This window comes from Dasypus novemcinctus, chromosome 14 (genome assembly GCF_030445035.2).
Source record: "Dasypus novemcinctus isolate mDasNov1 chromosome 14, mDasNov1.1.hap2, whole genome shotgun sequence".
Taxonomy (NCBI): Eukaryota; Metazoa; Chordata; class Mammalia; order Cingulata; family Dasypodidae; genus Dasypus; species Dasypus novemcinctus.
The window spans coordinates 41,831,975-41,904,063 of NC_080686.1; the positions used below are offsets into that span (position 1 = coordinate 41,831,975).

Genomic DNA, 72,089 nt, shown 5'->3' on the forward strand with positions numbered 1-72,089 from the left:
AGAGCCTTGCCCAGTGCTTTGCAGCCAATGGATACCTAATACATCTTTCTTGATAATGACTATAATTGTCTACAGCATCTGCGGCTCACAGAATGGCAATGCTTCCCAAAGGGAGAACAACAGAGCATATTGTTCAATTTTCTGTTACCCAGTATTTCTGAAACTTAGTTGGCAGCAATTTTTTTCATCTGGCAGAAGACATTAAATTCCGGCAGAATACACATAAGGAAATACTGCGTAATCACTCAAAAGGAAAACAAGAAAACAAACCACAGCTTACCAATTGCCAAGTCTTCTTGTTTGTATAGATGATGAGGTAACACAGCCTCCTGAAGCTCACTTGCTCTGGGATTTCAGCAGGACTGTTTAAAGTTTATTTTTACAGTAAAGAGATTTTAAAGTGATTCTGGAGGCCATTCCAGATGTTACACTTATGCATGTCTCAGGAGAATCTCACTGACTACCATAGTAAACAGTGCCTCAACTAGGGGAGCTCCTGGGGCCTCAGTCACTTCTGGACACTATAGGCAGGGCAAACAACCCCAGTAAATCATCACCTTGTCGGTGGGTCTTACCTTGGAATATATGATAACCTATCTCCCCAACCTATCAGAGTTTGACTCATTTATAATTTTCTTACACATGGTTCTTCTGCCCTTTTATTTGAATCTATAATTAGCACTGTACCCATTAAATATGTCCCAGAGACTTAAATCTTTGGTCTGTTCATATGTTGGTTGAGCCTTGAATCTCAGCAGAGTTTCAGCCAATACCTACCATCCAGTTCATGGGATTTGCCTGAGACAGCTAGCAAAAGGATGATGGACAATGCCCATCCTAAAAAACCAGAGAGTTCCATCCATCTGCCCCATGGGATCTAAGCCTCTTCTCAATTGGAAGCAGAGTGGGTATCAACATCCCCGAATCCTCAAGATTTGTGAGGCGGAACTAATAAAAGGGGGGCTGCACCTATGGACTAAAGTGGACTTATTATTGTTCTAGTAATGAAAGAACTTGTAACATTGATATAAAGACAGTGGTCTCCAGAGATTCTGAGGGGAGGGAGAGGGTAGAATACTTGTAACATGGGACATTTTGATGACATTGGAATTGTTCTGCATAGTGTTACAGAATGACAGATACAGGCCATTATACATTTTGTCAAAACCTATAAAGTTGTGTGGTGCAAAGTGTAAACCATAACTTAAACTATAGACCATGGCTAGTAGCAGTGCTTTAATATGTGTTCATCAATTGTAATAAATGTACCACACTAATGAAAGATGTTCTTAATTGGGGAAAATGTGAGAAGCGAAGGGAGTGCGGTTTATGGGAATCCCCTATATTTTTGATGTAACTTTTAAATAAAGTTTAAATAAAACTTTAAAATAAAGAAAAAAAATCTATGGACAATAATATAGTGTCCAGTAAACCATTTGATTTTTGTTTGCAGATAAAGCAATCAATTTAATTCTCCCTAATACTAAAAAAAAAAAAAAAAAAAAAAAAAAAAAACTTGAGAAACAATGGTTTTAAATCTGAAACTCTCAGTCTTCAAGAAAAAATGCTCATGTTTGTATTCTCAAAACGTGCTTATCACTATAGGTGATACCTTATAATTAAATCAACCAAAGGATAATAACACTAATGATAAAATAATTTCCAAGTAAAATGCTGAAAAATAATGAAACCCAAAAAGAGCCTTTTATATACAAACCCTGCACAACTACCTTTCCTCTTGCTTTGGTGGGGAAATATGCTAAAGATGCAGCCATCACACTTCTGAAATCCCTTTCTGATGGGATTCATTTAGTTGCTTTTATGTTTTCTAATTTTGTGACAACATAATATAAAATGCTTCAAATATATTCTTACAGATGGTTGATTTAATGTGAGTGGAAAGTTTCTATCTCTAAATGTGTTCCTATCAAAATGGTTATAATAACGTCAAAGATGCCTAAAGTGTCTGCTTAGTAGAAAAAATAAATCAACTAAATACAAACCAACTAAAATACAAAGCAGAAGAGACTATCCATCCAGTGGCTCAATTGGGTCTCCCTCACTGCAGAACCTGTAAGGTCCCTGCAGTGTGAGCCACTTTATTTTAGTAGGATGGAAGAATTTATTAAATTGAGCAGCTGGAAGTGGTGGCAGCTTCAGGAGCTGCCTTGAGTCTTAAGCCAGCCAACATGGGCCTGCACCTTCATGAGTTTGCTATATATAAAATGAGTTAAATTTCAGGTGTTCGCAGAATTTGTTTCCATGGAAGTATAGGAATCCCCTGATTTGCTAGCTGTCAAGTCCAAAATGCCGCTCTCAAACCATGGCCAAGGGATCACCCCCATCTTTCTGCCTTCAGGAAGAGCCCAGTCCCTTTTAGGGAGTCATATGATTAGGTCTGGCCCACCTGTACAATCTCCCTGTTGATTAAATTAAAGTCAATGGCTTAGTGATATCCTATCATATTCACAAATTCTGAGTGACCTCAAGAAAAAAGGATTATAAAGATGGTATATACCATAGTATGGGACACTTGGGGGCCATCTTAGAATTCTGCCTTTCACAGGGCCCTTCATTTGCACAGGCCCCGTCCAGAATTCTGAGACAGACCCTAGCAGTGTGTTCACATGGTCACATCTTTTGGTAAAATTTGAAAAACTAAGATATTTTAACCACAATTTGTGAAGACTGATATCTCATTCCATTTGACTCCTGTCATACTATGTCTTGTGATGAGTGGCATTGCAATATCAAATAAACTTGGTACAGGTGTTCCCAAATTTGATAACAATCTCCCCAAAATTATGTATTATTTACATGAATAACAACTTATCAACCTGAAATAGACTATTATAAACTATCAAAATACTAAATAAATTTCTATTAATCTTGTGCAAAGACTAAATAAATGTTCTTTTCACTCTATAAAACTATTACAAAATTGTCACCAATGAAGTGTATGTAGCCAAATCAAAGAGAAAAAAGCATTACAGAGATGAATAGTTAGGTAACTAATTAAAATATTTCGTGTGCTTTTTTTGAAAGGAGAGCCCCCAAAATTGTATTAGCTTCCGGTTCCATGGAACCTAGATCCACTTCCTCTGCCTGCCGTGGCAGATTATATATCTATTTCCAAATATTTTTAGTTTCCCTCCCTATGGCCATGTTTCCCCGTTTCTTTTCCTTCTATTCCAAAATCAGACCAATAAAAGGGGAAATAATGTTATATCCCTTCTGGATCGAGACATTTAATAGTTGGTGCTCAATTATCCATGTTTCTTGCTCTGCCTCAGAAATCAGAAAAGTGTGGATTGAAAAGAAGTCATAACATCATGGAGCCAATATCATTCTTGTTCCCTGAGTTACAACAATGAACAAATTTCCTGTCCCACCCTCTCTTCACTGCAATGGATGGTGTGAATGAGGACAAATCTGGGCTGTGTAGGGCAAGGTGAGTTGGCTCTATGGCAGACTCACAAACACCAGGTTGATGAGAGGCATCTCCAAATTGCTTTTAGTCTGACTGGGCCACTTTCTGGGAAGAAAGAAACAAGTATTTGCTGTTCTTGGTTTCTCTCTCAACAATTTCTAGAGTTTTTCATCCTGCTTCAGTCTTGGCCATCCCCTGGGACCACCAGCATATAAAGTCTAATTAGTTCTTCTGTGATTTTCCTAGTACCTTGTAATAATCCCAGCACTGTGAAAACTCACCTGATAACATGCTTTATATTCTTACTTACTTTATAATTTATATTACACATTTGCTGCTCTAAAGTTGTATTGGTTAGCTATTACCAATATAATGCTATCTAGAAAAAAGGACAAAATATCAGTGACACAAAACAAAATACATTCATTTTTTATTGAGTCTATTACACATTGGCGTGGTGGTTCTATCAATCAGGGCTTGGCTTGGATGATCTTGCCTGAGCTTACTCACGTATCTATGAGTAACTGGTTTGTACACTACTGGTTAGCTTGTCTAAATGGTCTCATTCATCTTGGCCATAGTAACTTGAGCCTGCTCCATGTAGTCCCTTCTTTTAGAGGCCAGCCTGACCTGTTCTTACCACAGTAACAGGAGTCTGAAAGAGATGAGAAGTGCTCAAAGTCTATGGAAGCATAAATTAAGAAGTAGCACATTCCATTTCCTCTGCATTCTGTTGGTCAAAACAAGTCACAAACAAACCCAAATCAGAGGATGTGAAAGAGACCCCACCTCTTGAGGACAACCTGCAAAGGCTCAAGACAAAAAGCATAGGGAAAAGGATGTGGCTCAAGTCATTGGGCTTCCACCTACCATATGGGATGACCTGGGTTTAATTCCTGGGGCCTCCTAGTTAAAAAAAAAAAAAAAGCATGTTTGTACAGCAAGATGAATGCCCACATGAGTGCCTGTGTGGCAAGCCAGTGCCCACACAAGTGAGTCACACAGCAAGATGATGTTGCAACAAAAGAGAGACGAAGGGGAGAGTCAAGGCAAGGCACAACAGAAAGCAGGAACTGAAGTGGCATAAGTGACAGGAAACCTCTCTCCACATCAGAGGTCCCCAGGATTGAATCCTGATGAATCTTAGAGAAGAAAAACGAGATGAGAAGTCAAAAAAGAGAAGTAGATACAGAAGATCACACAGTGAATGGATACAGACAGCAAAAAAATAGCAGGGTGGAGGGGGGAGAGGGTCGGGGGGGGGGAAGTATAATCAAAAAAAGACAAAAAGCATACATATTTATAGGTAAGAATGAAGAATTGGGGACATATTGAAATTAATCTAACCACAAAACCCTCTAGGCTTTAGTCCTTGGGAATATATAAACTGTTTCTCTTTTCGCTTTTTTTCTTTCTCAGCAAAATTTGTCCCTTAAAAAATGAACGCTTTGCTTTGTTGTTTTTGCCATCAACTTTTAAGAGTACATTCAGAATGTTAACTCACTGCTTTTATCTGACCTGCATTTGCCCCTTCTCTGAGGTTAGTCTGTACAGAAAGTTACTGAAGCAGTGTGAATGGTGAAGGTGACTAGTTGGTACAGGGAAGCTTTTGTGGGGAGCATCTTTTTAATGTCTCAAATAATATCCTATTATATCAATGGGCACTATATAGGTAGAAACTTAACAAAACATAAATGAGCAAGAGGAAGTAAAAATCACAGTCTATAATCATTATGAATAATGATCTCAATATTAATGCTTTAGAGTAAATCCTGGCAGGTATGTGTGCATGTGTATGGGTGTTTGTGTTAGTTAAAGAGGGAGAAAGAGACAGAGGTTTCATTGCATAAAAGTTGAATATTGTTTACTGTGCCAGTCAGTGAGATATTCCTGAGATGAGCATAAGTATAACCTCTAGCATGACTTCCGACTCACTTTGAAATCTCTTAGCCATAAAAGCTCATTTGTATTTAATATTTCCCCATTTTGGTCATAGTTTTTTTAGAAATGCATTGCTAGTTTGTGCTTGGTAGTAACCCCTTGGTGCCAGGGAGGCTCATCCCTAGGACTTATGTCCCATGCTGGGGGAAAGGCAGTGAGCTTACATACTGGGTTTGGCTTAGAGAGTGGCCACATTTGAATAACAAGGAGATTTTCAGGAGGTAACTCTGAGGCAATATATAATACTAGACTAAGATTCCATTTTACAAGAATAAGATTCTTAACGACAAGCATTAATATCAAGGGCCTGGCATACTGGTTGTCCTCTTTCACTAGGCATGGCCTATTTACTCTAGAGATTCTTGCTACTCTATTAGAGAATGTAGCAAGACTTCCCACAATGGATGGGAATTTAATATTTTGTTGGTTATTTTGTGGGTCTCTACCCACTGAGATAACATCCCGTGAACACATTTATATTCCTAGAGGCATGCCCCAGTTACATCCTTCCCCCACATCCCCCCACCACTGACAACCTGTACCAGTGATCATCCCCTGCCATAGCTGTAACTTTCCTGTAATCCAAAACCTCCCCAAAAACATAGCCCCCCCCCCCAAAAAAAATTCTTGCTTTGTGCCTTTTATCACCATAAGATCTGACATCTTTGATGTATGTTTACAATTTCTTCTGTGTGTTCCCCCAGAATCATCATCATCTTTTTTCACTTATTTTCAAAGAAGCTTTAAGTTACAGAAAAGCCCCACCAAAAATATAGGGGATTCCCTTATACTGCAACCCCCCTCACATTTTCCCCTATTAATAACATCTTACATGAGTATGGTATACTTGTTACAAAAGATGAACAAATATTGAAGCATTTAGATGATTTTTAAATTTTATATTTTGAATATGTTTGCATAATACATTTTCTTCTATGGTGCTATTTATTAGCTGTAGATTAGATGCATAGTAATATATTTAAGCAATCTCCACTTATAGGATATTTAAAGTACTTTCAATTCATTAAGGACTTTCTTGTGTTTAACTTTGCAAATATCCCTAGTTATATTTTAAGGATAAATTACTAAACATGTAATTGTTTCACAAACCATATTAATAACAACAATTTTGGGCATGTTTCCCGCCCAAATGTTTATACAAATTTGCATAGCCACCAGCACCATGAGTGCTGGTTATCTGAACCCACCTTCCTGGTATTATCATTAAATGATTAAAAAAAAAACTTTTAAAAGATCTGGTAGGTCAAAAGGTATCTATGTTTTCTTTGATTTCTACCTATTATCTTTTCAAATAAAAGATTTTAAAAACCTGATCTAATTAAAAGACTCTGATTATTGCTGGCGACCTGGACCACAAGGTGTGAGTCTACTGTGGGTGTGCCCTGGATTTTTTTTTTTCTAAGATTTATTTATTTCCCCTTCCCCCCCCACCCCGCCCTGGTTGTCTGTTCTCTGTGTCTGTCTGCTGCGTCTTCTTTGTCTGCTTCTGTTGTTGTCAGCAGCACGGGAATCTGCGTTTCTTTTTATTGCGTCATCTTGTTGTGACAGCTCTCCCTGTGAGCAGCGCCATTCTTAGGCAGGCTGAACTTTCTTTCTCACTGGGTGGCTCTCCTTATGGGGCTCACTCCTTGTGTGTGGGGCTCCCCTACGCGGGGGACACCCCTGCGTGGCAGGGCACTCCTTGCGTGCATCAGCACTGTGCATGGGCCAGCTCCACAAGGGTCAAGGAGGCCCAGGGTTTAAACCGCAGACCTCCCATGTGGTAGATGGACGCCCTATCCACTGGGCCAAGTCCACTTCCCTGCCCTGGATATTTATCTTCACCCAATAGCATGTGTGTCAAATAGAAGAAGTGAGTGAGATATCTGCATGGTAGCTAGATTTACTTGTTTTTTTTGAAATGACATCTTTTCTACTTTGCAGTTACATTTATACTGGTCACATTTGTGAGAGACCTGTAGATGCTAGATACTGTAAGCAGAAATAAAAAAGAAAAGAAAGATATTTGACTTTGATTGTGGAAAAACATCAATAAAAAGGAGAGAGCATAAAATGAATAGAAAATAAAAATTAACTTTAAATTATTATTAAATGGTCAATTATGAAATTATACATATATAGATACAGATCTTACTAATCCTAAACACAGAAGAATAAGGAGAAAATTCATCACCTATCTCTCATTGTTTACATTATTGTAAACATTTATTCCAGGTATAATGAAAAAAGTCATTCTCCTCATTTTTATTGGTAAAAGGCCATTATTATCCTATTCTATAATTGGACAATACAGAAACTTTAGAAATATATGTTTAATACATTATTAAATATATAATTAGGCATTGAAAATAGAAGTTTAACCGAATGACAAATAAGGAAGAGAATTACTAAATTTGGCTGCATTCAGGAATAGAAAATAGAACTTAATCTTTATCCTTGCCAAAGCAATCATTTTTAATAAAACAAATGCTTAGCATCAAATTCCATTGTTGTGAATAGGTCATTTATAACAATCTATGGAGTTTCCTGGTAGAAGAAGCTCCATAATAATGGATGTTAAAGCAGCAATAAACACATGCATTTTTTGAAACTTTCTGCAAAGCTCATGTTATATCACATAGAAAATAAGAAAGTAATCTCTATTACTCAGATTGTGAAATTCTGAAACTGAATATGGTTAGGAGTACTATGTTTGACTATCTGGTTTAGGTATAAGCACTTTGATTGTAGTATTATTTCTTCTGTTTGTGATCAATTGTTCTCCAGGGGCAAAGACCCATCTGCCCAAATGTGGAGTTTAATTTGGGAGGAAAACTCTAAGAAACTAAAATGAAAAGGTCTCTATCTGCTGGAAAATGACATGATTTAGCATTAGATAAATCTGCTTCACCCTCTGAATACTTCTTTAAACAATGATTTATGGTTGAATATGAAAATGAATAATATCTTTCCTTTGTCTTATTAGATAATTTCAGCAACTAATTTCCTGAACTTTAGAAATGTGAGTAATTTTATTTAAGAATCAAATGACCAGATCCTTATACCTAGAACCTATCCTAGAAATGAAACAAGAAATATCCATAATGTGAAAAGACAGGCAATTCATTTAGAGGTAAAAATAGGTGCAGAAAAATTATAAACCCTCTAAAAAAAATTAAATGCTTTTAAAAAGCGAACTAAGTAGAAATTACTACTCCAAAAAATGTATCACCATTTTGACAGACAGATCGTTTAACCATATACGCAAATAACTTTGGAATAAATGTTCCAGTAATGAAGAAATGAAAAACTGTAATTTAATCTAATCTTAATGTAATGAGAAATATTTGTGTGCAGGAAATGGGAAAAGGATGATAATGCAGGTTGTCTTAATATCTTGATGGAGATTATTTGTGCAAGGATGAGAGAGAGGAAAAGTGTCTGTATCCTTTCAAGCAGGCTACAAATTCCTCAGAAGAGACCACATAAACACTCCAAGATTAGTTTAAAATCCTTACTTATTTATTCAAAAATACTCACAATTATTGGACAGAATGGGACCTTCAGAGCAAGATAAGAGTACACCCATCTCAGTCAGATTTCCTTGGCCGTAGAAGTCATAACATGGGGTCACACACAGCATATGGTAGACTCAGTGGAAAGTGGTGTCTTGCCAGATATGATGATCTCAACTTTCATGTTACACCACTGTTCCTTTATACTTTCTTGTTCAGGAAGATAATCTCTGCCTTACTTGAAAATATTTTCAGAAATCCAACATCACCTGTATTTCTTGAGCCAAACACAGTATTAGCCAGGCTATATATGTCTTAATTCAGTGGAAACAAAAAAGAATCAGTGACCAGATGTCATTGCTAATGTTTCTACTTCAGTTCCCAGGAAGCCTTCTGATCTGCAGTAAACCACAATAATCTGACTTAATACCTCTTTATCTGGGTGGTCCTGAGACTGAGTTTGTTGAGGACAATCAAATCCAGTTTCCCTGCATTCCACTTGCTGACCCTTGCAAGGAAGTCATATACAATACAGGCATTATGTGTTTCACATACAGTTATCTTTTTGGTAATCCAATAAACAATTGACTCTTGTTAGTGTGTATTGACATCTCTCTCACATTTTATATTGTTAGTTCCCCTCACACATCATCAAATATTTACAGCCATTTATAGATTAATCTTATTTTACTTGATTGTAACCATTTGTGTTGTTATTCTTGTACAGAATGTAGACAGTTTAACAAGTGGGAGGCTCTTAGACTTGGCTTCCTTTATTTTCCATGCCAGAAAGATTTACTTTCTCCCAAGAAAATATTCTTGCTTGCTTTTGTACTTCACAAATTTAGAATGATTTGCCCTCCAAAGCACAGATTTAGACAAAATCTAGATGCCTGGGGTGAATATTATATGGTTTCACATAATCTCTTATGCATCATTACACTTATCATTGATGCAAAGGATCCTAGTTACCATAATGAAAGAACTGGAGAAAATACTTCTTTTTTTCCCAATAGGCCATGAGCTCATGTTGAGGTTTGTAACTTACCTCTAATAAGATTTTTAGCATGACTTTAATATGAGTGCATATTAATACTTTTCTCCATTTCCCACTAATTTTGAGGGTACTTTTTTAATATTCTTATACCAAACCATGTAATCAGTTGAAATATCTCCAAATACATGTCCTTATTTTTTATTTCCTTCTTGCAACTCTTGGATCCAGCCTCCTGGTCCTAAAGTATAAAAGTCCAAACGACTCCCTTTGATGGCATGACTGAAGCAAAGAGGGGTCGTAGAATTTATTGTCTAAACTGGCACATTCTGCAAATGAAAGAGCATTCTATTATAATGGCACTGGGATAACAGATAAAAACTAAGCTAACCCAGGCAAACCTGGATGTGTGGCTACCCTTCTCAAGGACCAACTATGCAAAGAAAAGTTAGTCCTAACTCTTCCCTCATTTATATATGAATAGAACACCTTGTATTTCAGAAAGGGTCACAGGCAACTGCAGGTCAGAAAACAAACAGACTTGAGCGGATTTGTCTAAAATTCTTTATTATCTCATTTTCATGGGCACTAGAATCAATATTAACTTTATCAAAAAGAGATTTAATGTTGAAACTCTAATTTCATAAAGATTTTAGATAAATACATGTGGACAATTATCACTCTGTTTTCCAGTCCAGATTTCCAAAAGCCAATTCCAAATGTGAATTTTTACAACTAAATTAATATTAAGAATTACTTATAATGTGTGCCTAGTATTACATTTTTGAAAATCCAAATACTGACAATTTTTACATAAAACAGCTTCTCTATGTCCATGTATGTTTCAAAATGTTGATTCACACACAAGGAAAAACCTCATGAATGATAAACACACAATTGGATTATATAGCACAGCTGAGTTTGCAATGTGAGATTCATATTACATTCCCCTAGTCCTCAATACCAATTCAGTTAGTGGTATACTTTAGAGGTTTTCTTATAACAAGAATAGGAATATCATAATGTTAAAGCTATAGAAAACTTTAAGGCAAAAATTCAAATCTTTGCATGAATTATACCGTATCCACACTCTGAATTTTTCATGCTACAAAACCACCATGATCATCAAAAATATGAGAATCCATTTGTCATCATCTGGGTGACTTTGTGACTAATGCTTTTATTAGCAGTATGGAATACAGTTTCCCTAAAATCCAACAGGGCAAGGGGTTTTTACATAAGATAGGGTCTTTGAGACAGCTGCATACCCTGTATCACTACCCTAGTTATTGATAAGTAGATTTATCCATTTTAGACATTTAGGCCACCTGAGGCTACTCTTCACTTTGATTTTCCACTCCCTTGATTGACTGGCTTGGTTAAGAGAATACCAAGAACTATGCCTTGGGCTACCTTGCCTTTAATTTGGTGCTCCATTCATTGGCCATGACTCCTTAGAGATAGGGAGCAGGCGAGAAATTCCACAGATAAAACTCCCAACAAACCTTCTCTCAACAATCTGATGATTTTATCAGATTTTATCCATAGGCCACTGTTTCCTCCTTTAGCTTCTTAAGTATCCATCCAGAAGTAAATCATGATCATAAATCGTGGGCAGATCTTCCGGCAAATTTCACTTCTACTATCAACTGCATCGTTTTAGGTGAGTTACATATCGGTAACAAAGGACTCACACGTCTATAAATATGCATGCATACACACATACGCACCCACAGACATACATAAAACAGAAATAGAAGAGAGATTCTATTTTACTTGATAATAATAATTTTTAATACATCTCATTATTCTTATCATTGATATAAAGGCTGTGGCCATCAGAGGTTCTGAGGGATGGGAGAGGGAAGAACAGGTATAACTGGGGGCATTTTTGGGACATTGGCTTTGTCCTGCATGACATTGCAATGATGGATACAGGCCATTGAATATTTTGTCATAACTTAAAAAATTGTGTGTGACAGTGTAAACCATAATGTAAACCGTAGTCCACAGTTAGTAGCAATGCTTCAATGTGGGTTCATCAATTGTAACAAATGAAGGATGTTGTAAATGTGAGAAAGTGTGGGAGGGGGAGGTAGTGGGGCATATGGGAATCCCTTGTATTTTTTATGTAACATTTATGCAAACTAAAGCTTCTTTAAAAATTAAAAAAAATTAATTAAAAAAAGCGAAGGATCCACAGAGTATAGGAACAGATACTGTATAATATATATTACTTATTCCCTAGAGTTCCTAATATAAAAGACGGGTAAAAGTTGCTACTGAAGCATAGTTGTTTGCGCAGGAAAGACACCTACCAGATTTAAGAAGATTTAGTTTTATTGTCTCAGCCCTTTGATACTCTGGGCTTTTATCTCCACTTAGGAAGAATTTACATAAATAATCTATTAGAATGAATTGTTCATCTGGCTCTTGAGCCATACTCAGCTTTAGCAAAATTACATCCTCTCAGCTTTAGCAAAATTACATCCTCTTTGAGGAGAGAAAGCAGAATTTCTCATTGCCCAAGTGTCACTGAACAATATCTCTGCCTCCAGCCTTTCAGTGTTCCAAAAGTCCTGTTTACAAATAGAATTAATTTTGTTAAGGGCCTGCCAAGTAAAGGTTGCGGTCACCTCTCGGGCTGAAGTGTGGCCCGGCGGGGGAGCGGCCGCGGCAGGCCAAGCCGCTGCCCCCATAACAGGGTGGCTGGTCGGACTCACCGCCACCCCTGAAGGAAGCTCGGCATGGGCGCAGAGTGCCCTCGGGTCTCCCCTTCTCGGCAGCCATGCTTCCGCGGCCGCCCCTCCTCCCGGATGGCGCCACACGATGCCTGTGGGGCGGCACCCTTCTTCTTCCTTCTCCCTGCGCAGGCGCAGGGCGGAAAATTCCAGTCTGCCCTTTTCCCCTCCCCCGACAGCAGCAACAGCCAGGTGTGGGCGGAAAAATCCAGTCTGCCCTTTTCCCTTCCCCCAACAGCAGCAACAGCCAGGCGTGGGCGGGAAACTCAAGTCTGCCCTCCACCCCAGCAACAGCAGCCACCAATCCCTAAACCCTGCCCCTTCCCCCAGCAACAGCGACAGCCAATCCCTAACCACCACCCCTCCCCCGTCCAGTACCGCCCACTGACCTTTCGCTGGCAACCAATCAGAACAGGGCGTGGCTTTGACCAATCAGCCTTCCCCAGCCCCTATAAAACTGTTGCCTCTCCCTCAATAAAGTGGACTTGCGTGTTTACCTTGTCTCCGTGGTAGTTCTTCTGCCGTGCACCCTCCAGTCCTGAGAGCCCCTGACAAGGGCCTGGCCTCCCTTGTCCCCAGTTCGTTGCCTGCTTCTCCAGGCGACCCCTTCGTCGCCTGCTTCTCCGGGCGACCCCTTCGTCGCCAGCTTCGCCGGGCGACCCCGTCAGCCAAACCGCGCAACCCCTGTGAGACCGATCCCTCGTCTGCTGCCGGACCGACCCCTCGTCCCAAGTGGGACCGACCCCTCGTCCCGAGCGGGACCGACCCCTCGTCCAGAGCTGGACCGACCCCTCGTCCGCAGCCAGACCCCACCTCTACCGACCAAGCAAGCCGTCGCAAAAGGTGTCATATGCTCCTTTCTAGAAATTACTTTTAAAGTGTTTCAGGGGTAAGAGCTATTAGTGTTGTGGATCTCCAACTACATGAAATTCTCTTTGAAATCTAGTTTTGGTAAAAGTACAGCACCAGTTAAATTATTGATCTTTTTTACTGATATGTTTTTATTCAAAAGAGAGCAGTATAAACTAAAAAGAGATTTACCTCTTTGGATTTAATTCTAATTTATAATAAAGAACTGAAAGATTATGTGGATGTTATATGAACCTTGGGAAAAAAGCAAGCAGGTCATATTAGTTCCCAAATAGCCAGGAATGAAAGTACTAGGCACAGGCACATGCCTTGTATTTTAGTTCTTGGAACATAATTAAAAGTTAAGAGAAAGTTACAAGCAATGGAAAATGAGTTACAAAGGTGCCTGTTCCAATAGAATTGTAAATTCTAAAATGAAATTATAAAGGAGATAAAGGGGAGGGGGGGGAACTAAATAAGCCCATATATCTACACAGACAGTTGTTTTATGACCTTTGATTTTAAAAGCCTATATAGCTGCCCAGTGTGAAAGAAAGTGCAGCCTGCCCAAGAGTGGCACTGCACACATGGAGAGCTGACACAACATGATGATGCAACAACAAGAAACACAGATTCCAGGTGCTGCTGATAAGGATAGAAGCACTCACAGAAGAACACACAGCGAATGGACACAGAGAGCAGACAACCGGGTAGGGAGAGGGAAGGCGGAAGAAATAAATAAAAAATAAATCTTAAAAAAAAAAACAGCCTATGTGATAGTAATTATATAGCCAAGGATGAAAATAAAATAAAAATATATTAAAAACCCTAAAAGTACAGGTCAAGAAGGCTAAAGCTCAGGCTTAAGAAAAACAAAAAGAATGAAAAATGCCATTGTAGTTGTATTGCTGCAAGAAAATACACAAGCAAGGCATAACACGCTATTTGGGTAGGTTGTAAATGGGCAAGGGAAGTGATATTTAAGACATATCTCTTATGTATCAGGTACTCAGCTAAGCAGCCATATATAAATTTGACAGAAAAAAATTGCAAGGATGTTGTTATTACTCCTGTTTTACAATGAGTGAGCCGAATTTCAGAGACAATTTGCTAAAGGTTACATGGCCAGTGAATGAGCTGTTGGAATTGGGTTATCATGACTCCAAAAATAACAGGGAAAAGTGAGCCATCAACACCTATTTTACTTTCATTTTTTTCTCCCAAATAAAATGGTCTTCAAACTGAGGTGAATAAAATATTTAATTAAGAGGGAATTGAAACCTAAACTATATGAAAAGATAATGAAGCCTGGTTTCTCTGCATTAATCGACAGGTCAAATGGAACAACATCCAAGGCTACTGTAAGAACTTCATGTTTTGTAGATACCTCTTTTATAGAATTTATCACATTTTATTCCATTTGGGAGGAGATGTTTATCATCCACTAGGTCTATGAGTTCACTGTACTGCCCAAATGCCTCATAAGAGAACCATTGATTTGAAATGAAGAAGAACTGGAAATGTGTTTGAGGCTTTAAAATGTAAATATGGGAGTTCCAGCAATATGGCTTCAGAGTAAGCAGGCAGGGTTCAGCTCTCCAACAAAAGCAACAGAGAAAGAGTCAAAAGTTGTCTGAGGTACCTGCTTTGGGTATCAACAGATTAGGACAGTGCTATGCCACTCTCAGGAGGGCAAGTGACAGAGAGAGGAAGAACCCAAAACAACAAACATGAATTACTAATTCAGCAGCTGCTGGGGGTGACTCCCATTCCCACACTCAAGACATTAAGCCTGGATAAAACCCCTGGCACCATGAAGATTACTGAGAAGGGAACAGATGTCTTCCTCCCTATCAGCTGTTACAAGGGAAGAGGGAAGGTAAGCTGGATGGCTCCTTTTCAGTGAACTCAGCCAGTGGAACCCACTTTGAATCTTGGCTCTGGCCAGATCAGAAATGCAGGAAAGTGGGGGCTGAAATAAGTACCTCTCTGCAAAGTTCCCCTGACAAGAACTATCTGTTGGCCAGCCAGGATACTGCAAGGAGAAAAACTACCTTTGGTCTCTCTTTAACCCCACACTTGGGAGAAAAATCTGCACCACATTAGGGAATCCTTGTCCCAACTTTGATAACTTAAGCTGGACAGTTTTAAAGACTTAGAATAAGTTGAACGAAAAAAAGAAAAACAGCTGTGAAAAAAATAACATAGACAAGAGAGAGAAACTGACCATCAGAATAAATTCACCAACATATTCAGATGCCTAGACATCAGCAAAACATTACAAGCCATACTAAGAAACAGGAAGGGATGGCCCCACCAAAGGAACAAACCAATATCCTTATGAGATACAGGGATTGAGAAAAGAAATCCATGATAATCACAAAAATCTCCTAAATTAATTCAAAGAATTGAAGGGAAATATGACTAAAGAGATAAAGGATATTAAGAAGATACTGGGTGAACATAAAGAACAATTTGAAAGTCCATAAAAAAAGTAACAGACCTTATGGGAATGAAAGACATGATGTAAAGTACATTAAAGACACATAACAGCAGATTTGAATTGCTTGAAGATAAAATTAGTGATTTTGAAGACAGAACATCCAAGCATGAAAAGACAGGATAAAAGAAAAAGGAAAGAATGGAAAAAAATGGAACAGGGTCTCAGGGAATTGAGTGACAATGTGAAATGCACAAATATATGTGTTATTGGTGTCCCAGAAGGAGAAGAGAATGGAAAGGGGACAGAAAGAATATTTGAGGAAATAATGTTCAAAAACTTCCCAAATCTTATAAAAGACATAAATATCAATATCCAAGAAAGACAGCACACCCCAAACAGAATAAATCCAAATAGACCCAGGCCAAGGCATCTACTATTCAGAATGACAAATATAAGAGATAAAGAGAGGATTTTGGAATCAGCAAGAGAAGCAAAGCATCACATTCAAGGGAACCTCAACAAGATTAAGTGCCAACCTCTCATCAGAAGCCATGGAGGTGAGAAGAAAGTGGTATGATGTAGTTAAGGTACTGAAAGAGAAAAATTGTCAGCCAAGAATTCTGTACCTGACAAAACTGTCCTTCAAAAATGAGGGTGAATTCAAAGTTTTCACAGACAAAAAAAAAACTGATATGTCACCAAAAGACCAGAATTATAAGAGAAACTAAAGGAAGTGCTGCACTCAAAAAGGAAAAAAACAAGGGTGAGAGACTTGGAGAAGAGTGTAGAAATGAAGATTATTAAGAAGGGTAAATTAAAGGGCAAAAGGACAGAAAATAGTATGATATGACAACGGGAAGCCAAAGTAAGTGATGTCTTTACAGTAATAACATTGAATAATTTTTCTTGTGAAAATCACATTCTGTATTCATACAAAAAAAAAACTCGCTTTTTTCTCTGACAAACTGTACAGATGGAGACAAATTTCAAATTGGGCATGAACTTAAATTTGTGAAGGTGCTCCATGTCTCATGATACAGAAAAGATTCCAGCTTTTATCTACACAAAATGATGCAGGGTTAGAGCAATGAAGGTGGACAGGACAAAACTAAGCCAGCAGCTATGGGCAGCCAGTAGCAGTCTCTACACTGTGAAGACCTCAATGGGGGCTCCTGGGATTCAGCTGCTACAGAAAAAAGTTCAGGGCTACAGCACATTGATTGTTAATGGCTTGAACTCCCCAATCAAAAGACATAGATTGATATAATGGATAAAAAACCCAAAAACCAATTCATCTATATGCTGTCTACAAGAGACACACCTTGGATATAAGGACACAACCAGCTTGAAAGTGAAATGTTGGGAAAAATATTTCACACAAATAATAAGCAAAAAAAGAGATGGAGTAGTGATATTAATATTGAACAAAAGAGATTTTAAATGTAAACCTGTTTTAAGGGATGAAGAAGGTCATTATATATTTTAAAAATGGGCAACTCATCAAGAACAAATAACTATAATAAATATTCATGCATCTACCCTGTGTGCCCCCGAGATGAGGCACACACTGGAAAAACTGAAAGAAGAAATAGATGTCTCTATAATAATAGTTGGAGACTTCAATATATTACTCTCACTATTGGACAGAATATTAAGACAGAGGATAAATAAAGAAACAGAAAACTTGAATAATATGATAAATGTCCTAGAACTAGCAGACATTTATAGAGCATTATAAATACTCATGGATCCTTCTCCAGGATAGACCATATGTGGGGTCACAAGGCAGATCTTAACAAATTTTTAAAAATTGCTATTATATAAAACACTTTCTGTGATCATAACAGAATGAAGCTGAAAATCAATAATGGAAGAAAACAGGAAAATTCATAAATATATGGAGATTAAACAACACACTCTTAATAAGCAGTGAGTCAAAGAAGAAATTGCAAGAGAATTCAGTAAATATTTTGTGAAAAATGAAAATGAGAACACAACATATCAAAACCTATGGGATGCCCCAAAGGCAGTGCTGAGATGAAATTTTAAAGCCCTCAATGCTCACATTAAAAAAAGAAGAAAGAGCTAAAATTGAAGATCTAAATGTACAGCTGAAATAACTAGAAAAAGGACAGAAAAGAATCCCAAACCAGGCCAAAGGAAAGAAATAGTAAAGATCATATCAGAGTAGAAATAAATGAAATTGAGAATGAAACAAAAAATAGAGAGAATCAACAAAACCAAAAGTTGGTTATTTGAGAAGGTCAACAAAATCAACAAACACTTACACAGACTGCAAAGAAAAAAAGAGAGAGGACACAAATAAATAAAAATCAGAAATGAGAGGGGGGATTTTACCATTGATCCTGCAAAAATAAGAGAGCTCACAAGAGGATATAATGAACAACTATATGCCAAAAACTAGACATTTGAGATGAGAAAGACATTCCTGGAAGCAACTGATACACCTACACCGAAATAGAAGATCTCAACAAACCAATCACAAGTGAAAAGATTGAAACAGTCATCAAAACCTCCCAAAGATGAAAAACCCAGGACCAGATGGCTTCACAGATGAATTCTACCAATCATTCAAAGATGATCTAATACCAGTCTTTATCAAGCACTTCCAAAAAATCAACAAGACAAAATGTCAGTAATTCATTCTATGAAGCAAACATCACCCTAATACCAAAACCAGATAAGGATTCTACAAAAAAAGAAAATTACAGACCAATATCTCTAATGAATATAGATGTAAAAATCCTCAAAAAAAATTTGTGAGCTGAAGGCAAGAGCACATTAAAAGAATTACATACCAGACCACGATCAAGTGTGTTTTATCCCGGATATGCAAGTATGGGTCAACACAAGAAAATCAATTAGTGTAATAAACCACATTAATAAGCTGAAGAATAAAAATCACATGATCCCTTGATTGATGAAGAAAAAGTGTTTAATAAGATACAGCATCCTTTTTTCATTAAAAAGCACTCCAAATTAAGAATAGATGGAAGCATTCTCAATATGATAAAGTGCATTTTTGTACTCAATGGTGAATGAACAAATGTTTTCCCACTGAGATTAGGAATAAGACAAGGATAACCACTGTCACCACTGCTATTCAATATTGTGGTAGAAGTTCTAATTAAAGCAATTAGGTTAGATAAAGAAATAAAAGCACCCAAATAGGAAAGCAAGAAGTAAAACTTTCATTATTAAATGATGATAGGATCCTATATCTAGAAAATTCTTAAAAATCCAAAGAAAGCTACTAGAACTAATAGAAAAGTTTAGCAAAGTGGTGAAATACAAGATTAATATGCAAAAATCAATAGTTTTTCTATACACTGTTGATGTGCAATCTGAGGAGGATATCAGAAAAAAATTCCATTTATAATAGTGACTAAAATAAAACAAATATTTAGGAATAAATTTAACCAAGTACATAAAGGTCCTGTATTCATAAAGCTATAAAACATTGCTAAACAAACTGAGGAAGACTTCAATAAATGGAAGGACATGGACTGGACAACTAACCATTGTTAAGATGTCAATTCTACCTGAACTGACTTACAGATTCAATGCAGTCCCAATAAAAATCTGAACACCCTTTTCTTGTAGAAATGGAAAAGCCAATTATTAAATTCATTTGGAAGTGTAAGGGGCCCCGAATACCCAAAAATATCTTGAAAAGAAGTAAAAAGTTGGAAGACTCTCACTTCCAGACTTTAAAGCATATTACTTAACTACAGTGGTAAAAGCAGCATGTTACTGGCATAAAGACCAATAGATTAACCAATGGAACCAAATCGAGAACTCAGAAATAGACCCTCATATCTATGGTCAAGTGATTTTTGACAAGACTGTCAAGCCTTCCCACCTGGGCCAGAGCAGTCTATTTGACAAATGATGCTAGGAGAACTGGATAGTTAGATCCAGAAGAAAGAAAGAGGACCCCTATCTCATACCTTATACAAAAGTTAACTCAAAATGGACCAAGGACATAAATATAAAAGCAACAATCATAAACTCCTAGAAGAAAATGTAGGAAAGCATCTTCAAGATCTTTTGGTAGGTGGTAGTTTCTTAAGCCTTCCACTCAAAACATGAGCAACAAAAGAAAATATAGATAAATGGAACCTCCTCAAAACTGACTACTTTTGAAACTCAGAGGACTTTGTCAAAAAAAGCAGCCAGTTCAATAGGAGGAAATATTTGGAAATCACAGATCTGATAATGGTTTGATATTCATGTTATATAAAGAGATCATAAACTCAACAATAAAAAAGACAAGCTAGCTGATTAAAAAATAGTCTAGAGACTTGAAAAGACAATTGTCCAAAGAAGAAATACAAATGGCAAAGAAACACATGAAAAAATGTTCCACATCACCAGTGATTAGGGAAATGCAAATCAAAACTTCAAAGAGATATCAGTTCTCACTTATTAGAATGGCCACTATAAAACATTAGAAAACTACAAGTGTTGTAGAGGATATGGAGAGATGGGAATGCTTATTCATTGTTGGTGGGAATGTTGAATGCTATGGTCACTGTGGAGAACTCTTTGGCAGTTCCTACTGAAGTTGAATATAGACTTGCCATGAGATCCACTACTAGGTATAGCCAGAAGAACTGAGAGTAGTGACACAAACATACATCCTTACACTGATGTTGATAGTTACATCATTCACAATTGTCCAAAGATGCAAAAAATCCAGGTGTCCATCAACTGATGAATGGATAAACAAATTGTGGTGTATACCCACAATGGAATATTATACAACGGTAAGAATAAATGCAGTCATGAAGTTATGAAAACATGGATAAACTTGAAGGACATTATGTAGAGGGAAGCAAGCCAGACACAATAGGATAAATCCTGTATGATGTACTATTACAAACCACATACATTGTGTAAACTCATGGAGTTAATCATTAGAAACAGGTCACCAGAAAATAGAATGAGGGTAGAGAAAGGAAAGCTGAGGGTTAATCTGTGCAGAACTGGTAAAAAGGTTGTTTGTAAATCTTTGGAAATTAATAGAAATGGTGAAAGAACATCATAGTTTTTGTAACTAGCAGAGCTATTATATGGGTATGGCAGTGGTTAAAAGGGAAGGTCTAAGGACACGTATATTACTAGAAGGTACGCTAAAAAATGTAACATGGGACTGTAGAACACAGTGAAACCTCTTGTGAAATAAGAACATGGGTAATATTGCAATATAAGTCTGTTCTTACAAAATATATATACAAAGAAACTAGAGAGATGGAAACAGAATAGCAACTATATACATCTGTGAAAGTATGGCTGGATTGAGAGGTGATGGATTTTTGTTTGTTTTTTTGTCTGTTTTTTAAATTGTTATTGGAATAATGAAAATGCTCTAATAATGATTGAAGTGTTAAACGCACAACTTTGTGATTATACCAAATACCACTGATTGTATACTTTGGATGGATTTATGCTTTATTAATATGTATCAATAAAATTGATTTGTTTAACAAAAGTGAATATGTACCGATTTTCAACAACAGAGCAGGAAGAAAACTAAGAAGCTAACTGCCATTGTTTGAGTCCTACTGTATGTCGGTTTTAGTGCAGGGCCTTTGGTGCAGGCCTTCAATTACCTGGCTGGAAAATTCTTCAGATGAGGAAAACAAATTTACGAAAAATTTTAAAATTGTCAAACCCCAGGAGAGTTTCAATCCCATGGCTACAGAGAGCACATGCCAGAGCCCTTCCTTGCCAAATGATGTTGGAGCAAGTTCCTTTTTGCTGTAAGATTTGTTTTCTCTTTTGTAAAATAGGGGTAATGATAAAAACCAACTGGTAGACATGTGGCACTTAGCAAGTGTTTAATAATGTAAATAATATCAATAGTATAAATAGTATCTCATAATAATGAGAAAAATTGCCTTTTCAGGTAGTGCTGTCATGCACTAGCAAGCCATTAATAACATGGCACTTTTGCCATTTGGTTGTTTGCTTCTCCTTGTATATGGATTTACTTCATAGGAAACACCAGAGAGAAGAGAACTCCCTCCCATCCTAAGTCCCCATCATATTGGAGCCCAGTAAAGAGCCAAGTGAGTATTAAAGTGTCATGTGATAAAGCTCTTTCTGTTTAACAGACACATCAACATCTGATGCTTTTAGAAACTGTAGATGGTTGCAGCTGCTTAGCAAGAAAAGTAATCTATGGGGGGGTCATGGTGAAACCTGAAGAGATGCTAAAGCAGGAATCCGGTCTTAATAAATAAGAGACTTTCTTGGCAATCTCATTTTCAAAGACTGTCACTTCACATGCAGCGTGCCACACAGAAAGCAAACGTTTGCCAAGAGAAGCTCCATGAAGTACAGGCCATCCCTCAGGCCCAACTGCACGCTTCCAGAGAAAGGGTACAATTTCACATATCTCAAAGTTAGAGGTTTTAAAACTTTTAAGCAATGATTAGAGAAGATCTAATGGATTTCCACCTGTTATTTCCTTTTATCCTTTCTCTGCACCGGCTAAGGGATTCTAGCCAAGTTCTGGTCTTCTACAAATAGAAAATAGGTAATAAAAAATAACTTTATGCTATTGGGACAGGTAAAATAACTAAACTGAGGTCATTTAAAATGCACTGGAAAGTGTCTCCAAGGGTTTTTTGAGGGCATAGTCTTGGAGAATGCCAGTAGTATAGTAAGCCAAGAAAGCCTCAGGTTGCTGTAAGATTTTTAGAGGGGCACATAACAACAAAATTATGTAATTCTTAAAAATTATTGAAGTAAAATTTGAGTTGTGAGCAGAAGAGAAGGAAGGAACACAGGGAACCAGGAAGGAGTGAACCATGAGAGAGGAGGGAAAAAAAGCAAGACGAATAAGGAAGACAAAGTGACCAACTGTGTCAAGTGTTCCAGGCAGCTAAAAGAAGGTGAGGAACGGAGACTGGCCACTGATTGAATATACACTGCGGGAGCATCTGTGACTTTCACTAAAACAGTTTCTGTTGAATGGTCATAATGTAGGAATACTGATTTTCCTTAGAAATACTAGCACTATAGAGAAGTTTAAAATGTTTTGTAAACTTTTGAACATAGGCACGTAATAGTCTATCAGTTGGAGGTGACATTTGGATGAAATTCACCTGGTTGTGAATGAGAGCTAAAAATAAGGGAAGAAAAGAATTATCAATTCAAATGTCTTTGTCGTTTTATTTTATAAGAGGGGAGGAGAGCTTCATTTTTGAAGTTTAATTTCTTTCCAGGAAATTTATTTTGGAAGAGAAAGAATTTCAGTGAATGTTAATTAACTAACTAGTAAATGCATTTTGAAAATCAAATTTTCATGCAATTCATACCTAATACTGCCAAGTACTATGAAAGTATTTCTATTTGGCAAATGAAATGCAGGTATAAGTTACTTACCTTCATTTACACAGCTAGTAAGTGCAGAATGAGGATTGACCCCAGATAGACTGACTCCGGGGTTCATTCTGCAAAGCACTACACTATACTCTGATTTAACAGAAGGTCAAATTTGAATGTTTGAAGCACAAAGGTACAAAAGATAGGAAATTCCAAGTGAGATGCTAAAGCAAGATGCAGATTTTCATCTGAGAACTGCTCTCCTGACTGTAAGATGTGCTTTACAATGAGAAGCATATGAAAGGGTCAAGAGAGTTCCAATAGGGAGAGGAGTTTTGGGCGATGGCTTTCTTTAGAGTGAGGCTATTGTTCAGTTCCATCCAGTCCACCAAAGGTATGTGGTAGTTAGAGCTGCCTCTAAACCCCAACTGCAGTGAGTGGGATTTCAGTGCAAACACTTGGAAAGATAGATATATTCCCTATATCCAAGGGGCATGGCACACACACACACAAAGCAAAGCAAACTGAGGCTACATCATGCAAGAGATCTCTCTCCCCTCTGACAGCAAGAGTTGAGAAATCCCAGCAGGACTGTTAAACTCAGGTTGTTTTAAAAGTGATACTTCCTAAAAGACTGCCCAGACAGAGCAAAGGGAAGATATCTTTCGGAAAGTTCCCTAAAGGCAGAAGCTGAGGAGGGTTCCGAAATGGCCCAGTCAACCAGATAACACAATTCATATGTGTGAGCGAATTAGTGTCCCACAGAGAAAATTTTGTCCAATGAAAGATGACCATGGAAGAAGTCAGCAAATAAATTCCCTTCCTGTGGAGCAAGTTGCTAGAATGGTACAGCATGGGAACACAACAGAAACTTTCAGGAAATATTCTCTTTATAACTTGCACAGTATAAAGAGTTTCTAAAGGGCAACTAGTCTTTGTCACTTAAACAGCATGAAGTACCCAAAAGAGCAGGAAAGAAGTCCCCATCATGACCAGTCTCTGTTCATGTCAGAGTTAATAGATGGTAGGCCCCCATGCATATCAGAGAAGAGTGACAAATCCACTCAGGGAGAGCGGGACATGCCACTGAGAATTTCTGTTTTGATAAGCATCTGGGGTGGCTGGTTCCCAGTTTCTAGATTTATGGCCTGGACATGTCTTTTCATCACACTTAACATCTCCTTCAGGCTGTGGAATGGCACACAATAGGATGGCTGCTTAGTGTGTGTTTATGACTAACCCAGAGAAGGAGGTGGGGGGTAGGTGAGGTCTGGGGCATGGCCGCTTAACAAGTGTCTGTGATATGCTAACATCTTCCTGCCTATGTTCAACTCACTGTTCCAAATTCCAGTTCCACGGAGTCTGTCAAGAAGGCATCGTGCATGCCAAGTAGATAGATACCTATTAGGCTCTCATGTAAAACTTGACCTGGTTGATAATGCACTCAGCACCTTTACTTGCTTTCCTTCTTTCCCTGCATCAATTCCTTTTTTCTTTTAAACATATTTTTTATTTTTTAAAAAGATGCATAAATTTCACAAAATGTTATACAAAGAAAATAAGGGTGCTCCACTCCCCACACCTCCCATCCTTTCCTACTTTAACAACTTCTTTAACTGTGAGATGCGGTCATTGCAATTGATGAACACATTCAGAGCATTGCCACTAAGCATGGATTATAGTTTACATTGTACTTTACACTCTCTCCTACTTAATTCTGTAGGTTACAGCAGAATGTATAATGGCCTGTATCTGTCATTGCAGTGTCATCCAGGACAATTCCAAGTCCTAAAAATGCCCCCATATTACACCTCTTTTTCCTTCTCCCTGCCTTCATCACCTCTAGTGGCCACTGTATCCACATCAATGATATAATTTCTTCTATTGCTAGAATCACAATAAATCTATAGTAGAATACCAGTAAGTCCACTCTAGTCCATATTTTATTCCCCAGTCCTAAAGATTCTGGGATGCTGATGCACATTCCACCTCTAATTGAGAGGGAGATTCAATCCCATATGGCTAATGGATGAGACTCTCTTGCTTCCAGTTTCAGACTCTCTCAGTTTCTTGGTGTAGTGGATGTTCATCCTCACCTCCTTGTTACTTGTCCTGGGTGAGTCCAATGAACAGAAGAGTTGGTGTTGCAACTCCACTGAGGTTCAGGACCCAGCTGGCACATGGACCAAAGACTCAAGTCTCTTGGACATACACTTAAACCATCTCTAGCACCAACTATAGGTTCAAATAGAAGGACAGAAGAAGCATGTATAGAAAAGTCACAGCTGATTCCAGCTCTGTCACACTCTGGAGCACAAACTCCAAAGTAGGGCCCACTGGCAAGGCACCAAACTCCTGAGCTATTTTCCCTGACTGTAGGAACTGGGTGTCTCTAGGGCCCCCAGGAGCCCCACTATTTGAGGTAGTATCTACTTTGTCAGTCTATGAGATCCTGCTGAGATGTGCATAAGTGTTACCTTTGGGATGACCTCCTGACTCACTTTGAAGTCTCTTAGCCATATAAACTCATTTGTCTTTACCTAGCTCCCCTTTTATTCAAGGTCTTATTCCAGTTGCATTGCTAGATGGTACTTGGTAGTAATCTCTTGGTGCCAGGGAAGCTCATTCCCTGAAGTCATGTCCCACACTAGGGAAAAGGTAATGCATTTATATGCTGAGTTTAGCTTAGAGAGAGACCACATTTGAGCAACATGGAGGCTCTCAGGAAGCAACTTTTAGGCACCCTATAACACTAGGCTAAGTTGCAATTTAAAGAGCAAAGGTTTGTAAGCATTGTCATCAATATCAATGGCCCATTGATAGATAATCCTTCTTCACTAGTCATTGCCCGTGTACTTGGGAGATTGTTGCTGTTCCATTAGAGAATGTGGCAGAGCTCCCAGGATGGGAATTCAATATTCTTTCTGTTGTGTGAATTTCCATCTACTGTGACAATGTCCCATGAACATTTGAACACATTTATATACCCATATGTATGCCTAGGTGAACCTCCTCTCATGCAACCCCCATCACTGACACCCCACATCAGTGATCCTCCCTGGCCACAGTTGTAACCCTCCTGTTATCCAAAACTTCTTCAAAAGTGAAGCCAAGAATATTGCCAATATAATTAATAGGAAAATGAAATAATATTTATAGATTTCAACATAAGAAATAAAATACATAATAATTTAGAAAAACTAAAGGTAAAATTAAATTTAAAATTGGGATATTAAAAAATAATGAAAAATATTAAAAAAATTTTTTTTGACATTTTACCTTTCATCACTGTAATATCTGTTGTCCTGTATGTAGAGTGACATTTTCTTCCATTTCTTCCCAGTGCCTTACTTTTTTTCATTTGGTCTTCAAAGAAGTTTTAGGTCACAGTAAAGTCACATACAGAACACAGGGGACTCCCATATACCCAACATCCTCCCCCTTTACCCCCTTCCCTATGAATAACCTTTTTACATATAGATTTGTTCCCTCTCTTGTGGTCGAAGAAAGTTAGAAGCTTCGCCTCAGCCTGGATTTCTAGGGAATGCAGGTTAGATCAGCATTGCTTTGAAACTTTCCAAGGATGGGCGCCTATAAGCAAGGTTAAATGCAGCTCTTGGTGCAAAATCAAAAACACTCTAGGCACTTGGACAAATTAATATATGACCCTGATTTTTAAATAATGTTAATGATATATTAAAAGCAATTTAAATAAATATACATTAAAGATTACATTTTTAAGTCTAAGGTATAAATTTATTTATTATTAACAATTATTCTATTTTTCAATTAGATTTGTAAAATGAATTAATTTCCCCCCTATGAGGTAGAGGAAAGAGCATAATATATTTCCTGGCAAACTGAAAGTGTTTTACTTCTAAATATTCCTTTGTACTTTTCTTTTTCATGTGACCTGTTGTCGAAGGGGAAAAAAGTGGGAGAGGAGAGGAAGGGCAATGGTTTTCCCTCTTTCCCCTCCCTTTCTGTGATGTTAGGTTTCAGTAGTAATTAACTAGCCAGACTGTCCCCTAATGCCATGCTGTCTTCCGGGTTTCCTGTTTCTCCCATCCTAAATAATTCTTCTTCCTACTTGCCTAACAGGGCTCATTCTTGAGCTCTTTTCCTCCTGGAATCTTACACCCAACTCTCAAGTATGGCCTAAATGTCCCTTCTTATTCAGCTGTTCTGTGATCACCCTGTACTTCTGGATCATAATGCTACATACATGGCACTGTGCTCCACTTATTCACTTAACTGTCCATCTCCACCACCAATCTCTAAGCTCCATGAGGGCTTGGTTCATATCTGTGTAGCTCACACCTCACTAGTGTGTCTCTAGCACCAAAACTGGAGTTGTTCCTACAACATAGTAGGTACTTAATAAAGACTTGTGGAAGGAAAGAACAAACGAAACAACATAGAGGAAAGAAGGGAAGTCAAGGAAACAAAGCATACACAGTATTTCACCCCTAGGATGTTAATCTCCATTAATAGGAACCCATGGCTAGTACAGAGGAAAAGCTTGCAAGGAGAATGTAGTAGAGATATGGAGTCTACTATTCTTTGGACATTGTAAAGAAATATTTTCCATCTCTTTCTGTTCCTCTTTGAAACTGTGACACAGATATTAATGTTCATATAAGATACTAATAGTGGGTGGCAATGCAGAACTGTGGTTAAGAGCATGGTGTCTGAAACCAGGCTACTTGAGTTCAGATCCCAAGTCTACAACTTACAAACTCTAAGTCCATGAATAAGGTACTAAGCTTCACTTTAGATCACCTTCCGTATCTGTAAAAATGGTCCAAGAGTAATATCTTCTTCATAGGATTCTGCTCAGATCAGAATTTCTGCTGCCTTCATATTGAGCATTATGCAATGGCTATTAGCTGCTTTGATGGGATGGCAATCATATAACTTTCTCTGTCCAGGAAATTATGGAAACTTCTCTCTCCAGACATCAGTATTTCAGTTTCTCTTCCATTTCAGAAGTGTATGACTTTCAGTGGTCATTGGCTGAATGTATATAATATAAAGATAAACTTAATGCATTCCTTTGCAAAGTCAGGAACTGGGGGTGACCTCTGTAGCAGTTTGATATGGCTATGAATTCCAAAAATAGATACGGATTATGTTTGTAATCTGATCTGGGCATGATTAAGTTATGATTAGGACTTTGAGCCACATCATGAGGGCATGAGTTCCCACCAACGGGTGGGGACTCACAGATAAAAGGCATGGCAAAGGAAAGAGTTGAGAGTTTTTGATATCGGAGTTTTGATGCTGACGCCTTAAGCTGGAGTTCTGGGAAGTAAGCTCACAGAGGGAACAGAAGCAAGCCCCAGGAAGAGAGGAACCCTGAGCTCAGGAAGAAGCAAGACCCTGGAAGAGAGGAACCCAGAAGCCTGAACCCTCACAGATGTCAGCAGCCATCTTGCTCCAAGACGTGAAAATAGACTTTGGTGAGGGAAGTAACTTATGCTTATGGCCTGGTATCTGTAAGCTCCTACCCCAAATAAATACCCTTTATAAAAACCAACCAGTTTCTGGTATTTTGCTTCAGGACCCCTTTAGCTGACTAATACAGAATTTGGTATCAAGGAATGGGGAAGTGCTTTTGTAATTACTGAAATGCTGGAATGGTTTTATAAATGGGTAAGGATATTTTATTGAGGAATTGCAAGATGCTTGGAAGAAAAGATGTACAGTGCTTTGAAGAGACTGTTGGTAGCAGTATGGATGCTAAAGAAACTTTTTATGATGCCTTAGAAGTAAATGATGAAACTCATATTGGAAACTGGAAGAAATACAATCCATGTTTTAAAGTTGCACAGAACTTAGCAAGGATTAACTCCTTGTATATAGAAGGCAAAATTTGAAAATGTTGAGCCTGGGCATTTAGCTGAAGAAATTTCCAAAGTAAACCCAGAGAGTGTGGGTTGGCTTTTGCTTGCAGCTTATAGCAAAATGCTAGACAAGAGAGATATGCTGAGGACTGAACTGTCAGGCACAAAGGAAACAGAAACTGATTCTGGAAATTCCAAGCCTCTGGAAATCAAGCTCCCAGATGAAAGTGCTCAATTGGAGGACTTAACTAAACTTGGAACTTGTAAATCAGGATTGAAGATGCAGTTATCTTGGAAAGACTTGTGGAAAGTCTTACTGTCTGATAACTTGGACCCCTGCTGCTTGCATGCTAAACCAACAGACTTTGAGAGAGCTGTATGAACAAAATCACTGTCAGCTTGGACTGCAAGGGACATGGAAAGGAGAGATTGAAGGAGAAAGAGCTTAAAGAGGAAAACCATGGTTTCCAAGCTGAGATCTGGAATTAAGACATCACCTTGGGCCAAAAGAGGAACCTCACCCATGTGTACAGAGAGGGTGAGTTTGCACCAGCAGTTGAAGAGGTTGAATGTTCCCATCTGATGTTCTGGGAGAGTTTTGATGCCCCAGGTTACAGAGAAGGTGGAGCACATTCTCCAAGGATTATGGCGATTAAGGTCAGCACCCCATAGGTCTGAGAGGGGTGGACCTGTCCCCATGGATTAGGGAAGACCAGGTAGTCAACTTGTTGCTCTGAGAGGGTTGAACCTATATGCCAAAGGTTAGGGAAGGCAAGGTAGTCAACTTGTTGCTCTGAGTGGGTTGAGCCTGTATGCCAAAGGTTGGGGGGAATGTTGTCTTCACATCACTATACTAGGGGGATTAAGACTCTAACCCAAAGATTGGGTAAGGTGTGGTAATCACCCCAACACTCTGCGAGGGTGAGGTCTGGAGCTTGATCAATACCCAGATGCTTAATGAGGGTGGAACTAAGAAAATGGCCATTGGGCAAGCATGTGGAAAGGGTGGGTTCCCATAAGGTACCAAGGAGAAGGAACCATCATCTTAAGAATGACTCTCAGACTGAAATTGAATGGAGGATGCCCTGCAGGTTTACTGCACTGTAGAGGACCAGTAACTCATGTTTCCCTCCCAATTTCTCTTTATTGTAATGAAAATGTTTATCCTTTGTCTGTCCATTTGTGTATTGGAAACAGATAAATTGTTTCACAAGTTTCAGAGGTCTATAGCAGACAAGACAAACTGTATTTCTTTAAATTGACTGTGATATGATTCAGTACTTGCATTGTTACTGATTTACAGTTTTTCCGAATATTGTAATGTCTTTTTGGAATTCAGACAGAGGGTGGAGTGTAGCAGTTTGATAGGGTTATGAATTCCAAAAATAGATATTGGATTATGTTTGTAATCTGATCTGTACCTGGGCATGATTAAGTTATGATTAGGGCTTTGATTGGACCACGTCATTAGGGCATTGAGTCCCCACCCCTTGGTGGGTGGAGACTTACAGATAAAAGACATGGCAAAGGACAGAGTTGGGGGTTTTGATGTTGGAGTTTGATGCTAAAGCCTTAAGCTGGAGCCCAGGGAAGTAAGCTCACAGAGGAAAGAGAAGCAAGCCCCAGGAAGAAGAAAGCCCTGGGAAGAGAGGAACCCTGAACCTAGAGAGAAGCAAGATCCTGGAAGAGGGGAACCCAGGAATCCTGAACCTCACAGATGTCAGCAGCCACCTTGCTCCAAGACGTGAAAATAGACTTTGGTGAGGGAAGTAACTTATGCTTATGGCCTGGTATCTGTAAGCTCCTACCCCAAATAAACCCTTTATAAAAACCAACCAATTTTTGGTATTTTACATCAGCACCCCTTTGGCTGATTAATACAGTCTCCAATATGTCTATCCATAACCATTAGCACAGGACCTTCAGGGAATAGGTGCTGAATCAATATTTGTCAAGTGTACTAATGAATTTCGCTCCCCTTGTTGATTTTGCACCCTTTCTTGGTTTCTCTAGAATAACTCTTTCTGGTATAGCACTCTTGCCCTTTCAGGTCTTTTTACTCACTCCTCCTTCCCAAGGGAGAGGAAATTATTTATCTGACTGGTTTATTTGGCTGAAGGAACTATTCATACATGGCTCAGATCCTACTGAGGCCCCTGCTTGTTGGATCTGCCTGCTTACAACCATTTTAATTGTTTTGTTGTGCAGTAAGGAATAAACCTCTGCAGGTAAAGCCTGTGCTGCTTCACACTGCTTGTGATCAGGTGGGTACAACAGGCATGGAATATTTCAAAGTTCATTTGCCTGCAGTTCTAAAGCTATACCATCCACATTGATTTATCCATAATAAAGATCACATTTTATTCTCCACTTTTCCATCCATATGTGTCTCTCTTAACAAGTCTCAAATTCAACAGGGAGAGAAAGACATGTAATTGACCTTCTCAAACCCCAATTGCATAAGCCAATACTTTTCCTGTTCCTACCTGTTAAATGCTACCTATGGCTCTCAAGACTCTATATAGAATTTCTTTAACATTGCATCCCAATATTTCTTGGAGTACAATGTACATGTGTCCTTTTCTTTGCAAATTATTTGTAAGCTCTGAAGTTAGCAGCCTTAATGTAGATTTATTTGAATCTTTCACAATGTCTAATGCAGTACATTGTGCAACTACTAGACTAAGTCAAACTCTTCTCATTCTCACGAAACCAAATTGCTTCATTTTAATGAAATGCCCTTTAGTATTTTGTCAGACACTTAAGACACAAAAGAACTGAGATTTTAAAAAAAATAGAAAGGTGAGGGCAACAGGTAATAAATGTCTTAAACCATTAAAGATTTTCTACAGCTAAAATCTTTTAACTAGAAAATTGGAAGCAAATATTGGAAACTAAATTCTGTGAGGCATGATATCTTAATTAAAAGATAGACCTTGTTAAAATAACTACAATTCAACATGGTTCCAGTCACTAAATTTTATCTTTGCAATTACTGTTAGTTTCCATTAAATGATAGAGGAGGGCCCAGACTTGGAGGATACAGAAAAGAAACCAAGCTTACATTCTACCTGTGGTTAGTAATTGCTATTTGGCATTAGATGTTCTTAGAAAAGTAAATATTGAGAAATGAACTGCTTCCTATTAAAAGGGAGTGCAATATGTAGAAAGGATCAAAAGTAATCAAATTTTCCATGGTGTGTGTGTGTGACTTGCCAGATAGAGATGTTGACAGACAGGCTTCTAATTATTCCTCTTCTGAAATATCTGCCTGGACATGAGACAAGGAAACAGAGAAAGAGATGTATTAAAGCTATAACAGAGTATAGATTTGATTTTAGTAGTCAGTTTAATAATAAGCTTTGTAATAATAATAATAAAAAGAACAACTACTACTACTGCTTTATAGTCCTATAAATATGTCAGGCATTGACTAAAATACATGCATACATACATGCACACCCACACACACTACTCATTTCATCCTTAAAACAAATTTATGGGGCTGGCACCGTTGTTATAGCTCCATTTTATAGATGAGGAAATGGGGGCACTGATAAGTTAAGAGATGTGTCCAATTCACACAGCTGTTGAGTGACAGAGCCAAAAGGCATTCCAGGTGCTTGGGCTATAGCACCCCAGCTCTTAACATTTGGTTTAAATTTGTTCTTTAGTAATTTTTCTTACATCCTTAGAAATACGCCTTGGTGAAGCATATCAAGGCAAAAGTGCCATTAGATTCATGATTAAATATAAAATAATTTAAGCTTGTAGATCCTTGAAAACTTAAACGTTTCACTTGGCAGCTTCAGGCTCTACTGTTAAGACAGAACTCATTCTTAAAACTACCAACATGTACGTACCCTTTAACCAAGAAAACCTACTTCTTGTAATATATCCTGAGAAAAATTACCCTGATTCCATGATATTAATCAATGCATTGTTTATAAGAGCAATTATTTCTAAAAATCTAAAATTCCAACAGTAAGAATTTGGTTGAATAAATTATTTATAGCAATGTCATAGAATACAAGGCAGCCATTACAAATGTGTCATGTAGAATGCTTAATTAAATGTAAAAAAATTTTTTATAATATATTGCTAAGTGAAAAAAATTGCAAAATAACACTACAATTACAGTATTTTCTCTCTTTTGTTGTGAGTGAAATTCCAGTTATGTGTGTACATATACAAAACACACACATGCACGAAGTCCTGAAAAATGTATACACTAAATTGTTTAAAGAGCTTATTCCTTGGTGGAAGGATATTGTTTATTTTCCTTTTCTTCTCAGAGCCATTCAATATTTTCTAAATTTTTGTAATGCATATGTATTCTCTCTGAAATCAGAAAAAAAGGACTAAAAGAAAAAGAAACAGTTCACATAGATATACATACGTAGATACATAGTTGCAATGAAATATTAATTTGCAATGGTATAAACAAGACTTTATGTTCCAAAAACAATTCATCACAGTAAATGGTTTATAAAAGTACATTTCAGAAAACCTATTAGTACTTCCTGCTTTGCACTTTTTCATGTCTCCTCATTTAACCATAACTGAAGAGAACTTTTAGACATGGACAGATCTTAATTCTTATTATATATAAATGTTTTACTTTTAAAAAAATCAATTTTATTGATACATATTAATAACGTAAACAATTCCTCCAAGGTGTACAATCAATGGCATTTGCTATAATCACATTAATCACATGGTTGTGCATTCATCACTTCGATCATTACTAGAGCATTTTCAATATTTCAATATTAAGAATAATAAACAAAAAACAACAGCAACAAAGAAACAAACAAGAACATTCCTTACCTCTAAATCTCTCCATACTTCCCCCTCTGTGCATAGTTGTTGTATCTGGCTATTCTATCCAAAGTATATAATCAATGACTTTTAGTATAATCCCAATGTTGTACATTCATCATCTTAAAAATTCTAGAACAATTTCATTACTCCAAAAAGAAAGACTCCAAACCCTTTAGCATTCCTTCCTCAGACCTACATAACTAATCTTTCATCTTTATGAATTGATTTATATTTATATTTTATATAAATGGAATCATACATTATGTAGTACTCTATCTGGTCTTCACTTAGTAAAATGTGTTTTTTTGGTCTGATATTAACATTGTATAGTATTAACTTATATTTGTTCAGCTACAAGGAAAATGGTCTTATATATACAATTCTACCCATATTCATATTTCACATAATATATTTATTTCATAATAGGGTAATCATACAGTATTTTTCCTTTTGTGTCTGGCTTGCTTCACTCAACATAATGTCCTTCAGATTCATTGTTGTCATGTGTTTCACAACTTTATTTCTTCTTACTGCTGCAAAATATTCCATTATGTATATTCTCCACAATTTGTTTATCCATTCATCATTTGATGGACACCTGGGTTGTTTCCAGCTCTTGGCTATCGTGCATAATGCTGCTATGAACATCGGTGATCGGTGTGCAGATATCTATTCATGTCACTGCTCTCAGTTCTTTTGTGTATATGCCAAGCAATGGTATTGAAGAATCACATGGTAAGTCTATATTCAACATTCTTAAGAACTGCCAAGCAGTCCTCCAATAGTGGCTGTACCATTCTACATTCCCCCCAACAGTGAATAAGCATTCCTATCTCTCCCCATCCACTCTAACATTTACCGTTTTCTGACTTTTTAATAGTGGCCATTCTAATAGAGGAGAAATGATATCTCATTGAAGTTTTGATTTGCATTTCCCTAATTGCTAGTTATGTTGAACATTTTTTCATGTGTTTTTTCACCATTTGTATTTCTTCGTTAGACAATTGTCTTTTCAAGTCTTTTGCCCATTTTTTAATTGGATATTTTGTCTTTTTTTGTTGAGTTGTATGATCTCTTTGTATATCATGGATATTAAACCTTTATCAGATATGTGATTACCAAATATTTTCTCTCATTGAGTCAGCTCCCTTTTCACCCTTTGACAAAGTCCTTTGAGGTGCAAAAATGCTGAATTTTGAGGAGGTCCCATTTATTTATTTTTTCTTTTGCTGCTCATGCTTTGGGTGTAAGGTTTAAAAAACTACCGCCTACCACAAGGTCTTCCTACATTTTCTTCTAGAAGTTATATGGTGGTTGTTTTTATATTTAAATCATTGATCCATTTTGAGTTAATTTTTGTATAAGGTGTGAGATAGGGGTCCTCTTTCTTTCTTTTGGATATGGGTATCCAGTTCTCCCAGCACCATTTGTTGAATAGACTGTTCTGGTGCTGGGGTAAGTTTAACAGCCTTGTCAAAAATTGCTTGTCTGTAGATGTGAGGGTCAATTTCTAAGTTCCCGGTTCTGTTCCATGGTCCATCTGTCTGTCTTTATGCCAGTACCATGCTGTTTTTACCACTGAAGCTAGGTAATATGCTTTAAAGTCAGGAAGTGAGAGTCCTCAAACTTCGTTTTTCTTCTTTTTTAACATTTTTTGCTTTTCAGGGTCCCCTACCCTTCCAAATAAATTTTATTATTGGCTTTTCACTTTCTGCAAAAAAGGCTGTTGGGATTTTTATTAGGATTGCATTGAATCTGTATATTAGTTTTGGTAGAATTGACGTCTTAATGATATTTAGTCTTCCAATACATGAATGCAGAATGTCCTTCCATTTATTTAAGTCTTCTTTGGTTTCTTTTAGCAATGCTTTATAGTTTTCTGAATACATGTCCTTTATGTCCTTGGTTAAGCTTTTTCCTAGATATTTTATTGTTTTTCTCGCTGTTATAAATGGAATTTTTAAAAAAGATTTCCTCCTCATATTACACATCTCTAGTGTATAGAAACACTACTACTGATATTTGTGTATTAACCTTGTATCCCGCCACTTTGCTGAACTTAGTTATTAATTCTAGTAGTTTTGTTGTGGTTTTTTCAGGATTTTCTAGGTATAGGATCATGTCATCAGTGAATAGTGAAAGTTTTACTTCTTCTTTTCCTATTTGAGTGCCTTTTATTTCTTTGTCTAGGCTAATATCTCTAGCTGGAACTTCTAGAACAATATTGAATAAAAATGGTGACAATGGGCATCTTTGTCTTGTTCCTAATCTCAATGGGGAAGCTTTCAGTCTTTCATCATTGAGTACAATGCTAGCTGTAATCGTACTCAATGATGAAAGACTGAAAGCTTCCTCATGCACTTTACCGTAAGGAGAAAGCTTTCTTCTATTCCTGTCTTTTGGAATGTTTTTATCAAGAAAAGGTACTGATTTTGTCAAATCCCTTTTCTGCATCAATTGAGGGGACCATGTGATTTTTCTTCTTCAATGTGGTTTATTACACTAATTGATTTTTTTTTGTGTCATACCACTCTTGCATATGTGGGATAAAACCCACTTGATCATGGTGCACGGTTCTTTTAATGTGCTTTTGGATTCTGTTCGCAAGCATTTTTTTAAGGATTTTTGTGGCTACATTCATTAGAGATATTTGTCTGTCATTTCCTGTTTTTGTAGTATCTTTCTCTGGTTTTGGTATTATGGCAATGTTGGCTTCATAGAATGAGTTTGGTGACATTCTTTCCTGTTCAACTTTTTGGAAGAGCTTGAGCAAGATCGGTATTTGTTTGCCTTTGAATGATTGGTAGAACTCACTGGTGAAGCCATCTGGTCCCAGGCTTTTCATCTTTGGGACATTTTTGATGACCGTTTCAATCTCTTCACTTGTGATTGGTTTGTTGAGGTCTTCTATTAAAGTCAGTGTATGTGGTTCATGTGTTTCCAGGAATTTGTCCATCTCATCTGCATTTTCTAGTTTTATGGCATACAGTTGTTCATAGTATCCTCTAATGACCTCTCTTATTTTTACAGGGTCACTGGTAATGTCCCCCATCTCATTGCTGATTTTATTTATTTGTGTATTCTCTCTTTTTTTCTTTGTTGGTCTAGCTGAGGGTTTGTTGATTTTGTTGATCTTCTCAAAGAACCAACTTTTGATTTTGTTTCTCTCTGTTGTTTTTTTGTTCTTGATTTCAGGAATTTCTGTTCTGACCTTTACTATTTCTTTCCTTTGGCTTGGTTGGGATTAGTTTGCTGCTCTTTTTCTAGTTCTTCCAGGTGTGCAGTTAGATCTTCAATTTTAGCTCTTTCTTCTTTTTTAATGTAAGCATGAAAGGCTATAAATTTCCCTCTCAGCACTTCCTTAGCGTTGTCCCATAGGTTTCGATATTTTGTGTTCTCATTTTCATTCATCTTAAGATATTTGTTGAATTCTCTTGCAATTTCTTCTTTGAACCACTGGTTGTTTAAAAGTGTGTTGTTTAATCTCCATATATTTACGAATTTTCCCCTTTTCTGTCCATTATTGATCATTCTGTTATGATCAGAGAAAATGTTTGTATAATTTCTACCTTTTTAAATTTATTGAGACTTGTCTTGTGACCCAGCATATGGTATATCTTGGAGATAGATCCATGAGCACTTGAAAAGGTGGTATATCCTGCTCTTTTGAGGTGAGGTGAGGTGATTTAAAGATGTCTGTTAGATCTAGTTCATTTATAATATTATTCAAGTTCTGTGTGCCTCATGTATTTTGGGGAACTAAGGTTAGGTGTATAAATATTTAGATTAGTTAATTCTTCTTGTTGAATTGCCCCTTTTATTAATATATAATGGCCTTCTTTATCCCTTATAATAGTTTAGTGTTTGAAATCTGTTTGTCTGATATTAGTGTTGCTACTCCAGCTCTTTTCTGGTTACTGTTTGCATGGAATATCTTTTTTCAACCTTTCACTTTCAAGCAGGTTGTGTCCCAAATCTGAAGTGAGTCTCTTGTAGACAATATATACATTCATCATATTTTTTAATCCACCCTATCAGTCTGTGTCTTTTGATTGGGGAGTTCAAGCCATTAACATTCAGTGTTATAACTGTAAAGGCATTGCTTACTTCATCCATTTGGACCTTTGCCTTTCAGTTTTTGTATTGTATTATAGCTAAATTTTTTTTTCACTTTTTCTAATATTTTTCATTTCTACACTCTTCTTCAACTTTTTTACCCTTATCTTTTTCCTTTCAGGCTACAGCACTCCCTTTAGTATTTCTTGTAATTCTGGTCTTTTGGTAACATAGTCTATCAGTTTTTGTTTGTCTATGAAGACTTTGAACACACCTACGCATCTGAAGGAGAGCTTAGCCAGATACAGAATTGTTGGCTGGCAGTTTTTCTCTCTCAATATCTTAATTACACCATATAACTTTCTTCTCCCCTCCATGATTTCCAATGAGAGATCAGCAGTTACTCTTATCAAGTTTCCCTTGTACGTGATGCTTTGCTTTTCTCTTGCTGCTTTCAAAATCCTCTCTTTATCTTTGATATTTGTCATTCTGAATAGCAGGTTTCTTGGGGTAAGTCTATTCAGATTCATTCCATTTGTGGTGTATTGTCCTTCGTGGACATTGATATTTATGCCTTTCATAAGGGCAGGGAAAGTTTCAGTCATTATTTCCTCAAATATCTTTCTGCCCGTTTTCCATTCTCTTCTCCTTCTGGGATGCCAATGATAGATATGTTTTTGCATTTTGTATTGTCATTCAATTCCCTGAAACCCTGTTCCTCTTTTTCCATTCTCTTCTCTTTCTGTTTCCCTGTCTTTTCCAGTTCAGATGTTCTGCCTTCAAATCAAATTCTGTCTTCAAGCATTTCAAGTGTGCTCTTATGTGCCTCTACTGTATTTTTAATCTCGTCCATCATGTCTTTTCCCCCATAAGGTCTGTTACTTTTCTTTTCAGACTTTCAAATTGTTCTTTGTGCTCATCCAGTGTCTTCTTAACATCCTTTATCTCTTTAATCATATTTTCTTTCAATTCTTTAAGATGATTTATGAAAGTTGTGTGATTATCATTGATTAATTGTCTCAAATCCTGAATCTCTTCAGGCTATTTAGTTTGTTCCATTGGCTAAACTATCTCTTCCTATCTCCTAGTATGGATCATAAATTTTTTGCTGATGTCTAGGCATCTGATATGTTGGTGAATTTACTCTGATGGTCAATTAAATATATTTAATCATGCACCCTACCTGATGATGAGGTTATTATCTTCCTGTTTTTAGTTTTCCCCAAACCTGGCTGCTACTTCTCTCCCATTCTCTCAGTCATCCACTTCAAATATTTCACTTTGTCACTAAATATGTGTTTACCTTTCTAAAATATTGGTACATTTTGCATTATTATGTTTCTAATTTGTGAAAATGCTAGACTACTTTCTTACCTTTTTTAGTGAGCATCACATTTCTAAGATCCTTCCATATTCTGTAATTGTTGTATCCCATAATGCCTGAATCCACCACATTTAACTTATTTATTTCCTTAGTGATAGATACCTAGTTTGCCTTCAACTTTCTTCACCAGGTTAAACAGCCTTGTACATGTTCACTTTGGGTGCTAGGCCAGAGATTCTCCAGAATTATGGCAGCAAAGCCAGGAGTTCTGAATGACAGGGAAACCCAAAACAATACTCAGGAGAAGTGGAGGAACAGATTTATTATGCATGGGCTCAGTGGAGAGTTAATCTCCAAATTCTGAGCCTGTTTTTCAGTTTTCACAAGTTTATACAGGATTTTATGTGGGATCAGCATGACTTTTACTCATTGGCTAACACATTGCTAGATGAAATTTTGCAAGTGGGGTTACAAAAGCAGAATGCAGGTGCAAGGTCTCAGGCTGATTTACAGAAGTGGGGGGCCAGTATGGTTGGTTAGATTACAGAAGTGGGGAGCAGGAGTCATTCTGTGATATTCTCCTGCAAAGCCATGTTCTCACAGGCTGGTTTATAGAAGCTGGGGCAGGGGTGACTTATTAGATATTTTTTTCTACAAGGTTATGCTTTTTATTTCTCAACAATTCCTGCCACCACCACCCCGCCCCCAATGCCCTTATTACTTTTATAGGGCATTACTCGAGCTAGTAGAAAAACAATTTAAGGTAGTAAAGCATTTTACAAAACACAAGTACGTTATTAAGATTAGTATTATTTTTTAAACTACATTCCAGTTTCTGGGAGCTGTAGTTGTTAACTCAGTCCCAAACAGTAATCTGAGCAGTTTGAAGAGGATCAGGAATTATAGGGAACAGGAGTTCATTTAGTCAGGTGATGGTGATTCTCGGTGGCTCTGGGCAATTCAGATTTTCAAGGGACAGTCAGGTACTGTGTCCCAGTGTTGTCCAATTGTCTTGTTTTTTGTTGGAATGTGCCCTTTTAACTCTAGTATGATGAATCCAAGGGGCAATACCTGAAACTTTGAGAGCAGTGGGGGTTATAAGGGTAACAGTATGTGGGCCTGTCCAGATAGGCTGGAAGGGCTCTTTTTTTTTTTCAGTCTTTTACCGAAACTAGGTTTCCGGGTAAGTGTGGGTGTACTGGGTGGCCTAATGAGATGGGATCCTTAGACAGGACAGTTTTGTGTATTTGGGCTAGGGTTTTTTAACTGCTGAAGGGTAGAATTCTGGCCAGTATTTTTTAGGAGCCTGAGATTTCTCTTGAAGGTTTGAATAATGGGGGGGGGGGGGTGTTTAAACAGAATTTTAAAAGATGAATAGCCTGAGGGTCCAGAGGTGCAGTCTAATTTTAAGGAGGGCTAATGGGAGTAGATTTATTCACAGGAAGCTGGTATTCTTTTTTCTTTTTTACAGAACTTGGCTAAGGTGGTTTTAAGAGTTTGATTTATGCATCTTACTTTCCCTGAGCTATGGTGCCTATATTCTGGGTGGAGTTTTCACTTAATTTCAAACATTTTGCTAGCTCTTGGATGACAGCTGCTGCAAAAGCTGGGCCATTGTTGCTGCTTATGGATAAAGGTATCCCATACCAGAAAACTATTTTTTGGAGCAAAACTTTAGTTACTTCTCTTGCTTTTTAGTGTGGGTGGGAAAGGTCTTCACCCAGCCCAAGGAGGTGCACATTACTACTTATAAGTACTTATACTTTTTTTTTTTTTTTTTTTTTTTTTTTTTAATTTTTTTATTTTTTATTGAATTTGTAATAATATTACATTAAAAATATATATGTGAGGTCCCATTCAACCCCACCCCCCCCACCCCCCCTCTCCCCCCCCCCCCAACAACACTCGTTCCCATCATCATGACACATCCATTGGATTTGGTAAGTACATCTTTGGGCACCTCTGCACCTCATATACATTGGTTCACATCATGGCCCATACTCTCCTCTATTCCATCATGTAGGCCCTGTGAGGATTTACAATGTCCGGTGATTACCTCTGAAGCACCATCCAGGGCAGCTCCATGTCCCTAAGACGCCTCCACCTCTCATCTCTTCCTGCCTTTCCCCATACCCTTTGTCCATTATATCCCCCTCACCCCACTCCTTCCCCCATTAGCAACAATCCCCTCCATCATCATGAGACATTCATTGCATTTGGTGAATACATCTCTGAGCACCGCTGCACCTCATGGTCAATGGTCCACATCATAGCCCACACTCTCCCACGTTCCACCCAGTGGGCCATGGGAGGACATACAATGTCCGGTAACTGTCCCTGCAGCATCACCCAGGACAACTCCAAGTCCCAAAAATGCCTCCAAATCTCATCTCTCCCTCCCATTCCCCACACCCAGCAGCCACCATGGCCACTTTCTCCACACCAATGCCACATTTTCTTCTATTACTAATCATAATAGTTCATGAATAGAATATCAGTAAGTCCACTCTAATCCATATTCTATTCCTGCATCCTGTGGACCTTGGAATGGTTGTGACCACTCCACATCTATATCAAGAGGGGGCTTAGATTCCACATGGATGCTGGATGCAATCCTCCTGCTTTCAGTTGTAGACACACTTGGCTCCATGGTGTGGTGGTTGACCTTCTTCACCTCCATGTTAGCTGAGTGGGGTAAGTCCAATAAACCAGAGTGTAGGAGATGAAGTCTGTTGAGGCTCAGGGCCTGGCTATCATGTGGTCAGTGCAGAGATTCAGGTCCCCTGGGTATATATTAAACCCCAGCACCAACTACAGTTCTGGTAAAAGTAACAGGAGAGGCTTGTGGACAAAGATCACATCTGAGTCCAGCTCCAACACACAGAAACACAAAATCCAAAGAAGGGCAAACTGACATGGTGCTGAACTCCATCTGCCATGACCATAGAGTCTGTGGGTCTCTGTAGCCCTCAGAAGAACCAATACCTGGGGTTGTATCTACTTTATCTGTCTCTGGGACTCTGCTGAAGTGTGCCTAAGGGCAACCCCTCTGATAACCTCCCAGCTCTTTTTGGACACTCTTAGCCATATAAACTCATTTGTCCTTTCCATTTCCCCCTTGATTCAGGTCAAAAAGCATTTTTAATTCCCGGTATTACATGTAGACTGAGATATTCTGCTGGTCCAAGTTGACCCTTTTATTCAAGGTCATTTTCTAGTTACATCATCAGCTGGTACTTGGTAGTAATCCCTTGGCACCAGGGAGGCTCATCCCCAGGAGTCATGTCCCACGCTGGGGGTAAGGCAACGCATTTACATACTGAGTTTGGCTTCAAGACTGGCTGTTAAGGTGGTGCAGAGTGAGATTATCTGGGTAATGTAGTAATATTTTCTGAGGAGGGCTTTTAAAGCAGTCTTTTCCAAATGGGTGAGCTGGTGGTATTGTTGAACAAGGATGTAGGTGGCCTCCTTTGGGATGAAGACTCAGCTACTCAGGAGTAGCCACTTTCCTTCTGGGGTCTGGTGCCCTCCTTCTCTCTTTGCCCACTCCTGTTCCTACTGGGTATAGTTTAGTTTTTCAATCTGTTGTTTTAAAAGGGACAGGTGAGGCACTTGCAGCGGGGCTTATAGTTTGAAGGCTTTGTTTGTTTGTTTTTGGCTACCTGTTGAGCCATTTCATCGGCTACTGTACTTTTTTAGTAACTGCATCTGTTTTCTTCTTATGTTCTTGACAGTGGATGACAGTGATTTTGCTTGGCTTCCAGACTGCTTCTAGTAGCTGAAGAAATTTCTCTTTCTTTTTTTTTTTTCTGTCTTTTTCTCCTGCAGTTAGGAGTCTTCTTTTCTTATAAATTGCTCTATGGATATGCACAGGAGCGAATGCATACTTAGAATTAGTGTAAATGTTTACCATTTGCCCGGTGGCCAGTTGTAGGGTTTGAATTAGCACCCAGAGTTCTGCTCACTGTGCAGACCACCCTTAGGTTGGGGAAGTGCTTCTACTACTTGTTCAACTGTGGTCACTGCATATCCAGCAAGCCTTTCTGCATCTCTGATAAAACTGTTGCTATCTGTGAATAGGGTTTGGTCTGGGCAAGGAAGTGGCCTGTCCTGGAGGTCAGGGTGACTGGAATACACTTCTGTTACTTCTGCACAGTCATGTTCAGGAGTTCCTCTTTTGGTCAACAGGAAAGTGGCAGGATTTAGGAAAAGAAGTGGGGGAGTTTTTTGAAGCTCTGCAGGAGCTGAATCCAAGTTAACTGAGTTTTTTGTTGAGTCCTGGGATTCTCCCATTTAAAAGCAAATGGAGGCTGGCTTTGGGGAGCCACCTCCAGGCAGAAAAAAGAAACCAGGCAGCCTCACCCAGTAATTGCCCCATTAAGGTGTATGGGTTAGGAACCGGGTTTCTTCTGGCTTTTACTGGCAGCAGTAGTGTTTCAGGGCGAAGTATTCCCCCTTTTTGGGGTGGCCATTCTTGATTGGTTGGGTCTGCATTTTTAAGGCTGCTGCTAACAGGGAGACCTGCTGTTTCATTCATTTTTTGTTTCCCCCTCAGCAGTTTTGTCCCAATTGACGAATACTCTGTTTGTGACTTTGAGGAGCTGCAAGATGTTTATCTCTGTGAACCCATTTAGCTTCTGAAGTTTTTGTTTGATGTCTGGTGCCACCTGGGTGATGAAAGCTGTGATGACAATTCTCTGGTTTTCTGATGCTTCTGGGTTGAAGGGCGTGTAAATCTTGAAGGCTTTGCAAAGTCGCTCATAAAAATTTCCTGGAGGTTTTTTCAGGCTTTTGAGTGACAGAGGCCATTTGGGACATGTTTGTGGGCCACCCTACTCTTTCCCGTACCCCCTTGAGTAGGGCTTTCCGATACGACTGAAGGGCAGACCATCTCTGATCTTTGTTAAAGTCCCAGGCCAGTTGAGCTTTTGTGCCACTTATCAGGCCCATTCCTCTGGCTCCAAGACACCTGTGGGGGCCTGTTCTCGCAACCACTTTCTGGCTTCCATGAGGATGCAGAGTCTCTCCTCAGCATTGAACAGGGTTAGGAAGAGTTGGCGGCAATCATCCCAAGTGGGGCGGTGGGTTTGGAAAATGGACTCCATGAGGTTGATAAGAGCCTGAGGCTTTTCTGAATATGAAGGGGTGTGGTGCTTCCAGTTTAAGAGATCTGTAGTTGTGAAAGGGTGATAAAACAGGATTGATCTCCCAGGTTGGGCTGTTTTGCCTGCACCGATCTGGACTGGACCCTGTGTTTCACGGAGGGGCATCTGAAATGCAGGTTGTGCTGAACAGAGGTTTTTTTTGCCAAAGGGGTTTCAGGGTCTCCCTCGTGGGTGGGGTTGATGGGCCCAGGGAGACTGAAGGTGGAGGAGTCTCTGGGAGATCTGCTTATGGAGGTTCCAGGGCAGAGAGATGTCCTGGAACGTCTGGAACATATGGTGGGGGTAGTGGGTTTTCTTTAGGAGATTTTTGTAGAATAATAGGTTTTTGAGGTCTGGCTGTTTGAGTTACTAGGACCCTATTCTGACCCTTCCTTCCAACACAGAATCGAACCTTAGGGTTTGGGCAATTTTTAACCAGGAACTGATGTAGGAAAACTGATCAGGGTGGCTGGGGGTTCCAGTGACTGCCTCTCAAACTGCACGACCCTTGGCCGCATCTAGGGTTCTCTCTGAGGGCTAGTTAACATCAAACTTAGGCTACGCTACTTTGCACAGAGTCCGGAGAGTTCCGGGGGACATAAGGACACTATAATCCCCAGAAAAGCCCTTTTTGAAAAATTTTAACATATAATTTAAGACTGTGAGTTTGAGTCGTGATGATCCCATCCCTGAACTGGTGTCCCAGGGCAAACAAAGGAGGGGAGCCTCTCACGAGGCTATCTAGCTGCCCACCTGTCTGTATCTCTCATAAAAATTTAGGCTCATCTTAGCTAAGACATCCATGTAGAGTCCGGATTAGTCATTGTGCCATATGACGTAGCCACAGAGTGCAGGCTAGGGCCCACCCAAACTCCATAGCACAGGCTGTGGAGCCACAGACTGGATCAGCAGAGGTAAGCCTCTGCAGTCCCCATTCATTCACTCAATCGCTCAGAGGTTACACAGTCCCACCCAAGGGACTACCCTATCCTGGAATCTCGAATCTTGAGATTTTGGGAGGTGATCAATCTCCCCTTCCGTCCAGAGACAGGTCTGACTGGGACTCAGAACCCCAGGGCCTTACTTTTCTGGTGTCTTCTGATGTTGTTCAATCCATCTCTCTACCAAGTCAGGCCGGGGCAGAGGATGCGGCCCACAGAGATCCCTTCCCTGAAGGAGGCCCCGTCAAGGGGACAGGTGGCGCCACCTCATCTGTGTGTGGAGATCTCCGCTGGCTGTGCCCACCAGTCCCAAACTGGAGGCTCAAGGGCTTGCTCCGTTGGATTTCCCGGCCAGGGCACCAAATGTTGAGGCAAGGCCAGGAGTTCTGAATGACAGAGAAAGCCAAAACAACGCTCAGGAGAAGTGGAGGAACAGATGTATTATGCATGGGCTCAGAGGAGAGTTAATCTCCAAATTCTGAGCCTCGTTTTTCAGTTTTCATAGGTTTATATGGGATTTTATGTGGGATCAGCATGACTTTTGCTCACTGGCTAACGCGTTGCTAGGTGAAATTTTGCAAGCGGGGTTATAGAAGCAGAATGCAGATGCAAGGTCACAGGCTGATTTACAGAAGTGAGGGGCCAGCGTGGTTTGTTAGATTACAGAAACAGGGGTCAGGAGTCATTCTGTGATATTCTCCTGCAAGGTCATGTGCTCACAGGCTGATTTACAGAAGCTGGGGCAGGAGTGGCTCATTAGATATTTTTTTCTGCAAGGTTGTGGTTTTTATTTCTCAACAGAATGTTAAACCAGAAAGTCAATTTCTAGGTCCTCAGGCATACACATGTTATTTCACAGAATACTGTCAGAATTCTTTTCAAAATGCCTGTGCCCACTTACACTCTAAAGAAAGAGTTGCTAACTTTTTTGTAAAGTTACAACTATTTTCAAATTCATGTAGGGCAGAAGAATTTTTTTTTAAAGAAAGTTTGTTTGTAAAAACATTTCAATGGACACTTTGGACACTCAGACACAGTCTGAGAGGAAAAGCAGGAGACAAATGAAAGCTAAGTTGTTTTGCCTGCTAATGGTAAAGATTTTTCATTGTAAGCAAGGACAATCTTTGTGCAAGATGATATTTTTAAGAAAATATTTCTTTTCTTAATAGGAACAGACACTATGCTGTCTTGAAGAATTATTTGCTCTTAGAAGATTGTGTATGTGTATGAGTGAATATTTTCAAGTTATATACTCAGGAAAAAAAGAAGAGAGACAAGAAAATTAAAGGTAGAATTTAGAAGCACATGTTTTTCTGTCTCTAACAGACACACCCTAAAACTTACTGGTCTGCAAATGCCATGGTACACTAGAAAAATTTTGCTAAGGCTCTAATTCAATTAATGTAATTCTTCACTGCATAAGGTTGAGTATGGCAATGAACCACTTTATTTCTTGTATAAGTAATGTACCTAAGGATTGTTCTGTTGGGGGAAGAAGAAGATCACAGGAAGCTGGGGAAGGACACCTGTCCATGTTTTGGACTGAACAGTGAAGGAAAGTATGACCTTCCTGCACTCTTTTTTTTTTTAAGTAATGAGGTTGCAAATAACAGAAAACCCAAGCCAACTAGACCTAAGTAACAAGGTTGTACATATATTAGCACGTGACTCAGAAAATCCAAGGGTGGAGCAGGTATAGCAGATTTCATTTCAGAGCTCAAACAATGTTTCTATCCCATTCTGTTTAGCCATCAGCAAGATTGGGGTATGTGTAATAGCAAATTGCAATGCCAGGTTTAGTACTTGTATTCTCTTAGATTTCAGGCCAAGTAGGAAAGAATGAAATTCTCTTTTTCCTCTAGAATTTCATCAGCAGTCTAATTTTTACTTCATTGATTCTGCTTTGGCCATGTGTTATGTAACTAGGGGCAGGTCCAATCAGAGTCCCATGGCAGTTCTGAATGAAGAATCAACTTCATCTAAAGTATTTGGCCCAATACTAGGGGAAGGGTCATTGCCTGAAACTAAAATCCAGGTACTATATGCACTAATGTGAAGTGGCAAACACAATAAAGGTCTACTACAATTTCATTCTCTTAGTGAGAGCTTCCCACTTCTCATTTTCCTTCATCGCATCTGAAGAAATAACACAGATGCGCCAAGCAGTATCATATAGGTATTTGAAGACCAATGTATATATCTTATGTCCTTGACACACATTTGGAAATACTATTTTTTAGCGAATTTGGCCGTGGCAGTTTTCTACCAAAGAATGTTTGCCTTAACACTCTGGTCTCCCTTCCTCTTCACCTTTGAAATTGTCTTATAATTAGGAGAGTCTCAATATACAGAGATTGGTTGACTGAATTATTGAAAAGAAACCACAATTCTCATCCATTTGTTTTCCTAATGAAAGCACCATATTTCCTATCTGGTTCATGAAAAGGATTTTAAGTGTCTTAATATTTCCCATTTAAATTAAGTGTAATTGAAAGAAAACTGCCTATACTTCACACAAATATATAGCTAGATAGTCATAACTGGCTGTCAGGAGCATCTACAAGCATTACAAAATTATACTTTTTCTTTGGAATAAAGGATGATTTTGCCTGCAGATAGAAGAGCAATACACATTTTATTTATGATCATTCTAATAGTTTGCATATAAAAATATATTGCTTATTTGGTACTATTTCAACCTAACCTGGGAAGAAAATCTAATGTGATATATTTTTGTCTTCTAACTTGGAAGAGTATTTAGGCAATTATTCCCAAAAACACTAAAAGTAAGGATCTTGGTTAACAAGCAATTGTTTTGGTGATTATTTTCCAAAACAGTTTGTTATGAAATCATCTGAATTATTTCAAAATTCAAAATTCTAATTTATGCTCTTTGAAAAATATAACTGCCAGAGAATAGTAAATAGCAAACTTTACTCCATGTCTTCTTTGAGGACTGATATAATTAATCACTATTCATAACTGTTTCTATATAACATGACTTTTTATTACACAATAGATTTGACTTGTAGGGTCATTCCCAATGGTGAGTCTGGAAGCAGGTTTTTAAGGAGAAGAAAATAAACTGCTGATTGAATTCCTATTAAATGCCAAACATGGTGGCAGGTACTTTGCAAGTCATATTTATGACCTTTTCACAAAGCAGAGATATCATTCATTTATGACATTCATAAAAACCATATCAATTAAAATATGAATACTCTAAATTATTTTAGTCATTATCTTGCTGTCTGACATGATTTGGCTGAATAGTCATTTAACACATACATTGACTATTTACTTCATAAAGAACTAAAATGACATAGACCTTATAATACCTACTGCAGGATAGCATTTTACCCAATTTCAAAGATAAAAACAAAAGAAAAATGCCATTACAAAGCTATAAGCAAATACAGACCAAAAAATATAGGTTATGGCTCTATATCCCTGGTTTATATATGTTGTAGAGCATGAATATTCAAAAGTTCCATGGTCTTTGTAAATATCAAAGATGCAATGTGTTGTACAAAAAGTACTATTTTAATAAGTAGCAATAATATCTGCTCTCTCACAGATTTAAGGATCAATTGGCTCAAATACGTTAAAGCATATGTGTAAGGAATTATTCAGGCCCAAATGAAAAGAAGAAAGTGAAAGTTCAGCAATACTGGAGCAAGACACTGAAGATAGCAAAAAATAGTTCTAGAAATAGCTTGAAGCTTTGTCTATCTATGGAGAATAATATATAAGTGTGACCTCAAGAAATAATCTCCTTTGTAGGGTCTGAGATCCAGCACAAGAAATGACTAGGCAACTTGTAAAAGGTTATTTAACTCTTTATTAATAAACGAAAGCTAAGTGCCCTTATAAAAATTCCCATTTATAGGTGTAAAACCCTTTGGCAATCATCACACATTTGGTATTTTTTAAATCATTTCCCCCCCAAAGAATGACAAAAAAACTGTGGTTGCTAACTATTATTAGGAGAAACTTGAAGGAGAAACGTGAATTTGCATAGTCTCACAGTAACTCATTCCCTACCCAATATTTATTATTATTGTGGTCATTTTAACATGTGTCCACAAATATCATCCTCCAAGAGGTGGAGCTTAACTCCCTGTCCTGCAGTTAGCAAGTCACTTCTAAAGAATAGTGTATGGAAAAAGAAAAATAATACTATAGTGGAGAAACCTGGCATATACCCACCCTAACCAAATGATCAAGATTAACCTCACCACTAACAAGACTTATTAACATCATATACTTCCTGGGATTGTGGAATGAGGAGGACTCCTCACATCACTGGGTATTCTTTCTCAAATTTCATAATCTCAGTTTAATCTTGAGAAAACATCACAGAAACCCAAAATGATGTACATTTTGCAAAATACCTTACCAACACTCTTAAAAAGTGTCTAGACATGAAAGACAAGGAAAGACTCCAGAGACTGGAGGAGCTAAGGAGGCATGACAATGTGGAAACCTAAACTGGAATAGAAACATTAAAGGAAAAACCAGAGAAATCTGAATGAAGTCTGTAGTTTTATTGATAGCATTACAGAGGTAATTTCTTAGTTCTGATAACTGTACCAAGGTTACATAAGATGCTTATATAGGAAGTTAGATGACTGGCATATGGAAGCTCTATGTCCTATAGTTCTAACTCTACTGTAAGTCAAAAATTATTTTTAAATAAAAAAAATTTTTTAAAGAAATGAAAAATATCATAGATATCAATGGATGGTGATATTAGAGAATGCTGCTTACAAGCTTGGACATGTTGGAATTCTCAATTCTCAACCTTTGAATAGACTAAATTAGCCATCAACCAGCTGCTCTCTATAAGCAACTCCCAAGACAAAGAGGAAAATGGAAAATAAGAAGTTGTACTAAGCATTCTCATTTTTTCATTTGAAACTCAGCAATTACATTAACTGGTAGCTTACCCCAAAGTAAGAAGTAAGGGAGCAGAGAAAGGCCAGGAGCATTCTGCTAGTGGCTCTCCCATCACATAGGAAAAACATTAGGAACAGGAAAGCAGCTTTCCGCTAAAACAGGCACACCTTCCCACTGCACCGTAGGAAAAACTTTCTACTTAAACACACCCAGATAGGTGACTCTGAAAAAAGGAATGGATAGTTTTTCCATGAATTATGCATAGTAAATTGGACACTGGCTGTGAAATAATAAAAGTTGTAATTAAAGTATCACCAAACTGGGAAGTGCCGTGGCTTAATCAGTTGGGCTCCCATCTACCATATGGGAGGCCCTGGATTTGAGTTCCTGGGCCTCCTTGTGAAGACAGACTCGCCTGCACCCTGCAGAGTGCCGCCCCACCTGCAGACGCAGTGGATCGCTGCCCAGCCCTCAAGCGCTGTGGAGAGCCAACTCAGCAAGGTGACGCAACAAAAAAGGGAGACAAGCAAAAACACAGAAGAGTGCACAGCGAATGGACACAGAGAGCAGATAGCAAGCAAGCCACAAGAAGGGTGGGGAAATTTTTTAAAAAATACAGACACAGAAGAACGCATAGCGAATGGACACAGAGAGCAGAGAGCATGCAAAAAAGCCACAATGGAGGGGGATAAAAAAAAACCAACATACCACCAAACTGAAAATTCTCTTTCACATGGGTACAAGATATAAGGCATCATTTAAAGGATATTGCAAGCAATTCTAAAATCCAGTGACAGCCAGTTGATATTGAAGTTTTGTTATTGCTGTTTTTTAAATCAGGTTGGCTGTAGTTTAAAGTGTCATTTCTTTTAGAAAAACTGCTGGTTTGAAAAAAGAGAGAATGAATACCAGCTATTCAATGAGAGTGTAAGCCCACTACAGCCCATCTGTCAAATTTCTGGAAAAACGAATACAAACAAACAAACAAAAACAACTACTGGAGAAAATCAGAAAAATTTTACAAAAACACACAGATTGTAAAGAGAAGCCAGAGGTTGGAGGAGTGGCCTGCATCTTGGTAAGTTTCTTGGATTTTTATTTTTCTCATAGGTTTACCTCAAGGCAAACCCATATTTCCAGAAAAAGGACCACCAGGAAACGAGCCCTAATGGCCAAGAGAGTATCAGTAAAAAGCTGTAGAAGGGAGAGAGGCAGAGAGAGGACATCCCCTAATGCTCCATATGAACCTGCATGAATCTCAGCCTAAGGCCCAAACCCTGTGATATGTACAACATGGCCAACAAGCGTAGCAGAGATCGAAAACCCTGAACTGATGTTTGAACCACCACTTCCAGAAGGTGAGGTGGGACGACTTACTGCCTGTTCTGAATTGTTTTGATTGCCTGCTAAATCAAAAACATCTCCATTATATAACAACAGGACTCAGGGCTCATATAACATAACATTTACAATATCCAGAATACAACCCCAAATTAATTAGCATACAAAGAACTAGGAAAATGTGACCAATTATCAAGGGAAAAGACAATTAACAGTTTGATATGACACAACAGAAATAACGCAGATGTTGGAACTAGCACACAAAAACTGTAAAGCAGTTATTACAATTCTGCTTTATAACATAAAGAAAGCACACTTCAAATGAATGAAAAGATAGGCATTCTTAGTAGAAAGACAGAAACTATGAATAGAATGAAATCAATATTTTAGATCTGAAAATTAGAATATTTGAAATTAAAAGCACACTGAATGGGCTCAGTAGCAGAAGACAGATGACAGAGGAAAAAATCAGTGAATTTGAGGTTGAGGACAAGTCAATAGAATTTGTCTGATCTGAACAACACAGAGAAAAAAATCAAATCAAAAAGATAATGAGCAGAGTCTCAGGGATCCAGGGAAAAATATTAAAAATTCGAACATTCATGTCTTTGGAGTCCTAGGAACAGTAAAATGTTTGAAGACATAATAGCTAAAGGTTTTCCGAATTTGATAAAAGGCATACATTTATAGATTCAGGAAGATAAGTGGGCAAATTACAGAGGGCAAATTCGAAGAAATGAAACAAATCAAACTCCTGAAAATCAAAGATAAAATTGAAAACATCTTGAAAGCAGCTAAAGAAAAATGCCATTGCAAATTTGGAGCAACAATTTGAATGAGTGTTGATTTCTCATCAGAAACCATGGAGGGCGGAAGACAGTGAAACGACACATTTAAATGCCTGAAAGAAAAGAACTGTCAACCCATAATTTTATGTTCAGTGAAAATATTCTTCAAGTTTGAGGAAAAATAAAGATATTCCCAGATGAGGGGAAATGGGAATAGATCATTATTAGCAGACATGCTCTAAAATAAAAACTAAGGCAAGCTCTTCACACTGTTAATACTAGTGGGAAACTTGGAGCTTTGGGAATAAAGGACATTTAGCAGAAATGTTAAATAGCTAGGTTAAATATAAAAGATTACTTTTTTCATTCAAAGTTTACAATGCATCAATTTTGAAAGCAAAAATTATAACATTGCCTGGCAGGATTTGAATGCACATAGATAGAATACATATGACAACCAGAATATAAAGGTTAGTGAGGAGAAGAGGTAAAATGACATATATGGCCGCAAGTTTTCTACATTTTGCATGAAGTAGTATGACAGTAACTCTAGGCAGACCTTGAAAACTGAAGCATGTATACTTTAATCCAAAGACCAGTCATTAAAAATATAATGTAAATAGAGATAGCCAAAAATCCAATAAAAATGAAAATAGAATATTAAAATATATTCAGTTAACCCTAAAGTTAACAGAAAAGGGAAAGCAGAGGGTAAAAATACCAGAGGAGACAAAAAGAAAAAAATGATAAAATGTCAGATCTAAATCCAACCATATTAATAATTACATTATTAGTATAATTAATAGTATAAACCAAGGGGTCAGCAAGCTAACGTTCATGGGCCAAATCCCTTGCTGCATGTTTGTAAATAAGGTTTAATTGGAACACAGACATATCCTTTCATTTATATAATATTTGTGGATGCTTTGATGGTGCAAAGGCCGAGTTGAATATTTGCAAAATATTTAGGACTGCAAAGTCTGAAATATTTACTATCTGGCCCTTTACAGAGAAAGGTTGCTGACTCCTGGTATCAGCACTGAAACTAATAATAAGCAGAGCTTGATGAGTGCATAAAACAATAAAGTACTATTATATGCAGTCTATAAGAGACACATTTTAAATATAAAGACACACAGATAGGTTGAAAGTAAAGGATGGAAAAAACATGTCATGCAGAGAAGCCTAGAGTGACTATTTTAATATTAGATAAAAACAAAAGTTCAAGAATAGAGTTCTATTACCAGAGACAAAGGGGCATTTCAAAATGATTAAAGGAGTGCCACCCAATGAATAGATGGCCAAATTGGGACTTGACCCTGTGCTCCTAAACTTCATTCTAAACATTGCACACAGCGCGGGTACCTTGGGGTGAGGAAAAGGACTGGGAATCTGAAAGCTTGGAGTTTCAGTCATGCTAGTTTTAAGACTCAAAATCCTCAAGACCTGACAGAGGAGGGACAAGATGGTGGCAGAGTAAGGAGCTCCAAGAGTCAGCTCGTCCTACAGGGCAGTTAGTAATCACCCAGAGTTATCTAAAGCACCTGTTTGGGGGCCACAGGAGACCAGAGGAGTATCCTGCAAAATCCTTGAAAGTATGGAAAGAAGAGACTGTCCATCTGCTGAGAAGATTTGTGAGTAGAGCCCTCCATGCTGCAGAGGCTGGTGCTCACGGTGCAAGCTGCCTGGGGAGCTATTCTTTGGCTGGAGTTCGAAGCTCCACTTCCCAAAAACAGGGGAGGGAGAGACAGTTGGCCACCAGCTTCAGCAACTGATTAGTAAATTTGGCTGGCTAAAGTATAATCCTAAGAACAGTTAAAGTTTAACTGTCCAAGTTGGAATGAGGCCAGTAGCTGCAATTTTAACTCTGCCCATGGTATCAGGGGAAGTGGGGCTGACTGAAAATCACAATGAAGTTAGGGACTGACTTCTTTCCACCAAGATCTGATTGCACCCCTAGTCTAGGCTCCAGCAGCACCTCTGGCAGGGAGGAAGCTAGAGGGACCTGCTCCAGCCTCTTGGGGTAATTGTAGGTACTTTCATCTGGCACAGACTGAATAGTCCAATATCTGGGGCTCCATCACCTCCCCCCAATAGGATAGGAGAGGACCTGAGTTTCCTTGACTTCTCTGGGTGACTGCAGGCAATTTCTTTCTTTTTTGGTCTTTATTTATTTTTTTAATGTTACATTAAAAAAATATGAGGTCCCCATATACCTCCCACCCCCTCACCCCACTCCTCCCATCATAACAACAACCTCCTCCATCATCATGAGACATTCATTGCATCTGGTGAATACATCTCTGAGCACCACTGCATCTCATGGTCAATGGTCCACATCATAGCCCACAATCTCCCACAGTCCACCCAGTTGGCCATGGGAGGACATACAATGTCTGGTAACTGTCTCTGCAGCACCACCCAGGACAACTCCAAGTCCTGAAAACGCCCCCACATCACATCTCTTCCTCCCACTCCCTACCCCCAGCAGCCACCATGACCACTTTCTCCACACCAATGCCACATTTTCTCCAATTACTAATCACAATAGTTCATGAATAGAATATCAGTAAGTCCACTCTAATCCATACTCTATACCTCCATCCTGTGGACCTTAGAATGGTTGTGTCCACTCCACATCTATATCAAGAGGGAACTTAGACTCCACATGGATGACTGCAGGCAATTTCAGGCCAAAAAACTGGTTTGTTGAACACCTTCAATTCCATCTTCACCCCTCCAACCTTATAGAATAGGAGGTAGCTGTTATTCTTTAGCCTCTCAGGGCAACTACAGGTGCTTTTGGTCTACAAGAACTTGACGGTTGGGAACCTGTGACTCCATCCTGACCCCCAATAAGACAAGAGAGGGACTGTGTTTCACCAGCCTCACTTGGTAACTGCAGGTGCTTTTGGCCCACACAGACTGAGTAATCAGACACCAGTAGCTCCATCTCTGCCCCCAACTAGGATAGGAATGGAGCTGGGTTTCTTCAGCCTTTCTGGGCAATGACAGGCACTGTCAGCCTGCATGGACTCAGTTGTTGAGCACCTGTGGATCCACTCCCACAATAAGATAAGAGGAGGCTGGTGCTTCCTTGGACCCTCTGGGTAAAGGCAGGAATTCTCAGCCTACATGGACTGAACTGTTGGACATTGGTGGTTCTTTTCCCACCCACTAAAGGGCAGAAGGGACAGTACTCCATCAGCTTCTCAGGGCAACTGCAGGCATATTTGGCCCACATGGATTAGATTGTTGGGTACTCCAGAGGGTCCATCCCCACCCTTGGTGGGGGTGGAGGAGAGAACAATGCTACATCAGACTACCTGGGTAATTGCAGTCATTTTGGACCTGCATGGCATAGGTTGCTGTCCACACCTGCAGCCCAATCCCTGCTGCAGGCAGGGAAGTAAGGGGCATGAGGTTTCATCGGTCTCTCCAGTCATCGACAGTCTTGTCCCATATAACTTGGGTTATTACACACAGCTGCAGTTCTGTCCCTACCCCTGGCAGAGTAGTAAGGTGGGAGAAACTTAAGCAATTTCTGGGGCAATGTGGGCAGCTTCAGGTTCCACAGCTTACAACAACCACAACCTTGTCTCCTACTATACAACCAGCAAGAGAGAAAAGGCAAGAAAACCCTAAACTAAAGAAAGAAGCTGCACCCAGAATAAATGCATCTAGTAAGTCAGATGCCAAGACCCCAACAAAAAAATTGCAATCCATATGAAGAAACAGGAAGATATGGTCCAGTTAAAAGAATAAGATAAGCCTCCAGATGACATAAAGGAGTTGAGACAACTCATTATAGTTATTTAAACAAATACCCTTGTTAAATTCAATGAGATGACTAAAGAGATTAAAGATATTAAGAAGACACTGGGTGAGCACAAAGAAGAATTTGAAAACATACATAGAAAATAACAGATCTTATGGGAATGAAAGGTGCAATAAAATGAAACTAAAATTGCACTAGAGGCATATAACAGCATACTTGAGGAAGCAAAAGAAAGATCAGTGAGCTTGAAGACATGGCCTCAGAAAGTGAATATACAAAAGAACAGATGAAGAAAAGAATGGAAAAATTGAACAACAGCTCAGGGAACTAAATGATGGCAAGAGATGTGCACATAAACATGTCATGGGTGTCCCAAAAATAGAAGAGAAGGGAAGGGGACAGAAGGAATATTTGAAGAAATAATGATAGAAAATTTCCCAGCCCTATTAAAAGACATAGATATCTGTGTCCAAGAAGCACAATGTACTCTAATTCAAATAAATCCAAATAGACTAAGTCCAAGACACATACTAATCAGAATGTCAAATGCCAAAGACAGAGAATTCTAAGAGCAGCAAGAAGTGATGCATAGCACATAAGGAATACCCAATAAGATTAAGTGCCAATTTCCCATTAGAAACCACTGAGGCAAGAAGGCAGTAGTATGATATATTTAAGATACTACAAGAGAAAAACTGCCAGCCAAGAATCTTATATCCTACAAAATTGTCTTTCAAAAATGAGTATGAGTTTAGAATATTCACAGATAAACATAAACTGGGAGAGTTTATAACAAAGAGACAGAACATATTAAAGGTAGTGTTACAGCTGGAAAAGAAAAGACAGAAGAGAGAGGCTTGGAAGAGAGTCTAGAAATGAAGATTATATCAAAACAGAAACTAAATGTATCAAAGCTTGGTGAAAATAAAATATGACAAATAAAACCCAAAGGTTGAAATGGGTGAAATAAGAACTGCCTTTAGAGTAATAACATTGAATGTTAATGAAGTAAACTTCCCAGTCAAAAGACAGACTGGTGGAATGGATAAGAAAATAAGAGCCATTTATATTTTGTCAGCAAGAGACTCAACTTAGACCCAAGGATACTAATAGATTGAAAGTGAAAGGCTGGAAAAAGATATTCCATGCATGCAGTAACAACAACACAACAATAACAACAAAAATACAAGAGGGAAACATTGGCATAATTGAAGGGAGAAATAAATATCTCTACAATAGTAGATGGAGACTTTCATACATCATTCTCAGCATTGGGTAGAACATCCAGGCAGAGGATTAATAAAGAGACAGAGCTTGAATAATATGATAAGTGGGCTAAACCTAATAGACATATTCAGAACATTGCACTCCAAAATAGCAGGATAAACTTCCTTTCCAAGTGCTCATGAAGCTTTCTCCAGGATAAACCATAAGTTGACCACAAAGCAGATCTCAATAAATTCAACAAGATCAACATTATACAAAGCATTTTTTCTGATCATAATGGAATAAAGTTGGAATTCAACAAGAGGTGGAAAAAAAGGCAAATTCACAAATATATGGAGACTAAACAACACACTCTTAAATAATAAGAGGATCAAAGAAGAAATTCCAAGGGAAATTAATAAATATCTTGAGACAAATGAAAACAAGAACAGAACATATCAGAACCTATGGAATGCAGCAAAGGCAGTGGTGAGAGGGAATTTTATAACCCTTGATACTGACATTAAAAAAGAAGAAAGGGCTAACCTCAAAGACCTAACTACACTGCAGGAGGAACTAGAAAAGGAACAGCAATCTAATTCCAAAGCAAATAGAAGGAATGAAATAATGAAGATCAGAACAGAAATAAATGAAATTTAGAACAACAAAAAAATAGAGAATTAATGAAACTAAAAGTTGGCTTTTTGAGAAGATTAGCAAAATAAACAAACCTCTAGCTAGACAAAGAGAGAAAAACAAGATGCAAATAAATGAAATTAAAAAATGAAGATGGGGACATTACTACTGACCACACAGAAGTAAAAGAAATCAAAAGAGGATACTATGAACAACTGTATGCCAACAAACTGGACAATGTAGGCAAAATGGAAACATTTCTAGGAACATACAAACAACCTACACTGACCCTAGAAGAAATAAATGACCTCAACAAACCAATCACAATTAAAGAGATAGAAACAGTCATCAAACAACTCCCCAAAATTAAAACCCCAGGACCAGATGGTTTCACAGGTGAGTTCTACCAAGCATTCAAAGATTTGACACCAATCTTACTCAAGCTCTTCCAAAACCCTGAACAAGAAAGAATGCTACCAAATGTAGTCTATGAAACCAATATCACCCTAATACTAAAGCAAGATAAACATTGTGAAAAAAAGAAAACTGCAGACCTATTTCTCTAATGAATACAGATGCAAAGTCCTCAACAAAATACTCACTAATTAAATCAAACAACATATTAAAATAATTATTCATCATCATCAAGTGGATTTTATACCAGGCATGTAAGGGTGGTTCAACACAAGAAAATCAATCAGCATAATACACCCCATTAATAAATTTAGAAGAAAAATCACATGATCTTATCTATTGGTGCAGAAAAGGCATTTGACAAAATACAACATCCTTTCTTGATAAAAATACTACAAAAGATAGGAATTGAAGGAAACTTTCTCAAAATGAAAAAGTCCATATATGAAAAACCCACAGTTGACATTGTACTCAATGGAGAAAGACTGAAAGCTTTCCTTTTGAGGTCAGGGACAAGACAAGGATGCCCATTGTCACTATTCTTGTTCACAATAGTGCTAGAGGTTCTTGCTAAAGCAATCAGGCAATGAAAAGAAATAAATAGCATCCAAATCAGAAAGGAAGAAGTAGAATTTTCACTATTCGTAGGTGATCAGTTCCTATAGCTAGAAAGTCCCAAAAAATCTACAACAAAGCTGCTAGAGGTAATAATTGATTTCAATAAAATGTCAAACTACAAGATCAATATGCAAAAGATTAGTGGTGTTTCTATACAGTTGTAACGTGCAATCTGAAGATGAAGTCAGGAAAAAAATCCATTTACAATAGCAACTAAAAGAAGCAACATTAGGAATAAATTTAACCAAGGATGTAAAGCATTTCTATTCAAAAAACCATAATGCACTGCTAAAAGAAATTTTTTAAAAAGACCTAAATAATTGGAAGAACATTATATGCTTCTATGCTCATGGATTGGAAGATTAAATATCCTTAAGATGTCAATTCTATCCAAATTGATATACAGATTCAGTGCAATCCAAATAAAAATTCCACCGGGATTTTTTAAACAAATAGAAAACACAATTATCAAATTTATTTGTATAGATAAGGGATCCCAAGTAGCCAGAAATATCTTAAAAAAGGAAATGTAAAGTTGGAGGACTCCCCCTTCAGGACTTTATATCATATTATCTAGCTGCAGTGGTAAAAAACAGCATGGTAATGGCATAAAGATATACACATAGACCAATGGAACAGAACTGATGACTCAGAAGCAAACCCTCACAGCTTTGGTCAAGTGATTTTTGACAAGCCTGTGAAACCCACCAACTGGGACAACAAATGGTGCTGAGAGAATAGAATATCTATAGCCAAAAGAAAAAGCACCTCACACCTAATACAAAACTTAACTCTAAATGGATCAAAGAGCTAAATATAAAAGGAAGAACCATAAAGCTCCTAGAAGAAAATATAGGAAAGCATCTTCAAGACATGGTGATAGATGGTGCATTCTTAAACCTTACACTGAAATCATGAGCAATGAAAGAAAATATGGATAAGCGAGACCTCCTCAAAGTTAAACACTTTTGTGATTCTAAGAACTTCATCAAGAAGGTGAAAAGGCAACCCACTCAATGGGAGAAAATATTTGGAAACCACATATGTGATAAGGGTTTGATTTCCATTCTATATAAGGAGATCATACAACCCAACAATAAGAAAGCAAGCAATTCAATTTAAAAATGGGCAAAAGATTTTATTGACATTTCTCCAAAGATGAAATACAAATGACCAAAAAGCACATGAAAAAATGTACCATATCATTAACTAATATGGAAATGGAAATTAAAATGATGATGAGATATCATCTCACACTGAATAGAATGGTCATTATTTTTTAAAAATGGAAAAGAATAAGTGTTGGAAAGGATGTAGAGATATAGCAACACACCTTCATTGTTGGTGGGATTGTAAAATGATGCAACCTCTGTAGAAAACAATTTAGCGGTTCCTCAGGAACCTAAACATAGAACTGCTATATGATCTAGCAATTACTCTACTAGGAATATATTCAGAAGAACTAAAAACTGTGACATGGACAGACATCTTCACAACGATGTTCAAAGTGGTGTTATTCACAATTGCCAAAAGATGGGAACAACCCAAATGTTCATCAACCAATGAATAGATAAACAAAATGTCATATATACATAACAAAGTAAGAAGAAATGACATTGGGGCATAAATGATAACATGGATGAATCTGAAGACATTATATTAAGTGAGGTAAGCCAGACACAAAAGGAAGGCTATTGCACGGTCTCATTAATATGAACTAAATATGAAGAATAGGCACATGGAGTTAAAACCTAGAATATAGGTTATTAGGAGATAAGAGGAGCACTGAGAAGAACTTGATGCTTAATGTATGTAGAAATTTTAATTAACTTGACTGTAAAAGTGTGGAAATGGAAAGAGCTGATGGTAACACATTGTAGTGAGTAGCAACTAGTTTATAAATGGGATTGTGGCTGAAAAGCATAGAGTAGGGATGTAAATGTCATTTGAAAGAAAGCTAAAGAATAATCTAGGGACTGAATAACACAGTGAACCAGGGGATAAGAATTGTGGTTGATGGTACAGAAGCAAGAGTGTCCTTTTGTAGCTAGAGAGGATATACGTCACTATTGCAGGGTAGTGGGAATGTGGAGAAGCATGGAAAAATACAATTGGTGTGACCTATGGACTGTGGTTAAGCAATACTGTAATATTCCCGCATCATGCCAAAGATACATTGTGTTGATAATGGGGGGGGGGGGAGGGCATGGAAAAAGTGTGTCAAATATACACTATGGACCATGGTTGGTGGTAATAGTCTGATAATATTATCTCATAACCTGTCACAAATATTTCACCATGTTATGGTGTGTTAGTGAAGGAGTGTTATATGAGAATTCTATACATGTGCATGATTGTTTTGTAAGTTCACAACCTCTGTAATATATATTAATTAAAATAGGGTGGGTTTGGGGAAAAATACACCAAATGTAATATGTGGACTATAGCTAGTTTAATATTTTGACAATGCTCTTGCATTGTAGCAAATTTTTCACAACAATACAAGGTATTGGTGGAGGGGTGATGTATTGGACCCTGTATAATGTTATGTATGTATATTTTGTAAGTTCACAACATTTACTATACAATTCTTTTTTATGTATGTTCATGTATGTAAGATATACTTTGATAAAAAATGATAAAAGGGAAAATTCATCAGGAAGACATAGTTTATAAATGCACCCAATAACCGAGTTCAAAATACATGAAGCAAAAATTGACAGAATTAAAGGATGAAATATATATTTCTATAAACAAATAAGGAGATTTAAAAAAATTTTCTCTCACCAGCTGATATAATAACTAGGCAAATTCAATAAAGACATGGGAGATCTATATAACAATACCTCCTTGATCTAATTTAAGCCAATAGAATACTATATTCAACATCTGAAGAATGCATATTCTTTTCAGGTACATATGGAACATTCACCAAGATAGACTATATACTGGGACAAAAACCAAAAATGAGTACATTTAAGAAGATCAAAATCATACAATCATAGTTTCTGACTAATGGAGTTAAATTAGCACTCTATGATAATAAGATGTCTAGGGAAATCCAAAATATCTGAAAATTCTACCACACACTTGCAAATAACTCTTAAATCAAAAATGAAATCCCTGGGGAAATCAGAAAATATGTTGAACTAATAAAAATACACTATATAAAAATTTGTTGAATGCAATTAATTAATGCTAGCAGTGAGACTTGTCCTTTTAAATGCTTATATTAGAAAAGAATAAAGATCAAAATCGGATTCTAATGTTCACTCTGAAGATGCTGTAGAAAGAAAGTCAACATAGATAGAAATAAGTAGAAGCAGAAGACAATAACAATAAGAGTAGAGTGGGATCAGAAAACAGAACAGAGACAGACAATAAAGAAAATTAACAAAGCCTAGTAACTATCTCAAGCCTGCCTAATAATATATCTAATCGTTAAACACTGAATTGTTTCCCTCTGGGATTGTGGGTAAATCAAGGAGTCCATGTTCACCACTTTTCTATTCAACTTTGTATTGGTAATATAAGTTATTGGAAATTAGGGAAGAGAAATATACAACACAAGTATCAGATAGACGTAAATTGCCTCTATCTACAGATGATTTGATTGTTTCATTAGAATATTCAGAGTATCTACAAAGCATCTATTAAAACTAATTAATTAATTTAGCAAGTTTTCAGGTTACAATGCTGCTATGAAAATTCAATTGGATTCTCACAAGATAATAGCAAACACTAACTCGGAAAACTGAATTTAAATGTATCCATTCAAATTTGCATCAAAAACTTAGCATACCTTTGAGTAAATATAACAAAGGACATTCAAGACTTAAGTACTGAAAATTCTAAAATGTTGTTGGTTTAAGAAAAGAAGGCCCAAATAAATGGAAAGAGATACTATGTTCATAGAATGGAAGATTCTGTGTTGTTAAGACTATAATTTCCCCTCAAACTGATCTATAGAGTAAATGCAATTCCAATTTTGTACCGATTTGATAAGCTGATTCTGAAATACACATGGAAATGCATTAAAAATGAAAATAAAGCAATTTTTAAAAAGAAAGAAAATACCAGATTTACTTTAAAATTCTTGTAATCAGGACAGTTTGGTATTAATGAAAAGACAGATATATAAATCAATGAAACACAGTAGAGAGTCTAGATGCGGACCCACACATATATGGTTATTTGATTTTCAAATAAAGTGCCAATGCAATTCAATGTAAAAAGCAAAGTCTTTTCAGCATATGGTGCTATATCAACAAGCTAACTGTATGGGGAAAAAAAATGAACATAAAAGCACACTTCACATTGTATACAAATAAAAAGTAGAAGTGGGTCAGAAATGTAAAAGTAAACTATAAACTATAAAACTAGAAGAAAAAAGGAGTATTTGCAACTTTGTGATAGAGAAATGTTTCTTAGCTAGAAAACAAAAATAGGTAGCATGGGAACTAAACTTGATAAATTGTACTACATCAAAATAAAATACTTTTGTTCCAAGAGAAAATAAACTGGAAGAAATATCTTCAGAGCATGTATCATACAAGAGGCTTTAATCCAGAAATATAAAGAATTCTTATAACTCAATAAATAGAAGGCAAACAACAATAAAAAAGTTCAAGCGAGTTATAAAACAATATAAGAAAAGAGTTAATAAATACATGAAAAGATGCTCAACATCATGTCATTAGGGATACGCTACTTAAAACCATAATGAGATATCACTATCTATTATAATTGTTAAAATAATTAAAAAATCTGACAACACTAACTGTTGGTGAGGACGTGGAACAACTGTTACTCATAGATTACTAGTGGGAAAGCAAATTGATACCACCATTCTGGAAAATGATTTGTAAGGTTCTTATAAAGTAAAATATACCTTATCATCCCATTACTGGGTATTTACCATAGAGAAATGAAAGTATATATATGTCTAAAAAAAGACTTGTACATAAATGTTTATAGCAGCTTTATTTATAACAGTGAAAAACTGGAAACAAACCAAATATCCATTAGCAAGTGAATAGAAAAACAAATCATAATATATCCATATGATAGAATACTATTCAGCAATAAAAAGGAATGAACTATTGATACACACAACAATATGGGCAAATATCAAAATCATTAAGAGTGAAAGAAGCAAGGAAAAAGGGATACATACTGTAGGATTCCAGTTGGTACAATTCTAGAAAAAAAACTCATCTACAGTAACAGAACAGATTATTGTAACCAGAGGATGAGATTGAAGAAAAGGATGAATTAGAAAAGTATACAAGACCTGCCCAGCTAACTCAGTCAGTAGGACATGAGACTCTTAGAAAGGAATACAAGAAATCTTAATGGATGATGAAAATGGGCATTACCATAAATTGTGGTGACTAAAGGTTTACATATATGTCAAAATTGATCCAAGTGTGCACTGTAAATATGGGTACTGTATTATATTTAATATACTGTATTATATTTAATATACTGTATTATATTTCATAAATCTCAATAAAATTCTAAAAAACAAAGGGTAAGAAAGGAAGCATTATTCCTTTCAGCATGAAACTATCACACAGCAATAGATATTCCATTAACTTATAATGCTAAAAAATTACAGATGGTGAATGCACTTTCCTTTGTTAAGCAGTGCTAGTTAAGAGGATATAAAACACCTCTCTACCTCCCTTTGCCTATCAGCCTTCCACAAAATTCTATACCCTAAATTTCATCATTTTATTCTTTGGTGTCTACAAACATGAAATGCCAATGCATGTAAACACCTTGCCCTATATGAATGAAAATGATTAAAGATATTGCTGTTATAACAACTGCCACAAAAAATATTTAGGTTTGTGCTTTACGATTACCTTTTTTTTTCACATACTATACTCATAATTGCCGATGTAAATCCATTTTCTTCAAAAGGTAAATGATTCAGGATTATTATCCCTGTGTCAATCTATTATCTTCAATTTGCTTTTCCTTTTTTACTATGGCTCTTTTAACATAATGCTCCTCCTATTATCCTGCCTCCAGTGAAGTTAATCTTGTAAAATTGCTGCTGAAAGCCAATCATTTATTACACTAATTGTGTTGCTAGTGTCTAGTATTTGAAGCTTCACTTCATTAGCACAGATTTGTGGTATGTGGATATTTATTTTGAAACACCAATCAAAATTGTACAGAAATTGAAAGGTATCATTTGCCTATGAGGTTATCACTTTATATAAAATAAAATATATATAACTATATATATAAATATATATAACTATTAGTTAATTAGTTAGTTAATCATCTGGTATGAAAGGTAAAAGTGACTTCTGCCTTTATTGTATTTACCCTGGTAATAAACAGAAAGTTTCCTTACTTAGTGCGTATTCAATCTCTGGCAGCATTCCCAAGTACCAAAAAACAGTTTCATTTAAAGTGCCAAAGATTTCCTGGCAGTAAGAGTCAAATACTTCCAGTAAAGGTCTTATATAACTTGGTTTTAAAAGAAATTACACATCACTCTCATCATTTTAGAGCTGAAAGTGGCACAAGAGTGCCTCATCCAGTTGCCTTCTTCCCCAAATGAGTAAACTGCAACCCAGGTGGCTATTTACTCAGATTCACAAACTAAGTCATTAATTTTATTCTTCTGTTTATTCAATTCCATAACTTCATACTATTTTGCTTGATCTAATAATTTATTAAATTAATGAACTGTATTATACCACAAAGGAGCTTAATGATTAACTTATTTTAAGATGTAACATTTGTACTTTAGCTAGCCAAAGGAATAGTGGTTAGATGACACAGACTCAACAATAACCACACTTTCCCTGTATCTGTCCTTTAAGTACACACAATCCAATTAGCTAAATAATTTACTATTTCCATTTTCTCTCATCTTCCCAAAATAGACCCCAGGTTTATTACCTTCAGACTTCTGAATAAATCAAGGTCAGCTTCTACATACATTTCCTTTTTCAAGATTCCAATAAACACTAACCATAAGATTACTTCTTGCTTGAATGTGCTGTGACCTAACTGAAGGTTTTAAAAGTTCCCAGCTACTACTGTATAGAAAGTAATTTGTAGGTGGGGCAAGAGTAGAAATAAGATGGTAAGTTTGGTGTCACCTACATTAGAGTGTTGTGAAATGATATTGGCTTGAAATAGGATGGTAGCAAATAAATGGGCATATTTGGAAGGAATTTTGAATGTGAAGTTGACAGACTGGTCATGATATTGATGAAAAGAGAGAAATTATCAACAGTTTCTAGGTTTTGATCCTGAATGGCTGGGTTGATGAATGCATAATAAAATGGAAAATATGGGGTTGGGTGGAAATAATAAGGTTTAAAGAAGGCAAAAATAAAGAATTCTAGTTTAGAAACAATAAATTCCAAGTGCTAATTCAAGGAATATAAGTTAATTAAGTAGTAAAGGTCAATGTTGAAATAAAAATTTTGGAGCCATCAGGATATAAGTGGTATTTAAACAAATGAGGCCAGAGGTAATCAATCAACTAAGGAGAGAATGTAGATAGAACCATGACATTCCAATATGCAAAGTTGGGTGTAAGAAGATCAATAGTGAATCTGAGAAGGAGTAGCCAGTAAGGTAGGAGGAAAATTGGAGTCAAATTTTTTGGTCCCAAAACAATAGAAAGATTAGCCACCAGGACAATGCATTTCAATACCATAAAGAGATACCAGCCTGGCAGTTTCTCAAATTGTTGAAGAGTTACATAAGACCCAGCTATTCCACTCATAGGTATATCTATGATATATTAACATACATGTCTACAAAAGAACTTGTACATGTATGTTGATAGCAGTGTTAGTCACAATAGTAAAACACTGGAAACAACCCAAATGTCTATCAACTGATGACTGAATACACAAAAGCTGCTATTATCTGTTCAACAGAGTACTTTCAGCCATAAAAAAAGGAATTAAGTTCCAATACATGCTACAACAAGTATTAAGTTCCAATACATGCTACAACCTTGAACTCGATGTGCTAAGTGAAAGAAGCCAGCCATAGAAGACCACATATTGTATGATTTCATTTATATCAAATGTTCAGATTGAACAAATCTATAGAGAGTATTGGTTGCCTAGCTGAGAAGTTGGGAAGGTGTATTAGTCAGTCAAAAGGGTGCTGATGCAAAATACCAGAAATTGGTTGGTTTTATATTGGTTATTTATTTTGGGCAGGAACTTACAGATACCAAGCCATAAAGCCTAAGTTACTTTCCTCACTGAAGTCTATTTCCACGTTTTGGAGCAATTTGGCTGCTGACGTCTGTGAGGTTTCAGGCTTCCTGGGTTCCTCCCTTCCTGAGGCTTCTTTTTCCTGGGCTCAGGGTTTCTCTCTTCCTGGGGCTTGCTTCTGTTTCCTCTGTGAGCTTACTTCCCAGGGCTCTAGCTTAAGGCTTCAGCATCAGACTCCAACATTAGAACTCCAACATCAAAATCCCCCAACTCTGTTCTTTGCCATGCCTTTTATCTGTGAGTCCTCACCCACCAAGGGATGGGGACTCAATGCCCTAATCATAACTCAATCATGCCCATGTACAGATCAAATTATAAGCATAACCCAATATCTATTTTTGGTATTCATAACTATATCAAACTGCTATAGAAGGTTTGGGGGGAAATGGAGAGTGACCAGATATGGGGCTTCTTTTTGGGGTGATGAAACTGTTCTAAAGTTGTGGTGATGATTGCACAATCTGTGAATATATTAAAAACCAATATACTTTAAAGTACTATATGTGCTATCCAAATTTTATCTCACTAAAGTGGTTATATGTTTAAAAAGACAGTATTTCACAAAAAGGCAGTGTTCAACTGTGCTGAATACTACGGAGAAGGACAAAGTGATCATTGTTTTCAGCAAGATGCAGGTCACACATGACTTTGACAAAGGAGGTGGCTATGATAGCCCACCTGGAATGAAGAGAAAATGATGAGTAAGTGGAAACAGTGACCACAGACAACACTTTAAAGAATTTTACTATGAAAGTGTTCATAGAAATCAAGGTATAGCTTGAAGTCAGTTGCTTTAAAAAGATGTGAGTTATTAAATCATGCTTTCATGCAGATGTCAATAGTCCAAGAGAAGAAAGAACAGAGTGGTGATTGCAGCTACCATAGTAGCTAGGAGGACATTAAATACAGTGAAAAGGGAGGGGCTTCTACCTTGATAGAAGCAGAATACTTCTTCCATTTTTCTAAGAGGGAAAGTAAAAATAGAGACCTAATTTCAGGTTGGTCGGTAGATTTGCTATTGAAAAGATGAGAAACTTTCTAATTGATATCTTTGATTTGTGTTTAACTATATTGTTTCTATGTTGAATATTAGACTAGAAGATTAGCTGAAAGAGTAGAAAAGGGAAAATGGGTATTTGGTGTTTCAGCGTGAGGAATTGTGAAGCACTCATTTTGGAGAATTAGAAAATTCAGGAACTGTGCTGTGCTTCATTAAATTTTTGAATCAGAAATTTAAGTTACAGTCATCTACACAGATTTGCAAATTACATCAATAATCTTTAACTGCTGTTGTGTAGGCGTATAGTAAGCAGGTAATCAGGTTTAAACAGTTTTGGGGGTATTTTTACTGGCTTTCACAATCGAGGAAGCAAGTAATTTGTGGACCATGGATCCTAAGCAGGATAAGGAGGGAAGAGAAGACATGAGTGAGTTATAGAATCAACAAAGAATATGGGGCATTGAAGTATTTGATAAGGCAAAGTACAAGTATACCATGCGGCATATTCAGAGACTGGCATACTTGTAAAGGAGATATTTGAGGTGTATTAGAGGTGAAGATCTAGGGTCTCACCATGAAATGTGGCTGAAGTGGAATGGATAGAGCTGCCCATGGGGGGAAGTAAAGAATATGAAAGGTCATAATGTTGGATGATTCATCACATAGAAACTGAAGTTACAAAAACCGATGCAAGAAGAATCAGGAAAGAGAATGAGTCAATTTTTAAAAATTCCAGGGAATGAGAGAATGACCTGATATTGATAGATGATGGTAATAAGGAAAGAGAGTAGTTGGTATCATCTGATGACGCGTGCTGCAAAGGATCTGCATATTTTGGAAGTAGAGAGAAGAGAAATTGTTTAGAAGCAGCTATAGAGAACAATTCGAACTCTTGTTTCATTTCTGGGACCTGAGGTGTGCTCAGAAACATGCTAATAATAGATCACGATCTTTAGATAAACAGTGGAAAGGCTTGGGAAGGTACAAAAGGAGGGAGGAGGCCAATAAATAGATAAGTATTATGAGTTTTGGTGATCAGTGACCTTGCAGCCAACATTTTGAAGGTGAATGAGGTAGGTATGATGTTATTCAGTCTTAGTTCATGATAGGATAACAATAACAGTTCCGGTTGTAGTCCTTAGAATTATTTTTACTAGAGAATTTATAGATTAGGTTTAGAGAAAAATCATGCAGAAACACAGTTTCCATATCCACCCCCCCACCCCCCCCAATCCCTGCCACACACAACTTTCCCTATTATTAACTCTTTGTATTAGTGTGGTACTTTTGTTACAATTGATAAAACAATGTTATATTATTAACTATAGTCCATAGTTTACATTAGGGTTCACTGTTTGCATTGTACAGACCTATGGATTTTCTTTAAAATTTTTATACTAGAAACATATTTATACCCTACAATTTTCCCCTTTAACACATTCAAATATGTAATTCAGTAGGGTTGATTGCATTCACATTTTGCTATAATCACCACGACACATTGCCAAAACTTCTTTATCACTACAAACAGAAGCTCTACCAAGTAAGCATTAATGCCCCATTCCTTAACCCCACATTGGCCCCTGGTAATATGTATTCTAGTTTCTAACTCTGAATTTTCTTATACTAATTATTTCCTATCAGTGAGTGCACCCATTTGTCCTTTTGTGTCTGATTTATTTTACTCATTATGATGTCTTCAAGGTTCATCCATGATGTCCCATATATCAGAGCATCATGCATTTTCAATGACTGAATAATTTTCCATTGTATATATAAATTGCATTTTGTTTATCCATTCATCTGCTGATGGATATCTGAGTTGCTTCCATCATTTGGCAATTGTGAATAACTCCACTATGAGTATGTGTGCAAATATCTCTTCAAGTCCCTGCTCTCAATTTTACTTGGCATATACCTAGAAGTGGGATTGCTTGGTCATATGATAATTCTATATGTAATTTTCTGAGGAATCATCAAGCTGTTTTACCAGTGGTGGCACCATTTTACAGCCCCACAAACACTGAACAAGTGCTTCTATTTCTCTATATCTTCCACAAAACTTGTTTTTTTCCCGTTTTTTTAAACAGTAGCTATTCTAGTAGGTATGACATAGTATCTCATTGTGGCTTAGATTTACATTTTACTAATGGGTAATGGGTATCTTTTCATGTGCTTTTTGCCATTAATATATCTTCTTTGGAGAAATCTCTATTCAAGTCTTCTGCCCTTTTTAAAATTAGGTTGTTTGTCATTTTATTATTGAATTGTAGGATTTCATTATATGTTCTAAATATTAAAACCTATCAGATATGTGGTTTCCTAATATTTTCTCCCATTTTAAGTTGTATTTTTTACTTTCATAATAAAGCTTTTGATGCACAAAAGTTTTTCATTTCAATGAAGCCCCATTTATCTGTTTTTATTTTTTTTTCTTTTGCTGTTTGTACTTTTGGTGTAAAGTCTAAGAAGTCATTGTCTAATACAAAGTCCAGAAGATACTTCCCTATATTTGCTTCTAGGAGTTTTATAGTTTGAATCCATTCTGAGTTAATTTTTGTACATGGTGTGAGGTAGAGGTTTACCTTCATTCTTTTGCATATAGACCTCCTGTTTTCCCAGCACCATTTCTTGAGAGCTATTCTTTCCCAATTGAGTAGACAGGAATCCTTGTCAAAATGACTGGCCATAGAGATGAGGGTTTATTTCTGAACTCTCAACTCAATTCCATTGATCTAAATGTTTGTCTTTGTGCTGCTGTCATGCTGTTTCGATTACTGTAGATTTTAATAAGTCTTAAATCAGCAAATGTAAGTCCTCCAGCTTAATTAATCTTTTTCAAGATCGTTTTAGATATTCAGAGCCCCTTACCTTTTTATTTTATTTATTTTAATCTTTTTTAATTTTCTAAATTTTATTTTATATCCCCCTCCCGCCTTGTGGCTTTTTGTGTGCTGTCTACTCTCTGTGTCCATTCACTGCGCGTTCTTCTGTGTGTTTTGTTTGTCTCCCTTTTTTGTTGTGTTGGCTCTCCATGGCACCTATAGGCTGGGCGGCATTCTGTGGCATAAGGGTAAACCTGCCTTCACAAGGAGATCCCAGGACGTGAACGAAGAGCCTCCTATATGGTAGACGGAGCCCAACTAATTGAGCCACAGCTGCTTCCCCCCCCTTACCTTGTGCTATAAATTTGGTGATTCACTTTTTCATTACTTCAAAGAAGGCTGTTGATTTGACTGGGATTGCATTGAATTTGTAAATCATCTGGGTAGAATTGACATCTTAACAATATTTAGTATTCTAATCCATGAACACAGAAAGGTCTACTTTTATTTCTTCTAACAATTAAAAAAATTTTTTCTCTATAAGACCTTTATTGGGTTACATTGATTCCTAGATTTATGATTCTTTTAGTTGCTATTATAAATGGATTTTTTTTCTTGATTTCCTTTTCAGGATTTTCATTACTACTGTACGGAAACACCACTGTTTTTACATGTCGATCTTGTATCTTACCACTTTGCTGAATTTGTTTATTAGCTCTAGGAGCTTTGTTGTAAATTTTTCAGGATTTTCTTTATATAGGATAGTGTCATCTGAAAGTAGGGAAAAGTTTTCCTTTTTCTCTTCTAATTTGGATGTCTTTTATTTCTATTTCTTGCCTACTTGCTCTGACGAGAACTTCCAGTACAATGTTAAATAACAGTGGCAGTGAGGAGCCTTGTCTTGTTCCTGATT

The 72,089-nt window shown here is 37.4% G+C and overlaps 1 long non-coding RNA gene across 1 annotated transcript; it reads right to left on the reverse strand.

Annotated features, from left to right (window-relative positions):
- Positions 1-32,030: 32,030 nt before the first annotated feature.
- Positions 32,031-54,186, reverse strand: LOC105744648 (uncharacterized). The gene is made up of 3 exons (XR_001117643.3): positions 53,977-54,186; positions 45,548-45,790; positions 32,031-32,386 (listed from the first exon to the last, which is right to left on the reverse strand). It is a non-coding gene; the product is annotated as an uncharacterized lncRNA (long non-coding RNA).
- Between the last annotated feature and the right edge of the window lie 17,903 nt (positions 54,187-72,089).